The following is a 65,526-nucleotide window of genomic DNA, read 5'->3' as shown; positions in this document are numbered from 1 at the left end:
GACCACTAAAAATATCATTTCTGTAGATGTTTAAACTTCTGGGTTTTGTATTGCAACATTTAAGAAGAAATAAACAAACCCTTTTTCACAGTTGAGTCTAAATCGAATGAGTCCACACAGACATAGTAGAACTTTAATAATCAGGTTCTAAAATGTGTTTCCGAAGTTTCTCCCTCCACCTGGTTTTTGCTCTCCTTTCAGGGTTTTTAAAGTGGCATCAACAGAATTTCACAGCAGCATTTAGAAACAGTGTTCCTGTTATTCCTGCCATCGTCTTGCTGCCAGTGACAGTTTCTGCAGCAGAATAAAGTTTATTTCAAAATGGCAAGATATTGCTAACAAATAATATCAGTTCTTGTTATTAATTGAAGATATTCCAGAGATGGATGACTCAAAATCTAGATGTATAAAAACAAAGCTATTCGCATGACTACATACCACCAGGTGAATGTAAATCATACTGTTTGTAATTTTGTGAACTGACCCAGTAACAGTGACGTTGGAGGAAATTTGGAGGCTAGATTGTCACTGTGTCAAAAATCAAATCAGTGAGTATATCTTCAAAATTTTAACCTTAGTCATTGAGAGTTCACATGCCATCAGCAACAGTAACTGTGTACATCATTGGCAGAAAGTGTGCTATACCATTTGCAGGCTGCTGACTTAGGAACTGCTCTGCTTTTGCTTGGGCAGCAGCTGGATAACCAAATGAGCAGGTGGAATAGTAGACTGGACCTGGGTCAGTGGAGGGCAGGGAGGTATTCTACTATAAACATGATGTACGTCATGCAAAGCAGTGAGACTAGGGAACAGTGAGCCCAGCTGTGAGCACCAGACTCTTCAGTATACCTGCATGTATGTACATTACTGGTGTCAAGCTGGGATGCTGTAGAAGAGATCTAAACAAGCATACTGTAACAGAAGATGTTTTTGGAACAGCAAACAGTAACTTTCGCATTCTTTTTGACAGCTTCACATTTATCTCACAGTGAGACTGCAGAGCTTGGATCAGTCTCGATATCCATGCTGGTTTGCAGGAATCAAGTCCTAAAGCCACTACAGAAACAGTTTGCATGATATTTGCTTGAGCTGTTTTGCAATTGAATAGCTAGCGTGTGCATGCAGCATGGTTGGCTCTGTGCTAATGTATCATCTCTCTTACTGAAAGCACTCTGACTCAACAGAGAAAACACTACAATCCCAAATGGTACTCGGGCTGCTAACAATATATACCATCTTAAGTGGAATGTTGGGGATATCAAACCTCTTACCGAAAAAGACTAAGTGAGAGAACAGGAACAGAAACAGAACAGGTAGCTATCTCCCAAGTCCCATTTCTAACCAGGGTTATTGTGATGACTCATGACTAATTTATTGATTTCACCAAAGTGAGCCAATGAAAAGCACCTTGGGCCCTCAGACAACCATTTCCACCCAGCTCTGTTAATTCAAAACTGTCTCTCCCTCCCAAAAGGAATACCAGCACCTTCGGTTACTGAGAGGTTATATTTACAAAATATATAAAGAAAAATATAGGGTTACTGACCCTAGCATATAGTACAGTCCAACAGCTGTCTGTAAATATTTCTCCCATGATTATCTTTTCTAAAAGTATATCACAGGGTAAAGATAGCCGGAACGTGACAAGGCGCAACTAGGACAACATGGCCACCAGAGCTGAGCTGCAGTGAACCACAAGGGCTGAGAGAGACAGAGACAAATGCAAGAAAGAGGGAGTGTGGAGGAAACTGACAGTAAACTGAGCCAGGTCAGAGCAGCAACTGCTGCAGGAAATTAAACCGAAGAAGGAGCGTTGGTTCAATAAAACAAATTCACAAAAGGAACTGGAAACATGTCGTACCAGAACTGTGCCAAATTTTGTATCCTGAACAGAATGTGTTTGTGAGTGTGTTATTGCAGTAATATCTGCAAGGAAAACACACTAAGTACAGGGCACTAATGTATAGGCTGGAAATACAAACAGAAAGAGTGCCAGGATACACACATTTTTACAGGAAAATGTTGACATTTATTGGAATTGTTTGCTTTCTTGTCATCTTGTCCTCTTAAGATTATCAGATTGTAACACTTAAATCAGACTTAATTTTCTAGTAAAACTTGAAACTAGGCAACAACTCTCCTGGCTTTGTCCATAGTTTAAAAATGAAACCTCTGAGTACTACACTTCAGCTCACCTGCACATTACATCTAATTTTAATCCATTCAAAAACCCAAATGTCGACATGTTGCAGGATGCTCTTGTAGTTAGATCCAGCAGCTTCCTCACAGGTTTGTCATATCTACTAAACAAACAGCCTTCTGAGATTGATTGTTATGTTGTACCAGCCCAGACACTCATTTAACCACTTGCAGACTGCTTAAAAAATAGAAACTTTTCTTGGGTTTTCATTCAACTTCATTCTTGTGGTGTTCTTCCATTACATGGTATGGTACAGTACGGCTCAACTCGGCACGGCTCTTCAAGGTTTTGTTTGACACTACATTCAGTATCCCCTTTACTCTGAGTGAGATCAGCTGTTTATAATCAGCTACACAGACAAGACACGCTATTTTACTGTGTAGTTTTTTATGACATTATGTTGATTAAGCTAACATTTTTTTAATCCAAAACAATTTACATATGTGGATCATAGAGTAGTTTTTGCACTGGAGAAATTTGTGTCAAACTTTTAGTTAAAAAAGGTCAAAGAAAAGAGAAACAAAGATTGATCTGTAAATCCATTATCATGATTAAAACACATGCTCATGTATTCATACGTCATGCACACGATATTCAATCTGTGTAAGCAAATGAGATATCAGTGATTTATGTTGTAAATTGTCTGCTGCACTTTCATACAACCTCTTGGAACAAGTGTGTTGGTGTGTATGCACTGCTGTGGTGAGTTATTCAGACCCAGAGGTTTTCTGACCAGTGCTATGCAGTATTTCCATGTCACTGTATAGTATCTGCTGGGCTCACCTGGAGCCTAAGTCCAGATGAGCCCAAAATAGTCCCCCGAAAAAGTAGCAATTCATTTCAGTTATATGATATTACCTACAATGGAAAATAAAATTATCAAAAAAAATTAACGCAAGCCATGTCATATTGAACCGTACCATATCATGTAATGGAAAATTACTTCATCTTCCACTTCAGAGGAAAATATAAAAGTTTTTAATTCACAAAATTTATCTGACAGCAATTATCTACTTTTGGCAAAAATATAGAAATAAAATGAGCAAATTTGCTACAGTTCCCTCCAGTAATGTTGACAAATATTGAACAAAAAGCTTGGTCAAGTCTACAACTTGCATTCTTAGCTGCTATACAACATTTACAAATGTCCAGATCATCAATTTCCACATGACACTGTTCCTCCAACTGATTAAATCTAGCATCAACTTTGCTGCACAGGCAGAATGGCAGCATTATTTTTTCAATCTTTTTAAAACAGTGGTCGCTGTGGCAACAGATGACTTATAAAAGAGCAAACGTTCTAGAAATTGGGTGCACTTCTATTATTTATCACATAAACGTTCCAATTTATATATCTTATTCCTTTGTTCTTATGTCATAATATTGTTTTAGATGATGGCAAAGATGACCAGATGAGGTCCATGATATTCTCTAGGGAGAAAATTTGGCACAATGTTTGCAAATTATTGTCCAAACTTCCTATCAGCAATGCTGTTGTGCATCCGATCTTGTTGAGCCACTTATGTCTTCTGGTCCAACAGCTGCCTGACAATAAGAGACTACTTGAAAATAAGAATAGTCTTATTCGGCAGTCAAGGCTATTGCTTGTCTGTTGCATTTCAGCTCTTTGACCTTGCCTGTAAACTCCTAAATTCCCCACTTATATAATGGCAAAGAGGATTCCTCTCTCTAATGCAGGACGTATAGATCTGACTGAGATTGACGGTAGTAAAGTTCAGAGTTCACCCCCCTGGCAGAGCTATAAACAGCCACAGTGGAGGCTGTGGGGTTTCTTTGACTCTCCCCTCCTCCTCTCCTACCCATCCCTCTCTTTCTCCCTTCCTCTCTCTCTCTCAACAGTAAAATGATACTGTTTCAATTAGGCTCCAGTGCCACACATAACCCTTAAACCAACTTAACTTCAACCAACTTAAACCAGGTGCTGGTGCTGGGATGTTGCTAATTCCAAGTTAGAGCTTGGTCAGCTTTCGAACAATCTAGGAGCTAGTTTGCTTTTCCATGTGCCATGAGCCATCACAGAGCCATGTCATTCTATCAATGTAAACATCTGTTACAAAATGCTGGTATGCCACATGTGTTTGTGAAACCTCTTTCCATATCTAATCGATATTCATAAGCACAAATTGCCATTCTGAATGCCAGTCAGTACAGCACAGAGAGCAGCACTCAAATAACTGCTGGTAGTACTGATGCTACTCTGTTTCTGTGTTTTAAAAACAAACGAAACTTTCACTCTGGTTGGTCACCATAATCCGACCCCTTAGCCTTTGACGTATGAGGCTCCAGGAGCTAGACCAGAAAAGAGGTGTTGCCTTTCTTGAAACTGTTTTCTTGGCCAACTCTTATTCTTGGCTTATGTTTTAGCATCAGATCAATGCAGGGCTTATGTCTACTTAAGTGACCCGTGGTGATCACTTATGCTTTAGGCATGTGTAGCTGTGTTGCTCTGCAGTTTAGACACCCAAAGTCCTCATTGATAGTGAGGTTTCTGACCGCTGCCTCAACAATGGCAGCTGTAAACAAGTTACTGGATGTAACTCCAGTTCAATGAGTAAATGGGAACAAATAAATTAAACTTTTGTTGAAACTACTGCAACACAGAAAAGATGGATGATGTTAGAGGAGACGAGGGGATCAAGCTAAAATGAGAAAAAAATTGCAGGCAGAATATTGTTATTATGTTAGCATTTTGAGTGAACCTGATTCAATTACAGCCAGTTACATATTACATTTTAGTTCCAAAGGGGTAAAATATAAAAACAAGCCTAGAGGCCCAATCGCACTTGTTACATTTTGCATCACTTCAAAGGGTGAGCTGCATGTCAGTCTATGGGAAGCTTGCTACACCGTACAGGGTCACACCATAGTTTCTGTGTTGACCTAACACTGAAGCATAGATGTGAATTTAGGTTGTCAAAATGCAAAAACAATTGGTTCAAATTTAGGCTTTGGTGATGGGGTACCAAAGAGCTGAAGTATAGAGCAGTTAGTGCCACTCCTCTCACCGTGAAATGCAGCTTATTTCAGTTTTTTACACAAAAACTCAATAAGGTCTTTTCCGTTGCAAACTATTTTAAAAAAGAAAACATTAGTCCTTAACATCGTCAGTGCACTGTTGCTAATTTTCCCATCTGTGCAAAGAAAACCAACATCCAAAGACATGATTTCAGTCTGTAGCAGCAAATGTCCGATAAGTTAGAAAAAAAACGAAATATAAATAACGTGTTTAGCATTGCGACCCCATCCACCACCTAACCCTCCTACAGCCCACCCACAGTGAAAAGACATCTGCTCCTATAAAAATACAAAACAGCTGTTAAACATAAATTAAAAGGAAAAAACCCAACTACTAACATAGCAAAAGATCAAATATGATACACTTGCATTTAACTTGGTGTGAAAGTGCATCATGGTTTGGAGCCCCCTCCCCCTCCCCCCACATTGAGGTGAAATCTATTTATGAGGCCGCTAGATTCTTGGCAAGAAATGTGTCACTGTCATGGCAGGTGACACTCGGTTTCCTCTTTTTGTTTTGCCATTCTTACTCAGACCGATGAACATCCTTGGGTAGGCCACTGACTCGTAGGCGTTGTAGTTGTTAGCAAGGAGCTTCTCCCTGAACTTGCACTCGTTGCTGTAGTGTAACTGAAGAAAGAAAGAAAGAAAGAAAGAAAGAAAGAAAGAAAGAAAGAAAGAAAGAAAGAAAGAAAGAAAGAAAGAAAGAAAGAAAGAAAGAAAGAAAGAAAGAAAGAAAGAAAGAAAGAAAGAAAGAAAGAAAGAAAAATTATTTGGGAATACTAATTGTTTTTAAGGCAGAGACAAAACAAATATTCTGGGAATTTTTGAGGGGGATTTCAAGTCTGCATTGTTTGTCGTGATTTCTATCAAACAATTGCTTTATTTCTGACTGCAGGGTTATTATTGTACAGCAGCTGTTTCAGCTCTAGTTTACACAAAAAACAAGACTGAAACGATGAATGGTGTGAGCGAGTCAGAACTCAGGACACCAAGCTCTGGTTGAAATGTTTTCTCCTGGACAGTGGAATGACTGATTGTGACCTAAGCTTCATAAGACTTCATGCAACTGAATTTGTTATTGTGTTATATTTTCCGTAAACCAAGAAGTGGCAACTCCTGGCTCCTAAAAATTGTAGAACTTGACAGAAGTTCACCTGGTATTTCTGAATCTTTCACTAGCTTTGTGTTTGCATAGTTCTCTATAATATCTTCTTTTTGTCTTGTATAAAACAGAATTTCAAACGTCCTTGTTTATCCTACAATATTTTGTAAACTTGATCCATACTCATCTTCAAACAAAGACAACCAACACATGTTTTGTATATTGTACAATTAGCCAAGTTGGTTAGCTTTGGATGTGTGCTGTCATTCATTTTAATGAGATAAATAACAAATCTACATTTAGTGAAGCCTCAGAAATTATGCATATGACTCCTAAAACTCAGACTTTCAATGTCTGACACTGCTTTCACCACATTTCAACACAACTTATTAATTATACTGTTTATTGAGGGGTAATAAGAACTTTTTTTAAATTCATGACTTTAAATCTGACCACACTAAGAAACTGTCAACTTGTGCAGCATCTGTATACAAAGCTGAATATACCTTGCCCTCTCTGTTTTCATCCATATCAAAAAATGTCTGTATATATGTGTGTGTGCTTAGCATGAGACAATGATGTACAGTGGATCACATTGTTTCCTGTACACTTACAGATCCATAGAGCTTTCCACGTCTGTTCATGGCCACAAAGAGACCGCTGCGAACGCCCAGCAGAGTCACCACTCCTCTCTCCACTGGAGAGATCTGCAGGAGACCTTCAGGGGAAACAAAGCACACACAATGAGAGACTCTGGAGTGATAGAGAGATCCACATATGTGGATGGTAATGAGCATTCATTATGCTTACACACTTTACATTTGGTGTAGTATTTCAACTGTAACTCTTGTCTGTACATATAAACCTATGAGCTGGAGGCATTTAAAGGAGGTAATAAACATGTCAGGTGCAGGAAAAATGTTCAAACCATCTTATAATCTGGTTTAAGGTTAACTAATGCACACTGTAGAAGCACAACACAGTACAGAAAGACTTACCAATCAATCCTGCAAGACTTCGAGTATAAGTGGCACTGTTTACAGAGATATGCGAAGGTTTGAACCTGTGCTGATGCGTTGACAAGCAACAATTTTGTCCTTTGTTCTTGCAATCCGTTTAAAAAGCATTACAATGCCTTGAAGTACTCATTTTTTGTACATACATTTTTTGTAAGGTATCTTCGTGGGTTTTATGCCTGGTCTGAAATAGTTAGGAGGTAATGTATAAAAAAACAACAAGCATGAAGTACCTCAGGGCAACCTGTCAGTTCCACACTTGTGTTTCTGTCACTTTAGGTCCACAAGTTATCAGCACGGGATGGAAAGAATTAGACCCGACAAGTTGGGTAAACAGAAGTTTGTGATTCTTCATGTCTGCAAACGTAAAACAGTATGTGAGTTGCCTGGCCGGACCGCGGGGGTTAATCTGTCTTAACTGACGGGCCAATGCGCTGTGTCCTAACTTTAGGTACTGCCTGGCTCCTGGCCCGTATCACAGCGAGCTCTGGTTACGCATTAGGTGGAAAGCACCAGCAAATTTGTGCTCAGAAGAACTGAAGTGGGACTCCAGATGTTGATACTGAGACGTGGAGCAATATCTGCGTAGTGTTCACAGGGTGTGAGCAACATCTCCCTCGGGGATGTTGAACTAGTAAAAGATTTGAGCAGGTGATGAAGCGTTAAAACGCAGTAAATTTAACCAGTGACCGAGAGCTTCAAAACAAAATTGTTGTAGTCATTCGGGTTTTAAAGAATACGTTTTTTAAAGAAATAATTATAACATAAATAATTCTATAACACTGATTAATTCTGTTTTATTTTATATCTTAATGTTATTTCAAACTAGGAAAGATGTTAAAAGTGATGAAATGTGAAAAAAGAAGAATTGAAAGAAATCCAGCGCTTACTTTAAGTACTTAAATAACCACTTACTGTAACGATTTTCGCTGTGTACTCCCGTTATTCTACCATCCGGTAAGACTTGTATGTGAAAGCCGATCCCTACGTTGCAGTAAAGGCGCCTCAACCTCTTAATGCCCAAGAGGTAGTCGCTGTCCCGGTTGATCTCATCCCGCTTCTCTCCTGGGATTCGCGCCAGGGAGCGAGAGTAGAGGGCCTCCCATCGGTCCCCCGTCCCATTCAAGCCAGGGGCGCATCCCGCCAACCCAGTAACCAGGCCCAGGACCAGGACGGTCTTCAGAGCCGACAAAGAGTCCATTCCGGGTCTGGTTCTGAAAGCAGCCTCTCGGCGTTTGCCTTTCCAGTGAAACGAGAAGAAAAAGAAGAAGTGGCGGCGCGACAGAGAGGAGCTTGTAAAAGTTGCGCTCATTCCCAGACCGACAGGCGCACTGACTTCAGCGCCGGAGCGACATTGATCTGCATGGGCGCTGAGCAGCCATGCCTCTATATTTATACCTGCCGACACATTACATCACAGCTCCACACTTAGAAGAAATCTACAAACCACACATTCAGAGTCAGACGCACCAAACAGAGCATGGGGCTTCATTGTAATCAAATAATAGCCCTCTTATCGCGGAGAAAAGTTACGAGTTTGTAGAAAATAAACGAATAAAGGCTTTATTATATTGGAAAATAAGTCTTTGTGTGAGGCTTTCATTATCAGCAACAGAATATCATAATTTATGTATGGGAGGATGTAAAATAGGAAACAGCCAAGTTAACAGACCATGTCGTCGAGACAGGAGACAGATCTATATATGAACAATAACAGGAAAAAACACAGGTCCAATTCAACCAAATGAAAAAAACCTCTTACTGAAAACAATGGTAAGACTAAATAGACTTTGCAGCATGTTAAGTACTGTCATCGGTGGCCAAGACGTCACTGCGCTCTGTCTGTAGACGCGTATTACACTTAAGGAATTTCATGTGTATGAATGAATGAATGAATAAATAGATTAACAAATACATACATACATAACAAAATGGAGAAAGTAAGAGGCCTTACAAGTCATGCAAAAAATACATATATGTCAGTCTTTGGAAGAGCCTGATGCTGTTTTAAAAATGTGATTGCACTGCAATCATATAAATGTAATATTCTCCTTTTATTTTTCACTGTTCATAACAAGAATTAATCAGCAAACCTAAAAAAAAATGTAATTTAAACTTTCTGTTTTGACTCATGAAATCCAACCCAAGAAGCATTTCTGAAACAAGCAAACATGAAGAAAAACTAATACTGAACACAACTTGGAAATTAGAATGAAATTCTTTGCTTGATTTACGATTATCTGCTGGTTTCTTGGCAGCATGTCTTTGATGTGTCTTCCTTGATATTCTTTCAGATGCACTGATGCATTGCTTTGATGTCCCACTGAAACAAACTAAGCTAAATAGCTTCCCCCTTTTATTTCCCCATTTCATCACTGCCATTATTCCTGCTAAATCTATGTAAAGCAGTAACATTTAGCCTCTGTGCTGAGTGCCCCTTTATTTATCTCTATGCTGAAATACCGAAGGTCTTCCCTGTGTTTCAGCCCATAGGCACAGTAGTTCTTTGATCTCTGGGGTGGCTCTACCCTGTTCCTCATTGATCATGCAGGAACCATTTTCTCACGTTCACATTTGACTGATCCTTAATGTACAAAAACACTGTTTCTTTGTATGCTACAAAATGGCTCCAAGAATGCAAGCAAACCTTGGAGCTCATCCCGTGACATCTGGGCTGCTGCTTAAGGGCTGACATATCGGCAAACCACCTGAACCCAGTGTGATAGACCGGGTGTTCGTGACAATTGGGCCAAAACAATGTCCTGCTGAGGCGAGGGGAAAGTGAAGATCTATACTTTCAGGTAAATTGAGAAAATGGATCTTCAGAACAACTAGTAGATGTAGGACCACCTGGACCACTGAACATCCAGAATAATCGATAGACTGATGAACCTGAATGACAAGCATGACAAATCTTCCCAGATGACTGACTTGCTTAAATAACTAATTGAGATTGAGAGATTGCTCTTCCTTCGGGAAACATGGGAAACTGCAACACACTCAGGAAAAACTATTGATCACTGACCCTGTAGGATAACTGATGGACTTTGAAGCACCCAAATAGTTGTATGACTACTGGACCATGTCATGTCAAGGAAATTGCATGGTTGGCATACCATAAAACCATCTGGAAAAGTGCTGGACCCTGTGTCTGCTGTGCCACCTGGCTAAAAACTCATCAGGCCTTCGAGGCAGTTTGAATACTAAGGTATTCCATTAATCATAAATCCCTCAGCCAGCAGACAAATAAAACATCCAGGTAGCTCGTGGACCCCTGGACCTAAAACAACCATTCGGACTGGTGACTGATCCAAATAGACATTTGTGAGCCATGTGGATGTGTATGTCCTGTGCTGCCGCTGTCCATGGTTCTGTAAACTTTTTTTATCAAGTTGAAATAAAAGTAAGTTAAGCTGTTGCTCCTCAGTCATGCAGGGATTTGTAAGTTATGTCCGGCCATATTTTCTGTTTATGTTGCACTATAGTCATTGTGGTTTCATGTTGCATGTATGCAATGAATTATGCTGAGTGAAAGAGGTTTTAGATTTCACTGGGTGGCAGCTGCAATTCAGAGCTTAAAATGTCTCAACATTCAATACAAGCATTCCTTTGTTCCCTTGTTTATTCATAATCTAATGAAAAGCCTATGCATAGCATCTTCTTATTATACATAAAGATGGGGTAGTGATCAGAGATCAGAATTAACGTGTCATCAAAGAGCATTATTAGTGATTAAGACTTGTTTGAACTGACCCAAATAGTAACCCTCCTCTGACTCTTTGTCCATGTCTTTTTCTTTCTCTTTGAATCTTTCTTGAAGCAGATATCAAAATTAAAGTTCGGCAAAAGTTTGGAATAATTTGTTTTTAAACACAACTTTACTTTGTTTGCGCTGATTCCTGTATGCGTTTTCCACATGAATATTCTAGGGTGATAATCTTACACTGTACAACTGTTCAACAACAGCAACAACAAAACACAGTGAACTGGACATTAAACATTATTTTCAAATGTATGAATGGATCGATGTCAGACGTGTGTAGCATGTGTAAAGGAAAAGGTGCATTTGTAACCAGTGTCTGGTTCTGTAATTCCAAACTGAGGAAGGCGGATATTTCCTTTGATATTGTTGCCACAGTACAGTTGGGTGCTGTCCAGCCAGACAGCTGATACTGAACTGCATCCAGTCTGGATCCACAAAGTGCCTTGATCTGGTGAATTTTCAACATAATATGATTATTTGTGTAAAAAACTCTAACTGGTAAATAAAAAGAGAGAACTGTTGTACCTGAGGTTTTACAGCAATTGCTATTCAGAATTGGTTTATTGTTAATTTATCTGCAGTTTATCATCAAACTTTGACATCAAACTTATGTCATTATTGTCATGTTTTCTATTTATTCAGAATATTTAGTTAAATGTAGTGACCACTTTGGTTGAAATCCCTTTTTGTCCCTCTTGGTGGCTTTTGTTTGAGATAAACTGAGAACAAATTCTGAGAATTCTGCTGTGGAAAATATAGTCAATGGATGAGACGTTTTTTAGTTATCATGAACTAAATATAGTGGTTCTCTCTCCTTTTACGCTCTCATTTGAACTTATTGGATATTTTTCTGTGTTTCTTGGCTGTGAGCTGCCTGCAGAGGGCATTGAGCTGCATCACCAAGCTGAGACAACTGGATGGATATTGTCTCATGATGGTTGTACGACTTCCAGTACTTAGGGGCTATACAGCTGTCTGCCCATAGAGGTCACTATTTGCAACTATTTACAACATATCTGACCTGTAATCTACTGCTGGGAGCTGAAGCCATGTCTTTAACATCATGATATTTCTAACGTGGAGGTTTTGCCCTGAATGCCTCGTTGCTCACCAGAATGTTTTTTCTGGAAAAAACTACGAGTGCTGTTGTAAAGTAGTCAACACAGTTCCTCACTTCCTTCACTTTAGAAATATCATATTTATTTCATGTGCAAAATCATCTAATCTCATTCATTTGTTCAAATTACAAAATCACATGTTTGTGAGCAGACTGCTCATTTGACTGAGAGCTGATAAAAAACTCTCACTCATTTGGTGCTTTCTGTTGAACCAGAGAGAACACAGACATTATTCAGTCTGGGAACCATTCAATTATTTTTATGGACTTCATATGTTAGTATGATATCTTCAGTATTTCATGTAAGAGGTGAGTGCTCTTTCCAAAGTTCTTAATTGATGCATCCATTTTTACCTTCCTAAATGTTATAACAACTGTATTAATCTTTTATAAGTTGTTTATTAATGCATTTATTTTTCTATAAACCTTGAATAAATACAAATTCTAGGTTCAAATGATTGTTAATCTTTTGATTGGTGTTTAATTACATTTTCATTCTCATCTCACAGCACAGTCAATCAAAAAATGTTTTAACATATCTATACAGCACCTTCAACTACACATTTGCACACCGATAAAGATAAAATCATGCTCCAATAATTCCTTGCAAAATGAGAGTGTGCTGAAAGAGATCCTTTGTGTTACCCTCACAGACTGATGGGTTCTGAACCTATTAAATTATTCGCGTAAAAAATGCTCTCCAAGGACACCTCACCATCATCTCAGCAGATATTGGAGATACTCAGCAGATAATCTAAATGGATCTTCGTAGGGCAAATCATTCAGATGGATGTGATCAATAGAAAGAGCACATAGCAAAATATTGAGAAGATTATTGCTGCGAAATGAAACAGACGGGTTTCTGACATAGACCACAATAGGCCCTAAACTCTCTGAAGTCCTGCATTCCTGTTGAGTAATATTAGAGTCTAGTATTCATAACAAACCGTAGCAAGGTGTTACATTTTGTATGACACAGTTTCTGCTTTCAAGAGGGCAAGTCTTGTTTATCAACTGCAGCTTTTGGTCGGTGTTTCAAAAAAAAAAAAAGCCTTAAAGTCTCAGGCGGAATTGCTTCCCAGGACCCCCTTGGGAGGAGCCTTTGTCCAGTCCAGGAAGCCTCCCCTGCCTGCAGGTATAGAATGACAAGGCTTTATATGCCGCTACCTATAGATGAGAATGAGGCAGGGCAAAAACCTGACGATCAAAATGAGTCCCTGTGCTGCTTGTGATGAACTTTGGATCGATGGCTCCTGTAGTTTCTGCTTGGCTATGCTGCAGGAACAGATAGGTACGTTAACAAATGAACTGCAACAGATTATATCACATGTGGAGATGGAAAAAGAAAGGGAGCACAACTCTTAATACAATCCCCCTTCTTTCTGCCTACAACACACACACACACACACACGCAGAATCACAAAAACATATGTACTAGGTTGGTAAAAACCCACTTCCTCTGTATTTAATCTTCAATTTGAAAATCATCTATGTTGTAGATATCAGAAATTCATTAATAGACTCTAATCACATTTGACTATATCCTTAGGTTTGAATTCTGATATATTGATAGTGTGACGGCTGAAGTGAAATAAATTTCTCATCTTAGTTTTTGAGGCTGATGCATAACAAAAGATTTAGCTACTTGATTTATGAATTAAGTAAGGTAGTGAGGAACTTTGAGTCTTTAATAATCATCAAATAACCATCAGGCACAAACTATACTATTGCTTGTTTTTGGCACCTCTATTTTCAGAGTGCTGAATGAACAGAAGAGGCAAAAAAGGAACATTGTTTTCCCAGTTGAAAGAATTGGTGTAACATAAATCTTAATTTTCAATATTTCAGTTTTCCAACTTTGTCAGCAGCTGCATTATTTCTGCTTTTACTGAATGTCTGTGAAATCTGAGGTGAATAGACCAGAAAACAGTTTGAGACAGTACCATTGTGTTTATGTTGGAACCAGGCAGTGAGGGAAAAGTATTAAACAACAGCAACATTGGTAAAATGCAGAAATAGTCATATCAATAACTTACAACTGAGGCACCAAATAAATATTCATATCATTAGTAAAATATACAAGTACGTATTTCAGTTTACAGACAGTAGACTCACATTGTAAGAAAGTCACAAGAAGAAACAACAAGTCCCTGTCTCACACTGAGTTCTTTTGCTTCTTAATGTGAATCTGATAAAAAGTGCTTCGCTGTGTAAAGTCCTCTCTTCAGTCTCCATTGTGTTTGATAGCACTTCAAAGAAGCTAAATATTACGTTCTGTTTGACCAGGGAAATACTGTGACACTGCTGTACAGGCCAACTGTATTTACAAAAACAGAACCACGCTCCAAAAGATTTTTCCTCAGTGTGCAGTTAATGGGAAAGAGATTGCTTTACAAAACAGAATTTTTGTTTTTAACAAAACAAGATGAACATTTGGGGCTATTTTAATAAGTTTGGTTACAAGACAGTGGTATTTGAAGAAATGAGACATCAGTAAATAGAGGATTATACAGCAGTGAAGTATATGAAAGTCAAAGTCTCTCGAATGTGGCAGATTTATAATAGCCCTGTGTTCCCCAAACACTTTGGAGGCATCTGAGCTTTCCTTTCACTATGGATTTCATTTTCACTAATCCAGAGGACAAGATCCAAGCCATTTTCCACATCCTCCATTGCAGTCGAGCTATATGTGCCAACATCAAGGGTCCATAGTCAGACCATGAGTTTATATCCTCCCTCTAAAAGTCTGCTGAGTCCTCTAGCTGTCGACCTCGGCCTTTTCTGGCTCGATGCCGTCGTCTTCGTCGTTCCCCACGGCGACCACGGTGTTGTATGTGGTGGTGTGCACCTTCACTGTCCCTCAGTCTCCTCACCATCTCATGGTCTTTGTTGCCAAGCACTCGTGGCAAGAAGAGGGAGGCTTTGTCAGTGCTCCGGGTTTTGAAGCCTCGCCGTGGCCGCCCCTTGCCATTGATGGAAACATACCATTGCCTCTTAGCACTGGCTCGACGCTTGTTGCTGCTGCCTCCTCCTGATGGCAGAGGCTGCTCTGTAGAGTGGTGGCGGGATGCATAGGTATTGTACCCCAACTCATGGATGCGCTCCACAAATTCACACTCTTTGTTGAACACTTCCTGGGGAAAAGAGGAGCAAGAAAGAGTCAGTCACATTTGTCATCCATCCCACTGTATGACTGTGGACTTTTGTCCACAGGAGATCAGGAGGTGTGAGAAAATTATGAGATGGATATTTACTGACCGAGGCATACAGCCTTCCTTTATCATTCATGGCCAGATATCTGCCAGAGAAAAGCCCTTTTATGGCTACAACACCTACATCCACTGCTGTTATTTCCATGATACCTGCAAAGCAGAAAAAAACACATTTTACTGAAACGAAATTTACAGGCAGCAGAAATTAGAGACTCTTAGTATAAGATTTAGAATGAGTGGAAGCTCATTCCGTTTTGTTGATGTCCTGATTTATAAATGACACCATCAATGGATGAAGGTGGATACTAAAACAGTCATGATAAATGAAAAAAAAAAGTTGTTTATTAACTTTTAAGGTAAATGAAAGTTAATTTCCACTCATAACGACCATTGCTTTGCGCCTCATTTAGAATGTTTATTGGCTTTTTTAATCAGTGCTTGATTAGTCAATGTTCTATTCAGCGCTGTTGAAAAGCTCTAATAGTAGCTGTTAGATAAATACATCCGTTAAGACAGCGCCTTTGTCCCTCCTGGATGTAAATACTTTGGCTGATACACAGAGATTAACCTGCATGTCGGCAGCTTTGCGGTGACAAGATTTCACACACAGGAGCCAACAGCCTGCGGATGCTTTGCTGGGCAGCCAAGTGACAATTGATTCTGACGGATTAATCACGTCCCTTTCAATAAATAATCCAGATAGAAGATAAGTGAAAGACTTACACGACACAGTAAAAACAATGCTCAGGCTATTTTAAGCATTACTTTGAATTTTATATTTAGCCAAAAATAACTTTTTGTGTGTGCTTCTCGCTCCACCAGATAATCGATTTGAGGCCTTACCCACATTTAATACATTCTTAAAAATCCGCTATGTTAAACTTCTAATTCTAATGGACTAATACACACACATACTCAGAGATCTCTTTCAGTCAATCATGTCTGTGACAGTTGGTTTGTGTGGGCAAATATCTCTGTGTTAAGCTTAAATCAAGACAATACTCACTGAACGGGTTGTTTTCCTCCAGTGATCCATCTATTTTCCCATTCGGATGAATCTGTAAATGATATTTAGTGGCGCAGTAAAGTTTTCTGCGTCTCGGCGCTCCACCGAGGTGTTCATACACTCCTCCGCGGCCCCCGGCGTCCCTCCGCTGCCGGGGGTCGCAAGCCTGGCCGAGTGCACAGCGGGCCCGGGGACAAACGGGTTCCAATAGACTCACCAACACCAGCAGAGGTATCATCAGCATTGTGGCATGGCCAGGAAGTGACAATTGTGGCGAAAAAACTGAGAACTCCTGCCCAGCCCTCCGGGTCCCATTAACGTGTCGGGGCCCTAACGCTGGAGAGCGCCAGCCTCTGCGTACATCCGAGCCCAACGGGGCAACTCTGACAGCACAGCCGCCTCCGATTTGGGATCCTCCTCGCCTCTGTTGCTGGAAAGCCCTCCTGTGGAGCTGACTGAGAGCCTCTGCTCAGACTGAGCGCGGATATAAAAGAAGCTTGTGGCGACAATAGGCTGAACTTCGACCAATTGATACAAAGGAAAGGGGGAGGCAAAAGGTATCAGCCCTGTGTGAAGTGAGAGACAGCGGCATGGATAAAATTACATAGTGGCTGAGTGTGGAACGGCTCTCTCCTCTGAACTCCTCTGCTGAAATATCCTAAAAGAGCAATTAGACATTCCAAATTATACAGGCGGTCAGAGCCTGCCACAGCCACCACAGCAGGTGAAGAAGGCTGTTGTTGGAACCTCTCTACATCCTTAAGAGATAAAAAAAAAAAATCACAGTTGTTTTCTGACACCTACATAAGAACAGGTCCTGGCTTCATTTTCCCACATCAGAAGATTCCATCTCTGAGACAGATTTCTGAAAATTCTGAAATCTAGAAGAAGATTTTGTAGGTAAGAATGCTCACCTGCATCTGTCATACAATATAAATGCTTTCATCCTCCTCTAACATTGAACATGTGCTTGTCAGTCATACAGAATAAAACCATAAGGACAGGATGAGGTGAGCTGGCATGCAGCTCCTGTAAAGAGATCCACAAAGAGCTTCCAGAGGTGGGGGGGGCATATGATTTAGAATCATATGTGGCCTCTTCTTTCAGCATTTAAAAGTTTGTAATCTCCTTTGTTCTGAAGTATTTGTAGCCTTGGCTCCTCCTGACCTGTTAGCTTCGCTCACCAGTGCCAACTATTGTTTCTGTTGAGGTAAGACAAATTAATGTTGTGTCACAGGGTTCCCTCCATGTGCTCCTCACACACAACCTCTTCGCTGAGCATTATTCTTTATCCTTCACCAATGGATTGTCCCAGACTTTTTCCATCCTAATGCCCCAGCTCTGGCTAGGCAGCAGCCGGTGGGCGGAAGAGCAGCAGGCTAAATGACTACTGCCTAAATTGCTTCCATCTTGGTCACATTATGGTTTGCATTCTGGTAATTAGCACCATCATCTACAAATCTCTCTGCCCTTTGGCGTTGCTCCACTGCTGTTATGAAGGCCTCTGCTGAGAATCCCCCAGAGAGTAGACGGTTAATTTGTCTTTCCCTCCCATACATCACCCAGTTAGCTGCCTCTGTCACTTTATTTACCCCGATGATCAGAAAAAGGCAGCACTTTTAATTACAAATGTGCCTTATGCCTCCAATACCCCTCACAAGTCAGACGACATACCAAAACATCAGCCAGGCCGTGTGTATCAGAGGTTGTTCTGGTGGCCATTTCTAAGTGAGATGCTCTTGATGTGGTTAAATGCTGAAAGAGGGAGGAACCTCAGATGTGGTGTGCTGTTTCTCTCAGAAACTATTTTAATTATGCTCCCCTCCACGCCGCCCACAAAGCATCCCAGCAATAAGCAGGGAAAATGCTCTCAATTTAGTACACACTCACATGCACATCATCCTCTTCACATCAGAGGTGGCATCTTTTTAAGTCTTTTTTTTTTTTAAATTTAGTTACTGCAGAACGAAACAGAAGTTTTAGGACAAAGCCACATCTTGTATCCAGGTGTATTGAGACAGGATTGGCTCTCTTGCTACATTGACAAACACCATAAAATAGCTATAGTGTTCCCAACTCATTGCACTAGTCCAAGCTTTTCTCAGTGGGTTGATTCAAAGAGTGATTTTCAAAGTTTTCAACAGACCTTTAGGCTATTTGCATAAGAAACACCATGTGACCAAATCATAGTTGTGTGGTATAAGGCTTTCATGAGTCTAAAGTGCTGGGACACACCAGGGGCAAATGTAAAGCCTGACAGGCAGGAAATAATTATACAAAATACAGACCTGCTCTGAACAGGACCTGAGTTCTGCAGCCAGAGCTGTGGTGACCTGATTAGAAGTTTAGAAAGCTCAAATCAGAATGCCACTGACCCAAACCTTTAGGAGACAATGGAAGCAACATACTTAGTTATTATTATCAAGCAGACACGTTAAGATGACTAGCGGTATAAAACAATAATAAAATGGTATATATAAGTATTAACTAAGTCATAAAATGTGCATGTATTTCTGAGAGATGAACTGATGATCTCAGTGAATCTCAGCTATAAGTGTCCTGTGTCGTTCCTATTTGGTCACATAGATACTTTTGGGAGGAACATTTAGGGTTTTGAACTCCAAACAATGGTCTTTAACCATTCTCTAACCGGGTGGCTTTAAAGCCTAAAGGTAATTAAACAGTGATCATAAATAAGAATGATACAGAATAAAGAAAATGGAATATTATCTTACACTGGAGTTACAAGAATTAGAGTATGGAACCATAGTATCCATTCATTTTCTCTGTGTTTTATACCACTGACACTCCTCCAATCTCTACATGTGGAATTGTTCATTGGTGTATTTGGCATGCATTCATGCATATATAGACACACAAGCTTTCATGTTTGCTGGAGCATTTGCTGAGATATGTTGAGATTATACATAAATGTGGTTTCAATAAACAAAATCACTATGTTGTTGTTTGTCAACTGGATGTCAAAGTCTTCTGAAACAATACTTATTGGATAGGAATAACTCTTACATTGTCAACCTGCCTACTATAGCGTTGTCACCCACTGTGATTATGACGCTTGCTCATTCAGTCACACATACTTCTTCAGTAAACATTCTAATATATATATATAATAGAGACCCCTGGACAGTAAAACAGAACCCTTTCTGTTGGACCAAGTTAAACCCCTAGAAAACTTCTAATGTACAGACAGCTAAGGTCAGAAGAGAGTCTAAGGTAGGACACAGGGTAAAGCTCTCAAGAATATCTTAAATATGTTTTACAAATTTGTCTTTGTTATTGGATTTCTGCTCACTTTTGAATTAAGGGAACTTTACATGCAGTCAAACAGAAAAAATCACATTGTTCTCAGCCAGAGAGTAAGAGAGGAGGGTTGGAGCAGCTGTTTGATACCTCAGCTTGGGTACCGACTTCACAACCTTTTCTGAATTGTTTGGCAGAGACAAATCAACTGTGTTTGGGGGCTTTGTCCTGCTATCTTCACAATACAAAGTTGACTAATTGGCCCTTCAATGTGGCCAGGGAGCCATTCGACTTCACATTACACTGCACACTCGCATTCCTGACCACCTCCCAATGTGACTGGAGAGATCAGATCCAAGCAGTCCTCAGTGCATTTTGGGAGCATTCGCACCAGTGTTTAGAAAAAAAAACAAGACAATGAGCTGTGCTTTTGCATCAGGAGTAAAGTTCAGCCAATTCTTAATTATTTACTTAACTGAAATATTCACAAGCATTTCTTTGCCACTACACACTTGACAAATGAATCCAAATCTAACCACAAGAAGTGCTCTGACACAAAACCAAAAAGCATACATTTTAACTTTCCCCTTTTCTCTCCTTAGGCCACGAATGAAAGCAAGGATTTCAGGCTCCTTTTTTAATTGACCTCCCCAAAATTCCCCCCCTTGCCACCACCTCCCAAAAACCCTCTTGGCACAAAAGGATTTCTTTTCTGCAATAATACAAAGGTTATTAGCCAGGTCCTTTTCTTGCCCCCCCCCACCCTCCTCTTTAATGGAGGGAAAAGGAGGTACCAGTAATCCAGAGCAAATCAAAATGACCTTTGAACCCTTTCTGCTGTACTTTTTCTCATGGACAGATTTCTTTGGTGAGGCGGTGATCAGAGGGCTGAATCCAGCCGCTGCCTCTCGTCTCCTGACAAATCGCTGCTGAGCCTCTTTTGTCCCCACGACTTTGATCTCACCTGCTTGTCAGGCGCTTCAGAAAGAAGTCTAGTACAGTTCCAGCACACAGCAAACAAATTGGCAACTATTTTTCTCTGCTTCCCTCCTTCTCCCTTTCTTTTATTTTAACCCACCCTGGTTAAATTTCTAATAAGAACACGTGGGTTTGCTTGTGTACACTTTCAAAAGCTTTCAATCAGAACTGAAAGTCAAAGTTTGAAATACTTCTCCAAGGCAATATGATACTTAAGGAACCTTTCTCATTTTCATTGATTTTATCCAAATGATTATCGTTTCAGACACATGTAAAAAGAATAAGGCAAATAAAAAGAGCAATTATGTAAAAAGAATATGTGGTAGAAATGAATCTGGATTAGATGTTTAACAAACTTTTTACAAGAGTCAAACATATTTTTCACTTAGAGGCTGGATCTGTGCATCATGCTCACAGTTTTATTTGTCCTATCTATGTTTCACTAGATTGAGGTCAAAATAACATACAAAACTTCCTGCTGTCTTGATAAAACACAGATTAAGCTTGATGGCATTTGAGTTTTAATTGAATGTTATCCACAACCATTTCGTTTTCTATGTAGAAACAACTTAATAAGGACATTTTGGGGGGAAATTGTTCACTTCCCAAACACTCCATAATGAACAATTTTCATTGGCAGCATATTTTATTTGTTTCTTTCATCATCATTCACAAAAGGTTTGATGAAAGTTTATCGTAAAGCAATTCAAAGCTGTCAGAGAACCACTGTGGCCTCATCTCAATGCCAACAATGAAAAAAAGAAAGGGTTCGCTGCTTAAAGCACTCTTTCCCTAACACTTAACCACAAGTCTTATTGGCCTAAAATTTTAAATAGTTGTTATCAACCAGTTAACTGTTTTAAACATCTCCCTTTAAGTAAGGAGATAGGATGCAACCTCAGAACAATGCATGACATACAGCTTTATGTTGTGTCATTGTGTATTCAACAAAATCTAACTCAAAATGCAGCAGCAGTGTGTGAAAAACGTCCATTCAACAGCTTGTAGAACCACCTTAAGCCACAATAACTTTAAGTAATCATTTTCTGTATTTAGTGACATTGTGGAGGAATTTAGAACCACTCATCTTTACAGCATTACTTCAGTTTTTTGAGTTGCACAGGTATATGTTTATGCACAGCTCTTTTAAGGTCCCACACCACATTTCAATGAAGGTGAAGTCGGGACTTTGACTAGACTATATCAATATAATAACGTCCCTCATCCCTCTACCACAATGTTTGACAGTAACTATGAGGCATTCATGCCTTTGGTTTCCTCCAAACGTGCTGCTGAGCATTATGACCAAACATCTCCACTTTGGTCTGGTCTGTCCAAAGGACATTGTTCCAGAAGTCTTGTGCTTTGTTCAGATGCAGCTTTGCAAACCTAAGCTGTGCTGCCATGTTCTTTTTAGAGAGAAGAGGCTTTCTCCTGCAGCCCTTCCAAACAAGCCATCCTTGTTCAGTCTTTTTCTAATTGTGCTGTCGTGACCTTTAACCTTTAACATGCTAACTGAGGCCTGGAGAGTCTGAGATGTAGCTCTTGTTTTTTTTTACAGTTTCTCCGAACATTATACAGCCTGATATTAGGGTGAACTTGCTGGGACGTCCACTCCTGGGAAGATTGTCAACTGTGTTGAACATTGATGGACTCCAAATAGTTTGGAAATGGCCTTATAACCCTTCCCAGATTGCTGGGCAGCAACAATTGCTTCTCTAATATCATTGCTGATGTCTTTCCTCCTTTGCATTGTGTCAACAAAAACCTGAATGCGCTAGAACTGCGGACTGACAAAACTCCTACTTTTATAGAGGTGCTTGACGATGAAAACTAACCCATTCAGATCTAAGACTTCATTTGAATCAGCCTTATAAAACCTCAGGGCTTTTCTGGTAAAATGTCAACTGTCCACCAAAACATTTTACTTCTCAGACACTGAAGAAACTAGAAAAATTTGAGAGATTAAAAATGCTGTTCTTTGTTTTTTTTATATATATATAATTACTGACTATAATCTCATGTCTATGAGAATTGAAATAGTTTGAGTCTTAGAAATGCTGAAACAATGTGGACATAGCACCAGGCTTAAAAAATAAAATGACTCATATTGATTCAGGTCATAATAGGTTAATCGGGTTGATCAAATAATCAAATAACTAGATTTAATGTGCAACACCTTGCTACTATTTTCCCTCTTAATTATTATATCAGCAATGTTTAGTTTTACACACATTTTTGCTAGGTTTTGTAATGAATATATCATGTGTTCTTCCTCTGTGGCTGTATTTATCTCAGTTTTTATTAATTTATCTTTATTTATTTATCTTAATTAATCTTATACACCCCTTTACACTACAAATTCCTGCTTGTACCATGCACAGTTGCAGGATTATGCAGAGAAATCTGCAGAAAATCGATAAGTAGATAGAGCGATATGTTGTTTTTTCTTTACAGACCTGGCAAATCTATATTTGTAGTTTTTAAAGGGTTAGCCTTTTTATCTTCTTCATTTTTTGTAACTCTGAGGTTCTGTGTCTATCCAAAAATTAATGTTGACTATTTTTAACATGGTGTTCTATTCAAATTCACTTCACTGCTATTTATATCACAACACTTCATCTGAGGGCACTTCATTTGTAAGATAATGTTACGACATTATGGACAAACCCCTGATTATGAAGCCTTTGCAGTTTCCCCTATTATAAAGTAAGTGCTGCTGTTAGCCTACCCTCACTGGGAATAATCTAAACAAACCAGGTTCTTGTAAAAAGTACACCTTTTAGTGAACATGTGGCATTGCTCATGAAGGGCCATTATACAAGACACCTCTGAAGAACTTCTACAAAGAGTCTTGACTTCCTTTGACTGATCAGTTTCTTTTTTTAAGTTTCACTGCTTGATTTTTCAGTTTTCAGAAAAAAACTCTTTTATGGATAAGTATACTACAAAGCAGTCCCATTAACCAGGTCTGAGACAAGTCAATACAGAGACGGTACAGGCACTAAGACTTAAAATGGTACCAAACACCAGTTTTAGGTTTAATGACATCGTATATACGTACTTACATCTCTTATAACATCATCAGTCAGTCAGATTGTTAAATGGTAACCTTTGTCAAAGACCAAATTCACTGACCCAATTAAAACCATACTTGGTTGCTACATAGGATTAAGCCCCCATCACTGCTGTGGTAGTTGTAAAATTGTTAACATAGTAAACATATCTACTCTGCATTGGGATGTTAGCATTTTCAATGTGGGGTATGTTGGTATAGTGATATTTCTGTCATATGCATCAAATCAAAGGATCATCTTCATTAGAATATGGAGGAGAAAGACAAACAGTGGGGATTGTCTATGTCTCCTATGTTTTCGTTGTGATATAAATTGGTTCACATGCAGAATAGAGGAAATGTGAATGAACTGACAAATGCCACATAAATGGAGAGAAAGGGCTGAGGAAGCAGTTGTTTTCTCTTTTCAAAGAAACTATATTTCTTCAGAAGATGGATTAGAAAACAAATCTGAGTAAAGTTTTTGTCCTTTCTCTTTCTTACATGCTTTCTCTTTCTTGCTACTCTCCCACTGTCACTCTTTGTCTCTCATTCACTCGCTCTGCCACTGTAACCAGATAGGTCTGTCCTATACTCCTACAGCTCTTTGATTGTTAGCTGCAGGTTTCAGATACCTGCAGAGCGGCTGCACCTTCCAACAGGCAAATGATTGTGGAAGGATGAAACTTTAGAGGCCATCAATGGCTGTGACACACACACATGTATACACACATACACACACACAAACACAGGACACTCACACATAGTTAAGCGCACACCAACACACTTAAAAAGCATCCCCACAAATTCACACAATTATCAATAAAACCTACATTTACATCCAAGTGACACACAACTAGACCTATACACACGTTACAGTTGTCAGTGTGTGAGTTCTGAGGCGTGTGACAATCACTGTAGAAAACAACATGCTGTTTAAGAGGCAGTTTCTGAAGTTTCCTTCGTAGAAAGAACAATACATTAGTTTAATCTATTATTGTAACAGTTTGTCGATGTCGAAGATAAGAAACAAGTAACATTGGGATATACGGTATTACATGGAAATTCTACTTTATTACTATTGTTTTTCCAAACATTTCCATACACTGCATTCACTTTTAACAGGGTTTAAATTCACTTCAGGTGACTGACATGAGAAGTGGCACCACAGCTCATTTTCTTATTGGAAACACTGTCAAAAGACTAAATGCATTCGCAATTCATATTTGTCCATGTGTAGGTTTAGCAGAATAATTAAAATGTTTTAAAGGGTATTCTAGTCCAAATAGATTTTAGAATAGTAGACACATGTATACATATATACACATAAAATTGATACTTAAAGTTTTTTTTTAATTGATAAAAGGCTTTTGTATCATTCTATAATATCCAGATTGAAGGTGTCATTGTATTTGTTTCAGGCTGAAAGCCTTAGATAGAGATAAATCAGGCATGTAAATTATAATTATCAGTCACACACGTAATATTTTTGTATTTTTACAAGTAAGTAATAAGTGACTTTGTCTTGTTTGATGACAATGTAATTCTACATTCTTGTTAGACCAGTATGCTCAGATCAAATGCCAACACATGAAAACAGCGACCTGCACCCTACATGTCTTTTCCTCAGTATGTGCCAACAGTGGGAGCATTTGATGGACGGGTGGAAGCTCCCTCCAGCTGACAGTGATGAAGTACCTGCTGGAAGAAGCTCATTTGAAACTGAATGTCATTTAATTTCCCTGCCTGCCCCTTGACCATTTACAAACCTTGGGTACTCCACAGGGGACGCTGCGTGAAAAAGCATTGGCTGAGGGAGGAGAAGATGGATGAGGCAGTTTTCTATTAAAGTTTTTTAGTTGCAAGAGATTCATGCTGTCAGTGCAGGTGAGTCGAAATGAATTAGTCCTGTCATACATTTATTTATGAATCAAATGAGCTGATGGATGACAGCTCAACTAATTCACTTGAATAAGAAGAACAATGTGTTTTCTATTAGCTTTGCTTGACACCTTTATTGCAGGCTCACTGCCTATCAGAGTGACCTTTCTATCACTCACTAAGCTAGCTGACCAGATGACAGTCATCTGTCTTGAAGCTGCTTGAGTAAGTGATCTGTTTGCTTTTGTCTTTCAGCAGACATGCTGCAGCTATGCTAATGCCTCTCTAAGGCCTCTCCATGACAGGCAATATGCCAAAGCTTTTATTTCACCTGCATACAATTGCTGACTAATACCCTGAATAATCTTCTTGCCACGATTCACAACATTGTGACACTCTTAAAGCAGCTAGAACTGGATAGAACCCCCCTCACCCAAAAAAAACAACAAAAAAAAAGACTTATTAAACTTAAATCTGAAAATAGTGTTACAATAGAAAGGTTGTCAAGGCAGTGGTGAATCTACAGTGAACTATCGGCTGGAGCTGCATTTTTACGTAACTTTTTGGTATTTCAGCTTAATAGTCAGCTGTCCACCTACAACTCTACAGTTCTAGGAATGGGGGTGGAGGAGAACAGGTTAAGAAAGAGGTACTGAAGGGAGTTTGAGGCTAGTCGAGGTTGAGGGGGATTGAAAGAAGCTGGGCGGAGAGGGAGGAACAATGAGTCTGCAGAAAGGAGGGAGTCTGCAGTATGGGAGAGAAGGAACTGTTCGCTCACAGCATCGGAGCAGTGTTTTATGTTCTTTGGACTGAAGTTGTTAATAGCGGCATGATGATTTTTTTTTCAATTGGAGCATTTGAATTTAATTAGGATAAATGCTTTCTAAAGAGAAATATGGAGTTGCACATATAAAATACACATTTTCTTGCAATTTCTATTTTTGTTTTTTGCAATGATAATTATACTTCAAATGAGCTTCCCTGCTTGGACATTTCCAGAATCTTCCCCTTGCTCAAACACATCAAACAAGCGAGTGATGAAAGAGATCAGTGAAACAAGTTATCAAGTTGACTTTACTAAGATTGGGGGCCATTGTGGTATGTAATGACACTTGAAGTGAGGTTACCTGGTGAAGCGATCAGAGTAGATTGGAGGATGCTAAAATAAAGCCAAGAAAAAAACACACACACATAAATGTTGAGGGTCACTATGTAATTCTATCATGTTCACATTAGGCATTCAAAACAACCAGTACATGCCGCTGAAAATGTAGGTGGGTCTGTCTTGTGGGACCCAGGACACACCACACTTCTTCATGGCCCTTTCTGCACAGCCTAAGTGTACAAATTACAATATATATGCTCACGATGTTCACTTCTCTTTCAGCAAGTCACAGTATGGGCACCCACCCACACTGAATGTAAACCCCAAAGACTAAGAGGATGTGATTCGCTTGCTGTTTCCAATCTGAGCCGACAAACAACAAACTCACATGAGTGACCGGTGCCCTGACATGATAAAGTATCCCAGATATTTCCAGTATAAAGTGCATTTGGTGAAAGAAAACATGTCTAATTACGTCTAATTTAAACAGCATGGAATTATTCTTCACATGTTTTACTTAGTTTATCTTTTAAAGTAGCCACCTTTAATCATTTCACCATTTAATCAGGCAATTGGCTTATACTTGCTCATGAAGATAAGCAGTAAGGGAGAACACTGGAAGGTCTTTCACACAAATTAAAGAGCTAAATGAGAAAATGTTTTTGAGCTAGATGTGGATTTTCATCCACCTTACACCACAAAAGCTGTTCTCATAGGGAAATGCCAGAATTTGTCAATGTGGGCCCTGTTTTCCCATGGGTAAAACTGTGACTGAACAAAAAAATCTTTGCACCCTGTAGTTTAGACCAAAGGCAGAAGGAGCAGCTGGGACCTGCTGGGATAAAGTGTAAAAGGTTGAAAAACACTTTTTTTCTGTTTATCCATATGAGATTGACTGCTGTTCTACCACACACACTGAAGGAAAACACTTGATGATGTCTATGTGTGTTTTTGGTGAACATGGTGCATGAGGATCACAGAGATTTGTCAGCAGACAAAAGCCGCACATCTTAATGAGGTCTACATATATGGTGCAGCATGGTGGGCTGTCTAATAAAAAGCAGACCAATGCGTGTACATGTGTGTGTGTGTGTGCGCGTACATGTGTGTTTGTGTTTGAGTGAATTGCATACCTCATGGAGGAGGTGTGACACTATAATGCTTCTCATTCCCCAATAAACACATGGCACTTCCTGTTTCCAGACTTCATACCAACAGGAAGCATTGAGGAGGAGTTGCTCATGTTGTACTGATGATTTAAGGACCATTAGTGTGCATCAGTCCACTGCCTGTGTTAGGAATACAATTCTAAAATGAAAAAATACACTGGTGCATGAACATTCATAAACCAGGAATGAATAACCCAAACAAAATGTTGTAGTTTTTTTTCTTTGGACTGGGTCATGATAGCTTGCAAGATGGTCACATTGGCCATTTAGTTAAATAAACAGTGACGGAGTAAAAAAGGTGATGGTGTAAGAAAAAAAGTGTGAAACCTCTGAAAGAATCAGGTGGAAATATCAAAGCATGGATGTTCTAACTAAACTAAACTTTAATCAATTTCTACCCAGTTTCCCGAGCAGACCATAGTTTCTCTACGATGCTCTCCATCACGTTTGTTGACAGTTATTTTCTTTTTCTAGGCTTACCCCTGTTGTGTCCCCTAACTTTACTGTATGTGGTATGATGTGTTCACATGTAGCGATTGGTAAACGCATATCAAACTGCAGATCTGCCTCTAAGCTGAGCCACTTGCGACCTCCAACATTTGTCCACCATGTGAGAATTATGTTTAAACCTCTGTAGCAGGAGCTTTGCTTAAGTTCACTCTACAAGAACTCTGGGACACTTTTGCCAGCAATTTATCAACAGAGGCCTTCTGCCTTTAAAACCCAAACTAGGAGTTGCTTTACAGGACAGCAGCATGATGGTAATTTTTTTTCCTCTTGTCTTTGACTCTAGAAACCACAAATACTGTCATCGATGTTTGAGCATCACTCAACTTCCTCCATGAGCTTTTTTTTCTAAGTCTGTTACAGTAAGAGGATGCTAATTCATTCAATTCAATTCAGTTTTATTTATACAGCGCCAAATTACAACAAATGTCATATCCAGGCACTAAAATAATATAATCCAATTCAAGCCAATTGGAGTTCAATTCATTGGAATCATAATCCAATCAAATTCAATTAATCAATTTCAAAATTAATCAAATCCATCCATCCATTTGCTGTACCCTCTTAATCCGTCAGTTGGGTCGCGGGGGGGCTGGAGCCGAGCCCAGCGGTCGTCGGACGAGAGGACCCTGGACAGGTCGACAGTCCATCACAGGGCTACACAGAGACCAACGAGACAAACAATCACACGTACGCTCACATTCACTCCTAAGGACAATTCAAGAGTCACCGATTAACCCAACATGCATGCTTTTGGATGTTAGGAGGAAGTCGGAAAAAAAAAAGAAACTTGTCTTCAGTCCAATCTCCCGTCCTGAGCGTGCCTGTAGCGACTGTGGAAAGGAACGACTCCCTTTTAACAGGAATCGACCTCTGGCAGAACCAGACTCAGGAATGGTGGCCAGCTGGGATTTAAGAAGACAGAAAAGAGGGGGAAAAACACCAAAACACCATTCAAAGGATACCTGTTGGAACAGGGAAATACAAGTTAATGACAACAATAATGTCACATGTACATAATATAATTTGAGAAATTAAACAGGGGGAAAAAGAGAGCAAAATGTGGAAAAGTGTGACATAGGAAGTCCGCCAGCAGTCTAAGCCTATAGCAGCATAACTATGGGATGTTTCTGGATCACGTGAGCCATCCCTAACTATAAGCTTTATCAAAAAGGAAAGTTTTAAGCCTAATCTTAAAAGTGGAAAGGGTGTCTGCTTCCCGGACATTTACTGGCAGCTTATTCCACAAGAGAGGGGCCTGATAACTGAAGGCTCTGCCTCCCATTCTACTTTTAGAAACTCTGGGAACAACAAGTAAACCTGCAGTTTGGGAGCGAAGTGCTCTGTTAGGAAGATATCTTACAATGAGATCTTTAAGATATGATGGAGCTCGGTCATTAAGAGCTTTATATGTGAGAAGAAGAATCTTAAATCTTATTCTGAATTTAACAGGGAGCTAATGAAGAGAAGCTAAAACTGGAGAAACATGATCTCTCCTGTTAGCTCTCATCAGAACTTTGGCTGCAGCATTTTGGATCAGCTGGAGGCTTTTCAAAGAATTTGTGAGATAGCCCAATAATAAGGAATTACAGTAGTCCAATCCTGAAGTAACAAATGCATGAACTAGTTTCTCTGCATCACCCTGAGACAGGATGTTCCTGATTTTAGCAATATTACGAAGGTGAAAGAAGGCAGTCCTAGAAACCAGTTTTATATTTGCGTCAAATGATAAATTCTGGTCAAAAATAACTCCAAGGTTCCTCACTGTAATACAAGAAGCCAAGGAAATACCATCTAGAGTATCTATATAGCTAGATAATTTCTCCCTGAGGCGCTCAGGTCCTAAGATAATGACTTCAGTTTTGTCTGAATTTAAAAGCAGACAGTTCTGAGTCATCCAGGTCTTTATGTCTTTAAGACAGGCTTGTAGTCTGACCAACCTATTGGTTTCATCTGGTTTCATAGAGAAGTACAGCTGAGTATCATCAGCATAACAATGGAAATTTATACCATGCTGCCTAATATTGTTACCTAATGGAAGCATGTATAAAGTAAAAATAATCGGTCCAAGCACAGAACCCTGTGGAACTCCATGGTTACATGCTGCCATTCCGACATCTCGCCATTCCGACATTGGCCTCCAATTGTCGGAATGGCGTCACTTTTTACTAAATGTCCCGCCATTCCGACACTTTTTTCCTCCTATGGTCGGAATGGCGGTATGTTTTTTTTTTTTTTTAACATACCGCCATTCCGACAGTGCCTTTTAACAGCCTATTTTTTACCCAAAACATTTTACACTAATGAAGGCTGATATGCCGGCGCGCGTATTTGCGCCGGCATATCAGCCTTGCAAACAAACTTTAATAATCTATTATCAAAATACCCTGAAATGTCAAATATAAAAATACAGATATTAATGTAACTCTGGCGAGACTGAAACTGATTAAGCAGAAATACATTGTCAGTGAGCTGTCACAGCAGCCAGCTGGAGCGGAGCTCTCCACAGAGCCCATGCGTCTTTTGCACGCTGTCATCATATGCAAAAGTCATAATTGCAATTACAGATATCACGGCTACTGCACAGGACACAGTTGCGAGCACTCTGCCTTGCCTTGCCAATAGGAGAAGAGAGAAATGACAGCATAGAACGTATAAAACACAACAAAATGCAGTAAAAACGTTTATTCATGTTATTCACGTGATTTATGAGTACTCGCTCCAATTATGGGAAGCGCGGATGGGCTTTGCGCATTTGGCACAAACACACAGCCGTTGCAAGGCTTTATACAGCCTGTTGATATCTTAAGGACCTAACTGGTCACACCTGGGAGTAAATGTCATGTAGAGATTGTTTTTACATGTAAGGGGAGCTGAATATATAGCTTTCATCCACAAACCAACGTGGGAGAGCCCGAAGACGCATGTGCCAGACGCACATAGGCATGCGTAAAACCAATTTTGACCACTTCATGCTGTTTGTTTGCTTTCTTTTAGTTAACTTTCATTTCTTTTGGATTCTTGTGCGTATTATGGAGCAGTTTCGGTCCATATTTGTAAGCCTTTTTTTTCACTGTCTGCTTCTCCTCCTCCAGTTGCCGAGACTTTGTGTTTTTAATAACGCTTATCTGTAAACATGTGTTAAACATTTAAATTGCATGAACAGAAAGAAGGGACTCACCTGGGACGTTTGAATGTCGGAATAGCAGGATGTCGGAATAGCGGGATGTCGGAATGGCGGGATTTCGGAATGGGTGTTGCCACCCGAACTCCATGACTTACTTGGGTGTGTGAAACAGATTCTTCATTTACTCGAACAAATTTGAAATCTATCAGATAAATATGACTTAAACCAGCCTAATGCAGTTTCTTTTAATCCCAATAACATGTTCAAGTCTCTGTAACAGAATGCTGTGATTGACCGTTTCAAATCTAATTAGCTAAGCTAAAACTGTGCAGTAGTTTCTCTTCTATTCTTGCAGGGAGAGGAGATAGGAGAGTGCACAAATATCCATCGGCAGGTAACCCTACCTATCCCTGAGGAGGGAGCTCTGCTCCTCCCTTGTCCAAGAACCACACACTAACTCCTCCATTAGCTGCAGTAATAGTCCTCCAGCACCGCTCAAGCTATTTGTTGGCCCTTTTGTTATGATACCTACTTAAAATATCAAAGCGGGCAGAGCCTTCAATGAGACATCTGAAAACTGAGAAACACTGGTTTTATGTGTCAATGTAGCACCCCCCCCCCCCCCCCCCCCCCCCCCCCCACCAGTCATTCATGCTCTGCTATCCGTCTCCCTTCTCTATCTGCTTTACCACTGCTTGCTTGCTCTTTGCAGGTATCCGCAGTTGCGAAACGGATAGAGTAAAGGAGTAAAGCAGGCTTAGGGTGGGACATGAATGGCTGACACGGTTGGGATAAGAACAATAAGTGGAGTCAGAAACTCAAAGGGTCTAAATAGAAGGAACCAGGTCATAGGCATTGCCATGTTTTTTTGTGAGTGTGTGGGGAGGGTGGGTGTATATGTGTGTGTTGAGGTTAATTTCTGCTCTCACAGAGCAGCTATGTGCCAGATCTTCCTGGCTACTTCCTCTGCAAGCCATTAGACTGACCAGACACAGCCTACCTAAACTGCCCTGTGTGGATTGATGCATGAATTTGTGTGTGGGGTGTGTGGTCTTTCGTGTGTGTGTGAATAGAGGGAAGACTATTAAAGACATGAGGTTACTGAAAATACCAAGATAGTCTATTTAGTTGGAAACTTTAGTTTCAAAATGCAACGTGTGCGTGTGTATGTCAGTCATCACTCCAGTCTTTTCTCTACTTCCTGTGAAGTTATGTTCATCCACTGGGCCACATAAGTACTGCATAACTCTTCCCTTCATCATAATTCATATCTATTCAAATGTTTGTTTTTATAAACAGTTGTTAATCATTGTGCTTTTGTAGCAAGTAGCATGCATGAATTTTCTTGTGTTTATACTATCATTGTACCCATGATCACTTTGTCTGCTTTAGTCTAAAATTACTTTACGGCATGTCAAAAGCTGCTTTCACATTCTCAGGATTCTGAGATGTAGAGATGCTGTGCAGTTGTAGTATGTGAGAACGCAAATGCAACTTTTGCGCTGGACTTCTTGTGGATATTTTCTATTTAGCTCTCTGGTAGAATTGTTCTGCTGACCTGCATGCTGCTCTCTGCTCTCTCCTCATTATTGTGAATACGAAAAGATATATGTAGAACTCCTATCAACACAATAAGAAGCCTCATCTGTTATTTTCAATTTTTAGGAAAGAGAATTTCCACAGCCATATTTCTGTATCAAATGCAGCCTTCAACACACTCTGGATAATTGTATCCCCACACCCCCCTCTCCCATTTCTAGCAGGGAGAACGTATCTTCAGCAGAAAGCATCCTGCTGGGATGTCCTTGTGTATATAGCAGCTGCGGAAAAAAGACTGGATTGAATTGTCTGCACTTTCTCCTAAAAAGTCTCCTGCGTTCATATGAGCCATAACAGCCAGTGTGGTACCTTTCTGACTTCCAAGAAGAGCAAATAGTTCCAACACAAATCTGCTTCTGCAGAACTATTAAATATTATAGAGGACCTGCTTAAGACATCTTGACAGCAAAAACAAAGAAAAAAAACACTTTAGCGTGTAAGGCTAAACTCACTGGTCAGAATACATGCTAACAACATTCAGTATTTGCACGCCCTCATTCAGGATTGCCTTGTTTTGCCTTCGCTGCTCCTTTTATTCTGTGCCCAACTAATACAAAATTTCAGACAGGCTGTCATTCATGGAGCTGTAATTTAATGTGACCAGCTCTCTATTACGTCTCTTGTTTGTATATTTGTGATATGTTTAAAGCAGTTAGATGTAACCATGCTGCTAATGTTTGAGGCATCGTGATCAGTACTTGTAAATTTGTTTGTAGCAATTCAGCAGCACTTGTGTGTTGAAACCTTCATCTTGTGTTGAGGCATTTGATTCCTCTGCTTGGAATAGGGCCAGGCTTAGTTCAGTTTTAGCACACTTCACAGCACACTTAGGGCACTTTCACACCAGAGCTGTTTGGTCTGCTTTAAACTTTTTCAGTACTGCTGCACTTGTCTCATGTTAGAGCAACATGCTGGGTCGCTCGCTGCCTCGTCTGCTGCTCATACTAGGCAGTGAACAAGCAGTTAGGTTTGGACAGAAAAGTAAAAACAGAAACCCCAAGATTGCATAAATGTGTTGTTGTTCCATTATTTGTTTTTGTTGTGAACAAGTCGGCTGAAAGGAAAGGATTTCCGTTTTTGATCTTGGCTAATTGATGAGCTGGCTTTTTTTCTTCCTCATGCTTTCTCCGCCCTGGTCAGTGCTCGTTTTAGGCAATACAACCTTAAATGAACAGCTGTTGTAACTGTGTAATGTTGCCCGGGTGGTTTGGTTCACTTTCAAGAGTGCAGTGTGAAAGTGAACCAAAACAAAGGAAAGTGTAAAATCTTTCCCCAGACAATCCTGGTGTGAAAGCGCCACAAGTTTTCCTTTTTGATGAATTCACGTGGACCAGGGGAGTTAACTTGTGTATTCATGTTTGAGTAGATAGCACAGTTTCTATCTTAGAGTTGAACCATTTAAGTTGCCTGTACTGGTACTCATTTTATACTACAAATTCAATTGATTTTTTAAGACCTAGAGGCCCCAATGTTTGTTTTGGTTATTGTACACTTCAGTTTTTGGCACCAAAAAATCAATTACTTTTCCTTAACCAACTGCAAATGATACTAAAGTTCCTTGTCCTGTCAGATTTTTATAGGCTGCAGCTTGGCACTCTATTGACGTAAACACAACACCTGGGTGCACATGAGGATGCTGCATTGGAGCTCCATGAATGGAGCTCATATTTTCTTTCAACAGTAACTTCTCACATGAGGAATCTGACAATTACAGCAACAATTGGCAGATGAAATGAGATTTATTTATTTACTGTCTGCAAATAAGTTTAAATTATCATTAGATTGCCATTGATGTTTTGATGAATGGTTAGATCTAACTTCTAACTTGCCTTTTGCAGTCTTGAGCCCTTGGTTCAAAGTCTAATGATAAACCCAGTCTTTTTGATTGAGAGGATAAAGTAGCAAAAAGTGTGCCCTCAAAACATTTAAACATATGACATGGGCTGAACAGTAGAGTTTGAATCATATAAAAAATGATAGTATGGTGTTAGTACAAACCTGTCCATACCGAATCATCAGAGTCATCAAATCTAATTTTATTGACTCCATTAAAATTCAGTTCAGTGATATTCATTTAGCACCAAATCACATCAAATGTCATCTCAAGGCACTTCAAAGATACAGTCCAATTCAACCCACTTGCCTAAAAACAGCCGTAACTCTACCAGTTCCCAAGCACAGTAACATTAGCTACTTAAATGATTACAGACCAGCAGGACTGACACCCATTATTGTGAAAGGTTTGAAAACAGATTAAATCCAGTCTTCCTGTCAACCTGGACTAGCACCAGTATGCCTATAATGCAAACCACTCCATAGAAGACGTTATTTCCACCGCCATACTGTGCTGACTGATTAGAGCTAATACAATCGAACCCTGCAGGCTGGTCTCAAAGTTGCTTAACCTGGGACTGAATAGTACACTGTGTATGTGGATTAAGGACTTTCTTTCTAACTGTCCACAGGCTGTGAGAATAGGCCCACACCACTCATCCAGTCTTTCCCTCAACATCGGTGTGCCCCAAAAGTTGTATGCTGAGTCCCTTCCTTTACTCAGTACCTCCACTCATCCCTCTAATACAATAATTATATATGCAAATGACAATATTGTAGTGGGACTGATTTCCAACAGTCTACAGAGATGAAGTCTGCAAATGAACAGAATGGTGTAATAACCTCACACTGAACATAGAAAAGACCAAAAAGCTCATCATTGACTTTAGGAGGCAACACACAGATTCTGCTTCCTTAATTATTGGTAGAGAGGGTCTCCTGCTTCAAGTTTCTGGGGACTTACCTCACTCAGGATCTCACATGGACAGCCAACACTCCTGCTCTGGTTAAAAAGGCCCAGCAACGACTCTACTTTTTAAGGACACTTAAAAAGAATAAACTGCCACCAGAGCTGCTCAAGACCTTTTATAACTGCTGTGTTGAGAGCACTCTGACATACTGCATAACAGCTTGGTATGTGAACTGCGCTGCTTCAGACAAGAAGAACATCCAGAGGGTCATAAACACATGCCAAAAAATCATTGGAACTGCCCCTGCATCCACTGGAGGCTATATTCAGGACACTTTTGCGCAGAGCCAACGATATCCGGAAAGATGGGACCCAGTCCTGCCATCACCTCTTCTCCCTACTTCCATCTGGGAGGCTTTACAGAGCAATTAAAGAACGCACCTCCAGACTGAGAAACATTTCTTTCCCTCGAGCCTGAATTACTGAATTAAACAAGAATTGCCTCTGACCCCCATGCTCATCTGTTCTTCGGTCTCAATGTGCACCATATGACAATTTTATTTTGGATTTATTTTTACATTCTATTGTGTATCTTTTTAGTGAATGAATGCATGACTGACGTTTTACTGAAAGTATCTTTGGAATTTCATTGTACAGCCTTGTGCAATGACAATGAAACTGATTCTGCCACAATCCAGCAGTATTAGGTGGTTCTCAGATCAAGGCAAATAAACTTCCAAAGAAGGAGGTTTGGAGGTCACTTTTTATTTTTGCAGCTTTTAAAGAGGAAAATGAAAATTTTAATTTGAATGAGTTTTGTGAAGTACTGGGTGTGTTACAAGATATTGTGAATAATTTTTCTATGTAATTTCACACATAATCATTTTATAAGAGATTTATCTATCGAATAGAGCAACTGACTTTGTGTCCGAAGAGGAGTTTCAGTACTATTTGTGAAAATTGTGTTCTTTCACCAGGTGCTCAAGTAAATGTTAAATTACTCATGCAATGCGTGGATTCTCTTGTCATACTTTAAAGGAAAACATTTTACTCTAGATGAATATTGTAAGATTGTGATACTATTTCTTAATTCCAATGAGATGTATGATGATAGCGGCTAAAACCCCAACTTTCTTACTGCCTCTGCCACAGTAGAAAAGCTTGGTTGTCTAATTTGCATTTGGTCGTGAAAAAGTGTACATATCCTGTAAATGAGATTGTTGTGATTGGACATGGCAGTGGAGGTAAAACAAACATTCTCAAAGACTGCTGATTGGATATCTTGTTGATTCTGTCAGTGGTACCTCCCTCTGCTCTGCCAGAATGGTGGGGTGTTGGGCACTTAGCTTGCGGTGCAGAGCTACTACTTTGCTAGTAGATTGTGCTGGACGATCTGTACACGCGACACTATAAGAGGAAAAGTCCAACACAGAGAGAGCGACCTCAGACTTTAGCTTGTTAGTCCTGCAAATCACCTGGTATCCACATAGTTCCCGTCTAAAAAGTGTTCATTACAAAGCCCAGCATCATGACTCACAGGAGGATTTTTTCAATTTAGTGCAGGTAGTCAACAGTGCAGAGCATTGCTTCAGAAACACTGATTCAGAAACATTCCTACCCATTTTTTTCTGTAAAACTAATTTCTGCATCCTGGGCAATACAATAGTGGCCACAATTTCCACACTTGTCTTTATCATTATTAACTCATTAACTCACTCACTAATATTAACCTATGCAGGGCTCCTGAAGCCGATAAACTGCCTGATATCAGACTCAACAAGATGACGCTATGGTTGTTAAAACAACTGTGAAGATTTTTTAGGGTGGGAGTCCAACTTGCAAAATATGAACTCTTCATCGAATTTTCATTTCCCTTTATGGTTCCAAAAAGGCTAATATTTTGTTTAAAATATGTTTGTTTAAAGGGAGTTTTTCTTTCCACAGTCACCTCGTGCTCGCTCAGGATGGGAGATTGGATCGAAGAGAAGTTTCAGTGCAATCTGTTGGTTTCTTCAGCCAGGCAATTTTTTTAAATTGGCTTTGTATGTTTGAATTGGACTAATTTGGAATTTAATTAATTGAATCAGATTAAGATCATATTATAATGAATTGGATTCTAATTGGCTTGAATTGGATATTATCTTTGAAGGGCCCTGAGATGACATTTGTTGGGATTTGATACTATGTGAATAAAACTGCTATTGAAAGGAAAAACTGAAAATTGTCAACTTGTTGTCTGCTTCAAGGCAGGATTCACACAGATATATAATGTATAGATATGACATGTTATATGTTACGGTGGTTTCAATTCTAGGGACAATCAGTCAAAAAATCAGACTCTGCTCTCAGCCAGACAATTTGCCTAGCTGTTGCTTTGGCGCCTGCTTAAAAAGTTTAACTATTCGGAACTTTATACTGACATTGATGCAAGCAAAATGAAACAACAGACCCAGAATTCAATTCATTAACGCAACATGTCACTCCATTCAAAATAAACAAGAAGCAAAACAGCTGACTTCCTAAACATATATGTACGTGTGAATCCTGCCTATGATCGAGGTATACGTCATGTTTTGAGCTTTGTTTTATTCTTGCTTTCTGCAGTTTGCCACTCTTGTGTGTCATGGGTGAAATAATTGTCTTTTAACTTGAAAGGTGACGCAGTTATAAGCATTTACTGGTTCACAGGAGTGATTCTGTTTGAACTTTGTCTGTTCTTCTTGTGCCTGTGTGGATTTTATCTGTCCTTCATCTTCTTGCCACAGTCCAAAAGACAAGTTACATTGTTTGTTTAATAAATATTTCTGAAGACGTTGTAGGTGTACACATGACAGGTGTCTGTCTCTCTCTCCTTGATAGACTGACCACCTACAAAGAATATGCTTATTATATGTTGCATATTCACTCAAGTAAAAGTCTGCGCTGACACACATTTTTAGGGGAACTTTGCTGCATTCTGGGCTTTGTGAAACCAAATCAATGCAGTCAACACAAATGTATCTTGCTGTTTTAGGTTTCTGGATATCACAATTACACACACCCTGTACAGTCCTTATGTAGTCCTAAATGTAATGTTTTATGTATTTTCTTTATGTATCTTATCAACCATCAACTCTAAAACCCAGCACTTATGAGATGGAATGTGAGGTAGTTAAATACCTGGTTTGGGTTTGGGAAAACAACATGATTTGGCAGCAAATACATAACTCACAAACCATCACTTGGTTATGTGATGCCAGAAAAACTGGACTCTTTTAGTTTAGAGAAGTAGATCAAAAATAAACACAAAATAAGTACCGTACTTAAGAAATCTAGGCACTGCACAATAAGGGGGTCTAAAAGTAACATTTACCAGGCAACTAGGCAATGACTGTTATGGACCTATTTGTTTATTAATTTGTTGATATAATTAACTGCCTGTCTGCTATTTGTCGATCCGGCTTTCCTTCCTTCCTTTTGCCAAAGGATCATGGGGGGAGCTAAACCACCCTCCACAACACTAAGAAGCAAGACTTTAAACAGACACAACACTGTATGGACTCAGGAACACTTACAGAAGCCAGTGTCAGTATACACAGTTCTACACAAGCAAATTAAAACGTGAATATCTACGAAGGCACCATGACGACGGAATGATGTATTCGGGGTTTTGGACATGTGACATGTGCTGCCATCCAGATAATATCTCTTCAAGGGAAGTTATATGCTCATATCACCAACACAACATCAAACCTAATTTTGATGGGGTAACTCTAGCTCAGGTGTTTAGGTATTTTTCTGTAGTGTTTTGGCTTTTGGTCCAATCCCTTGCATCTTTTGTCAACAAGCCAGATGTGTCAGTGAGCAAGACACTTAACCCAACATTTCTCTCAAAGCATTTATGGGTAAATGACTCTTCATAGGCAAAGTATGTATGTGAATGAGTGAGTGTGGATTTGAATGCGTAGCACTTTAAATGGTCAATGAAACAAGGAAACCTCCATATAGATGCAGTTCATTTAACATTCACAGCTCCATGAAAAAAGATTACCAGTGCCAAAGTGGCCTGCCTCCAGTCCTGCTCTATCACCAGCTGATCACATTTCCTGCAAATCACATCCTGAACCATTTAGTGACTGGAATCCTAAAATTAGAAAACATTTTCACATTCAAAATGGCTCTGATGGAGCAGCAGCAAAGCTGCTATTATGCTCATGTCTTCATTCAAAAACATGCTTCTGGCATGATGAGCAAAAATAGGGAAAATGTAAAATCTAGATGATTTGCAAGTCCTTTGGTTTTTGGTTTTATTTACATCTTACACAACCGCTCTGGTCCAGCATGTTGAGGTTTAACTCAACAAGTGAGATAGATCTGCTTACCAAACGATGAAGATATGGAAATGCAAATCCAATCTTCCCTTGAAATATGTGGCCTTTCAATACGTGTTTAACAAAGCTTTTGTCAAATATCCCTGTAAAACTTCAATTACATGTCTTGGTCTTGACATGAATCCATAGATCTCTGTTTGATCTCCACTTAATCTAAGTTGATGAGGAGCCAGCATTAAGGTGTTCTCAGTGTTTGGTGTGTTTGTGCATATGAGCCTGTGATGTGGTCGTTCTCACTCTTTTGAATTTTATGCTTGCAACAAGACCATCTTTCCTGTCTGTGGTTTATGTGTCTGTTTCCACATGTGTATTAATTGGATTTGTGTGGATGCTATGGGAGGTAATTGATATCATATCCACACCACACCACATACTGTCCATCCTGACTGAGGTCAGGGTGTTCTCTGGTAAGGTTAACAACAGAAGATGTTTGTGAAAATCTCAGACATAGTGGCACCATGAGAGAATACCACCATTTATTAGAATAGAATAGAATGCCTTCATTGTCACAAGTGCAACAAGATTAAAAGCAACTCCTCATTCAGCGCAAAAATGTAGGCAAAAAATATATCACAATATATACAAGTAGTGCAAAGATATATACAACATAAAAATAGCTAGTTCAGAGAAATATGCAGTCTATGCAATATTCTTTTTCAACATGCGGTGTGAGGTATTGTGGTATTGCACGTTATACAGATATTGCACAGCAAATGGATTGTCAAAAATATTAAATAATTAAATACGGGGTAGAAGAAGTCTGGGGGTTCAGGGGGTTAGACTGAGAAAATCAGTACATTTGTGGGAATCTTTGGGAATCCCTTGTACATGTATCTGTGCTGTTCCTGTTCATAGTTTCCCTAAGAGGCTCTCTGGACGAATGCGACTACTCTGGTCTTTTCTCCACAACAATGCAAATGTACTTTTTCATAGTTTCTTAGTTTCTTTTTTCATACCATTTCTTGGAGCTTTTGTGTCCCAAAAAAATAGGTTTTGAAAGGCTTTCTTTTGTAAACATTCATCTTGCATTTTTGCATATTTTTTCAGTAGTGGTGTCCTCCTTAGCCTCTTTGTCTGGACTACACACAGGGTGTGTTGTATGAGACAGACCAAGATCCTCACTCCAGGTTCCTCTAGGACAGCTGTCTGATCATATGACTGCTTGAACTCAACTAAAGATGCACTAGCTGGTTTGTTAACTGTTATAGATAGGTAAAGAACATACATTTCTGTTTGAAAGAGCCCAGTTAAATGGAAACTAGAAAGCTCTGTGCATTGATGTGCTTGGCTGAACTCTGCTCTCGCCACCGAGTGCACAATGGAACAGTTAAAGCTGCAGTCAGGGTGGTTTGCAGGGTTTCAATTAGTGAAGCAGCAGGGTGGGCCTGTAACTTACATGGCTATATATCACCATCAAAAACTTCAGATCTCATGCTGCTCACAATCAACCTGACTTCCTTCCTTCATGTTTTCCTTGGTTTTCTGAGCTACTTTAATGAGGGACAGACACAAATGCACATACTCATTGCTTTAGATAGCTGGTTCAGATTAACAAAGTGACAAGTGAGGATTTAACAAAGTTTCTGGAGGAGAGATCATATTTCTCCAGTTTTAGCTTCTCTTCATTGGCTCCCTGTTAAATTCAGAATAAAATTTAAGATTCTTCTCCTCACATATAAAGCTCTTAATGACCGAGCTCCATCATATCTTAAGATCGTAAGATATTTCCCTAACAGAGCACTTTGCTCCCAAACTGCAGGTTTACTTGTTGTTCCCAGAGTTTCTAAAAGTAGAATGGGAGGCAGAGCCTTCAGTTATCAGGCCCCTCTCTTGTGGAATAAGCTGCCAGTAAATGTCCGGGAAGCAGACACCCTTTCCACTTTAGGCTTAAAACTTTCCTTTTTGATAAAGCTTATACTCAGTGTAGTGTTGCTTAAAGAATGAAACACTCGACTTGAACTTTGAAAAGGTGCCTTACTTTATTTCACAGGTTACAGCCTCACAGGTAACGTGCATCAGAGGTATCTGTCTGCTTCATCTTGGATCTCTTCAAGACCACCCATCTTACAACACCACCTAGCGGTGAGGAGTAACTTAAGAAGTAACAAGACACAACACTTAGGGATGGCTCACGTGACACTGAAATGTCCCATAGTTAAGCTGCTATAGGCCTAGATTGCTGTAGGGGCCTCTTATGTACCACCTGACATTACTTTGCTATCTTTTTTTTCCTCATATGCCATTATTTGTCATTATTGTTGTCATTACCTTGTGTTTCCTTGTTCCAACAGGCATCCTTTGAATGGTGTTACAGTGTTTTTTCCCCCTCTTTTCTCTCCACTCAAATCCCAGCTGGTCGAGGCGGATGGCCACCCTTCCTGGTTCTGGTTCTGCCAGAGGTTTCTTCCTGGTTCTGGTTCTGCCAGAGGTTTCTTCCTGGTTCTGGTTCTGCCAGAGGTTTCTTCCTGGTTCTGGTTCTGCCAGAGGTTTCTTCCTGTTAAAAGGGAGTCGTTCCTGTCCACAGTCGCCACAGGCACGCTCAGGACGGGAGATTGGACTGATGAGAAGTTTTGATGCAATCTGTTGGTTTCCTTAGATAGGAAATTGTTTTTGAATTGGCTCTATATGAATGAATTGGAACCATTTTGAATTTAATGAAATGGATTTGATTGGATTATCATTACAATGAATTTGACTCAATTTGTTTGAAATTGACTACATTATTGAAGTGCCTTGAGATGACATTTGTTGCGAATTGGTGCTATACAAGTAAACTGAATTGAATTGAATTTGATTATACTGTCTTCCATTTGTACAATTTGTTCAATATTTTAAGAAATATTCCATCTTTATTAATAACATGTTCGCAGTTTCCTCTGATCTACTTTTGCTCCTAACACTCCTAATACAAGATCTGCTCCACTAGAAATGAGCAGAAATCTCACCTCACATGCTAAACCACTTAACTTTTGTTTCTGTTTAGATACAATCTGTGTGGATGTGTGTGTGTTTGTGTATATGTGTGTGCATGTTTCAGTGGGTGTGGTGGCTTGTTTGAAGTGCTTGCTTGTTGCGTCTGTGTGTGGTCAGACATACTGATAGACAGAAAGGCAGGGATGGACAGATAGACTGCGACAGGCCAAACAACAGGTGTGTCTTTTGAACATAACCCGCCGGCATACGAACGCCCTCTTTACCTTTAGCCCTGCTGATTCTTGTTTTCATCAGCAAAAGAAAAGACTTCTCCTCCTCCTTGTCGCTGACTGTCTTTCATCTGTGGGAGAGACAGACAACCCCTCTCTCACTGCTTTTATGTCTCTCTACTGTCTCTCGTCATTGATGCTCTCATTTCTTTACTTAGTTATGACTGGACCTGAGCTTTGCCCTGTTACTTAACATTAGGCACCAGTTAATAACAGTCTTCCACCTCTGCTATAATACTCCATGAAGGAGTTCAACCCTGTCCACTATGTATCGGTATTTTATTTTATTATGTTCAAGTACAGTGCTAGAGGACACACTTGAGGAAAAAAACATTTATAGAATAGCTTGTTTCATCACACAGAATATACTGTACCTATTATATGTACTTTATGTTTGTATTATACTACTATTTAACCTTACTGGGGTTGCTGTTGGTTAAGTTATGACATACTGCTTGTTCCATGTATGACAAAGACATTTTGACAATGTAACTGTATAAGTGTTAACATTCTTATCTTCTTTCTCCCTCTACAAACTAAGTTCTGAGAGATTGCGAAGCTGTTAGCATGAGAGGCACATTTTCATATAAAACACACTCACCACAACAATGTTAGATTGTTCCACTAAGTCGACAAAGTGGCCACTTGTGATTTTATTTTCCCACCTACATTCACTTCCAACTTGCCACATACTGACGTTTGGTCAGGAGCTTGTTGCTTCAGTTTTTAATGCACAGGGTACCCCCGATGTCCCTTTAGGACATGCAAGGTTTCCTGAGGTGGAAACATATCAGTTGTGGGATGTGTTATCATGCAAAATATGAGCAAAGTTCTCCATTCAAAACAATGTATGCAAGTTTGTAGCCAATTTTAACACCTGACCATTATGCATTTCCTAGCTTTAACCAAGTATTTTTTTATGCCTGACCTTATTGAAGTATTTTTTAAAGCTTGACAAAGAAATACAGGTGAAGAGCGAAGGAAGTCAAAATGAAAGGAGCACGGTCAAAGTTAGACACTGTCTGTCTATAACCCTCTTCCTCACCAATTTCTTTACATGACCCATGCTAGTTGATAACACAGAACAGTAGACTTAAGGGAAACACCTTATGTTTTTTTATGTTGAACATACAGAATGACTTTTCTGGCTGGTGGACACTGGTAATGTTTCCATTAATGTCCCTCACTGCTTCATCCAGATACGTTTGTGAAAATGAAAAAGCGTCCAAGACTGAACATTATATATATATATATATATATATCCTTCATGAACTCAGGTCCTTTCACAGATCATTATTTTATGCGTTTTCAAAATAATAAAAAATGAAAGATTATGGGAAATTACAGAATATTTCCCTGTTATTAATACTTGACAAAAAGCACAGAAAGCTCAGGCCATTACATTAATTCCAGACCTGGTTTTCTGCATTTAGGGCAAGGGTTTCAAAAGGTAGACAATGCATTGTAGTGCAATAAGTGGAATACATTTATAGGATATTCACATGCATTAAACATACATAAAAAAAATGTATTTACAACCACGTTAATTCACAACATTTTAATTAAAAAAGCTTGATGTAGGACCAGCAAAATGACAAGCGACTCTGATCCACATCATGTTTCACATGGCCATAACTGCCCTTCACGTAATCAGCTGTGTCACTCGTGAGCTTGTGTGTGTGTAAAATTCTGTGTAAAACAACTTTTCATTTCAGATAACTTCAAAGAAATATGTCAAATTGTCCTATAGTACTTGTACCTCATTGTGAAATTGTTCTATTGTGTGAGTTGACATTAAATAATTCGGTGTTTCGTAACTTGATGGAGCTTAGCATGAAGGTATTTTTTTTTCTGTATTTGATGACAGTTATGATTCATTCTTGTCTAAACGAAACTTGAAGAATATTTACCAACATATTAGTTATTTGAATTAAGATTACTCTTTGCAAATTATTTTTGTGAAATATTTTGAAATGTTAATGCTAAGTGGAGAGAGAGAATTTGGGCCCAGAGAGCCAACATACTGTGCCACCAAGCTTCAGATGGTGCTGATTTTCAGCATGCCACACTAATTTTCAGTTCAGTTAACACATTTCTAGTGTAGTGAGGAAAGAAGAACCAGTTGTGTCTGGCTGCTGTGTACTTTTTCAGCCTTAATTTTTTGTTTTCTTTCTGTGGGATTCCTCCAGAGTGACTACAAATGTAGTATTTTTTTACTCTCTTTCTTTTAAAATGCAGGTGAATTATATGTTAGGAAGTTCACAAATTGTGTTTACTTTGGAATATATACCATTTGAATCTGCATGATGCTAGATGGATAAAGTGGATTAGATTAGAGAATTTATGAATATTATGAGAAGTTGATTGTAAAATTGGACTTTAATTGTGTAGTTGTTCTTTTTTTTCTACAGCTTTTCACCAACACAGTCATTTTATAGATTTTTTAAATCTTTTGTAGAGAATGATGTCTGTGTCTTAATGTCTATATTGAAACTGTATATTAATAATGACATACACCGTCAGTATATATTATATAAAGCACCTGGATAAAGCTCAGACAGGTAGCTAATATAGAATGAATAAAGTATGGTGTTCCACAGACATTTTAACACTTTCATGATGCATTTTTTTTCTCATTGTATTTAAAAACAAAGCTTGTGTTCTTCAGGCTGTACTGTTTTTACATACATTTCCTCTTGTTTACTTGACAACATATTCTGAGCCAAGTGAATGTCAAAATGTGATGTGATGCTTTACATAAATATGTTGGATTTGTCTTACTACAAGGAATATGGTTATTGAATGTCCTTGAACTTGTTGATTGTTTTTTTGTGGTCTGGTGTTCATATGTTACTTTTATTCAAGAACTCCTCATTCTTTGAAAGGGCAGTTTTCTTTCTTTTTTTTCCATGTGCGCAGACATGCTCTTTCAGAGGGTGACACTGTGTGAAGGTTCAAAGTTTCTCCACCTGCTGCAAAGTTCAAAGCTCTTCCACCTGCCAATGATCCCACTGTAAGGAAACTGGAAGGCCGGGCCAGATGCCAAACCACAGTTGGGTGTGGAGCATTGCAGCAGATGGATGTGTATGTTTAGGGCTGTAGAGACTTTGATGAAAACCCTCCTATACTGTGGAGATACACATCTAAAAACACACTTGCTTCTATCATGGTTTGGAATTTTTTGCCATGATCTATGAGTTTTGTTTTGCTCTTTTAGTGTGACCTTGGATTTTCCATGTTGTGTATTATACTTCATTTGTTGTCATTGATTTCTATATTGTACCTCAGTTACCTTGCTTCCTGTTTTATTTTGTAGAGCTTGCCCCCTTGTGTATATCATAGATATACTTCCTGTTGTGGTTTCACACCAGGGTTTCAGTTACTTTCACACCGCCGTCTTGTTTGTTATCATAGCCCTCAGTATACACCAGGTTGCTCACTGTTCAGTGCCTGATCCTTGTCATTACGTAGGTGAGTTTCACCTCATTCCTAATTCAGGTTTTTATCCTGCCAAGTTATGCAGCTGTTGTATTTTTGGTGTATCTTAAAATAAAGTTTATTTGTAGTCCTCATCTGTATGCCTCCTCCATGATGATACAATTAAAAAAAAGTCAGGTCTGTCAATTCACCAACAAAAGTAAAACACACTGAGTAGCTTGTCCATCTAGTTTTTGCTTCTCATATAGCTCACTAGCTTCTCTTTTTATTGCATCATCGTAGCAGATGCTAGTTGCTATACAGTTCCACCCAGCAAGAAGGCAAAATTGGCACCTCCAAAGTTCTGTGTGAAGTAAACCTTTGTGGAGTCTGAACCTTTCCTTGCCTTTCTGAGACTGTGTGGTGCTCTGTAAATTCAAAGCCGAAATCATTAGCCATATTAATAGCAGATGATTTTACTTACTATATTTCTTGTAACACAAAAAGGGAAGGGGGACTTTAAGGCCTGCTTCAAACCAGCTGCATGGTGTGAATATCAAAATTTTTTGTTGGCTCCTATGTTAGCAGATTGAAATTTACTCTGGCTTCCTGACATGTGTGTTAACCATGACTTGAACCATGTCGCAGCAGTGTGTCATGTTCTTTAGGACCTCTATATATCAAGCTGTCAATCAGTTGTGGAGAACGTCAGGAGTGTCTGTAAACGTCAGTCTCTATAGTCATTTTGCTGTGTATTGCGTCATTTGTACCGTTGGACCCTGGTAAACTTTTTTTTTTAAACAGGTTTAACATGTACTGATTGTGTTTGGTTGTTCAGGGAAGTGAATGAGCTTTCTAGGTCAATGTAGAATTGTTATTTTTTTACACATGTAGCTTAAAGGTGACATAATCTGGAAAAATCCCTTTTTTCTGTTCAGGGAATCATATATTAGTGTGTCTGAAGCAAGGACGTAAGTTTTCATAGGGACCATAGGGACAAGTCACAACCGAAGTTTGGGAAAGACAGAGTTCTCCCTACCAATATTCTTAATAATATTCTAATATACCATTTTTTAAACATAATGCATTCAATATAATATTATTCACAAACTAATTCATAGTATTAAGCATTTGTAGAGAACTATTTTTCTGACGTGCCGTCTCGTCGCAACGTTATGTGTAACCTGCATGGCAACAAGGTTATATGTGCTGCCATTAAGGTGTTATGGTGTGAATGTAATGTAGGCTAGGATGCTAGTCTTATTTTACATTAGCATTTTTTTCTTTTTTTTTTTTAAATCAGGAGATTTTTTTTTCTCTCTATTTTTGAATTCTAAACAAAGTTGATTCCATAAAGTCTAAATCTAGGCTATTCCTGTAATATGAGCCTCAAAGCTCTGTGCATTAACTGTATTTGAGAGTAATGTTCCAATAAGACTTAGCATATTAGTATGTGCAGCAACCACTTTTCATTGGACTGTTTAAACAAATTCTTCCAGTTTCACGCTGGACTGAATAAACTGAGCCTCATTAGAGGGATCAGTTCTAACTATCAAAGCCTGAACTTCAGACCAGGGAAATGGAAGTGTCTGAGAAAGAATTCAACATGGTTTATTTATTCATTTTGTTGTTTAACAATTGCTAATGCTAATGGATTAGGTAATGAAGCCATTAGCTTCTAAGTCTCACGCATTGAGCGTGACAGTCACGCTTTTCGGTCTTTTGTCACGCACTCCCGCCACACATTTCTCACACTGAAAAAAAATGATAATATAAATTTCTCTGGCGGGCCGCTATCGCAGTGGAAATGGCAGGAAACAAGCACGTCTCCCATGAGTCTGAGGAGAGCATTTAATAATAACAACAACACTAATAATATTATTACTGAAAGACCCCCATTCCTGCGACCTGTCCAACCGGCCCGCCCTGTGCTGTACATCAACCTCTAAGGAATTTCTAAGTTTCTAGTACTTTTAGAAAGATTATTGTTATTGTTACACCATTACTGAATTTTTTAACACCCTTACATTTTTTTTAACTGTAGCATCTAGAATGCACCTGCATCAAGCTGGCCACAAGTTGCTGTCGCTCAGCTAGTTTTGTGTGTATTCTTATTCTTTTTCAAATTGAACTATCTCAATGCCAACTAAAGCTCGAAATTAGGGTAGAGGAAATACCTTAAATGTCGGGCAGGAGCTGGACGGACAAACAGGTGGAAGGAGACACACCAACCAGGTTTTCCTTCCATATTGATGGGAAGCATTGAAATGCTCGCAAACAAAATGGACAAGCTTGGAGTGCTCAATACAACACAGAAAGAATATCAAGAATGCAGTATTATGTGGTGCACTGAGACATGGCTGTTGAGACATAGCGGAGGATATTCCGGATTCAAGTGCGTCTCTCCTGGCTTTAAGGCAATACAAGCCAACAGAGACATTAGGAGCAGCGGCAAAAGCAAAGGTGGAGGTATCACAGTGCTTGTTAACAACAGATGGTGTAATACTGGACATGTCACTATGAAGGAGGAGATCTGTTCCTGGGACAATGAACTGCTCGCTGTAAGTTTACATCCAAATATCTACCATGAGAGTTCACCTGTGTTATTCTGGTTGTGGTTTACATATTACCTGCAGCCACTGCTGACACAGTCTGTGATGTCATCAGCTTAGTCATTGCCTGGCTACAAACACAACATACCAACGCATTCGTGGCAATGTCTGGAGATTTCAACCAAGTCTCCTTCTCAGCTACACTTCCAACCTTTCAACAATGTGTCCCCTGCTCCACCAGAGGAAACAAAAAGTTGCACTTATTCTATGCCAGTGTAAAAGATGCATACAACTCGTCTGCCCTGCCTCCTCTGGGAAAATCAAACTCCTCACATCTGACTATACACCTATTGTTAAGCAGTAAAAAATTCTAATGCATCTGCCCTTAGTGACTACAGACCAGTTGCCTAAACATCCTATATCATGAAAGTTTTAGAGAAGCTGTCAGTGCCTCACCTAAAAAAGGAAGTCAAAACCTTTCATGACCCTCGATAGTTTGATTATTTTCCTGGGGTTGGTGTTCAAGATGCAATCATCTACCTGCTTCAGTGAGCCCATTCTCATCTGGACAAAGCAGCCAGCACAGCCAGTCTCCAGTGCACTGTTATGCAAGAAGCTCCATAAAATACAGTTTAATGCCTCCACAACCACCTGGATCATTGACAAAGATACCAGACGTCCCCATTCTGAGTGACCTGTCCCTGGTCAAAGCTGTCCCCGAAAATGTCCCCGATTTTGACACCGAATGGGGAAAATGCGCGCAGACTCAAAGTAACACCAGTTATTACGGTAGCCATTTAACGCATCGCCAGAGAAGACGTCGTATAACGTACAGACGCAGCAGCGTCAACAACAACAATCAGAGGCGGCAAAAAGGAAAGAAAAGGAGACCAGCGGCCGCGATAAATAGTATGTTGTGTATTAACTTATTTATTTTGTGTGAACTGGCAGTAGACTTGGCTGTGAGTGTGTGTGAAGTGATGTAACATTTAAGTAAGTATGATTGTTTTTCTGAATTGAATACCTAACATAACATTATAAAAGTCAGTGAACGTTAACATTATGACACTGTTTTCATATTCAATTCAATTCAATTCAATTTTATTTATATAGCGCCAGATTACAACAATTGTCATCTCAAGGCACTTAAGTAATATAGTCCAATTCAAGCCAATTGGAATTCAATTCATTGTAATCATAATCCAATTAATTCATATAGAGCCAATTCAAAAATTAATATCCTAGCTAAGGAAACCAACAGATTGCACCGAAACTTCAGTCTTCAGTCTTCAGTCCAATCTCCCGTCCTGAGCCTGAGGGACTGTGGAAAGGAACGACTCCCTTTAACAGGAAGAAACCTCTGGCAGAACCAGAACCAGGAAGAAACCTCTGGCAGAACCAGAACCAGGAAGAAACCTCTGGCAGAACCAGGAAGAAACCTCTGGCAGAACCAGAACCAGGAAGAAACCTCTGGCAGAACCAGACTCAGGAAGAAACCTCTGGCAGAACCAGAACCAGGAAGGGTGGCCATCCACCTCGACCAGTTGGGGTTTGAGAAGACAGAAAAGAGGAAAAAGAGGGGGGAAAAACACCATAACACCATTCAAAGGATACCTGTTGGAACAGGGAAACACAAGTTAATAACCACAATAATGTCACATGGACATAAAATCATTTGAGAAATTAAACAAAGAAAAGAGAGAGCAAAGTGAGGAAAGGTGTGACAGATGAGGTCCCCCAGCAGTCTAAGCCTACAGCAGCTTAACTATGGGATGTTTCAGGATTACCTGAGCCATCCCTAACTATAAGCTTTATCAAAAAGGAAAGTTTTAAGCCTAATCTTAAAAGTGGAAAGGGTGTCTGCTTCCCGGATATTTACTGGCAGCTTATTCCACAAGAGAGGGGCCTGATAACTGAAGGCTCTGCCTCCCATTCTACTTTTAGAAACTCTGGGAACAACAAGTAAACCTGCAGTTTGGGAGCAAAGTGCGTGCTCAATGAAGGATGGAAAATAAAAGGTCAAAAAAGCTGTCAGGTGCCCAGTTCAGGAAAAGAAGGAAATAATAAGAAGAGAAAAGGACAAAAGATAAAGGTATGCACTATGTCAGTGTCTCTGAGTATTATGCATGCAAGGAAACAGATAGCAATAGCCTAATGTGAATTTGTGTGTTTATTAGCCTCTTGCTAATAATAGCTAGAAGTAGCAACATTAGCTTTGTTATGCTATTACTTATATGCATTAATTTCATTGTTAGAGCAAAACTAGTGCCAGAATTAAACTTTGGCCTTTTTGTGAATGTGCGCGAGTGAAACCAACATCTTTTAAAAGCATAATCCTGATGGAAGCGCCATTTGTGAGATCAATCGTATACGTTTTTGGAGTGCAATTGCCTTTTTAATGGGACATTATTAGGCACTCTCAAGTGTCGTGTCAAACTCGCTACTTTTAAAACACTCTAAGGCTCCACACAACACGAAACTTTCCCTGTATGTAAAGACCTGGGTCGCTACACACTAAACCAAACGTGGGTAACATTTTTGTGTACAAGAAGTCTATTAAAATAAAGGTTTTAAGCAACTCACTTCTCGCTGTCAGTTTCCGCTCTCCGCCATCTTTGTAGTCCAAAACAGTTGATCGCCAAATGAATGGACTCCAATGGAGGAAATCCTATGAAGTTGTTACTGCAATGAAACGCATGACAGCTTAGCCTTTCATGACATTATCTATTCAAATAACTGTTTTGTCATTGGTGAAAAACAATATTATCCTTGTATTTGACAATTGAGCCTCATATAAGAAACAATACTAAAATCAAAAGCCAGAAACAGTCCATTCATTCGGGGGGCATAACAAGCCCACCATGTTTAAAAAAAAACAAAAAAAAGCAACAGCGACCGTAGGATTTTATTATTTCTGTGATCGTCACCAAGGACCTTGAGTCTGACAAAAAGCCAAAGACTGAGCAGCATGTATACAATTGCTCCGATGTCCTCCATTTTTGGTGTTGAGTTTGTGTCGCATACAAATCGTCAAGGGACATTCAGGCTGCCTTGCTTTCACGACCCCACCACATTAAGGTGGTACTCAATTGTAATGGAAAACTACCTAAAACAAGTAGAGTCAAGTCGAGTATAGCCGAGCAGGTACGAGTGACGATCGCGGGAAAAAATCTTGAGCAATGCGCAGAACGTTTGATCCTGTCTCACTGTCGTCTACATGCACTGTAGTCTACATGCACTGTAGTCTACATGCACTGTCGTCTACATGCACTGTAGTCTACATGCACTGTCGTCTACATGCACTGTCGTCTACATGCACTGTAGTCTACATGCACTGTAGTCTACATGCACTGTAGTCTACATGCACTGTCGTCTACATGCACTGTCGTCTACATGCACTGTAGTCTACATGCACTGTAGTCTACATGCACTGTCGTCTACATGCACTGTCGTCTACATGCACTGTAGTCTACATGCACTGTAGTCTACATGCACTGTCGTCTACATGCACTGTAGTCTACATGCACTGTAGTCTACATGCACTGTCGTCTACATGCACTGTAGTCTACATGCACTGTAGTCTACATGCACTGTCGTCTACATGCACTGTCGTCTACATGCACTGTAGTCTACATGCACTGTAGTCTACATGCACTGTAGTCTACATGCACTGTCGTCTACATGCACTGTAGTCTACATGCACTGTAGTCTACATGCACTGTAGTCTACATGCACTGTCGTATACATGCACTGTAGTCTACATGCACTGTCGTCTACATGCACTGTCGTCTACATGCACTGTAGTCTACATGCACTGTAGTCTACATGCACTGTCGTCTACATGCACTGTCGTCTACATGCACTGTAGTCTACATGCACTGTCGTCTACATGCACTGTAGTCTACATGCACTGTCGTCTACATGCACTGTCGTCTACATGCACTGTCGTCTACATGCACTGTCGTCTACATGCACTGTAGTCTACATGCACTGTCGTCTACATGCACTGTAGTCTACATGCACTGTCGTCTACATGCACTGTCGTCTACATGCACTGTAGTCTATATGCACTGTAGTCTACATGCACTGTAGTCTACATGCACTGTCGTCTACATGCACTGTAGTCTACATGCACTGTCGTCTACATGCACTGTAGTCTACATGCACTGTAGTCTACATGCACTGTAGTCTATATGCACTGTCGTCTACATGCACTGTAGTCTACATGCACTGTAGTCTACATGCACTATCGTCTACATGCACTGTAGTCTACATGCACTGTAGTCTACATGCACTGTCGTCTACATGCACTGTAGTCTACATGCACTGTAGTCTACATGCACTGTCGTCTACATGCACTGTAGTCTACATGCACTGTAGTCTACATGCACTGTAGTCTACATGCACTATCGTCTACATGCACTGTAGTCTACATGCACTGTAGTCTACATGCACTGTCGTCTACATGCACTGTAGTCTACATGCACTGTAGTCTACATGCACTGTCGTCTACATGCACTGTAGTCTACATGCACTGTAGTCTACATGCACTGTAGTCTACATGCACTGTCGTCTACATGCACTGTAGTCTACATGCACTGTAGTCTACATGCACTGTCGTATACATGCACTGTAGTCTACATGCACTGTCGTCTACATGCACTGTAGTCTACATGCACTGTCGTCTACATGCACTGTCGTCTACATGCACTGTAGTCTACATGCACTGTCGTCTACATGCACTGTAGTCTACATGCACTGTCGTCTACATGCACTGTCGTCTACATGCACTGTAGTCTACATGCACTGTCGTCTACATGCACTGTAGTCTACATGCACTGTAGTCTACATGCACTGTCGTCTACATTCACTGTCGTCTACATGCACTGTAGTCTACATGCACTGTCGTCTACATGCACTGTAGTCTACATGCACTGTCGTCTACATGCACTGTAGTCTACATGCACTGTAGTCTACATGCACTATCGTCTACATGCACTGTAGTCTACATGCACTGTAGTCTACATGCACTGTCGTCTACATGCACTGTCGTCTACATGCACTGTAGTCTACATGCACTGTCGTCTACATGCACTGTAGTCTACATGCACTGTAGTCTACATGCACTGTAGTCTACATGCACTGTCGTCTACATGCACTGTAGTCTACATGCACTGTCGTCTACATGCACTGTCGTCTACATGCACTGTCGTCTACATGCACTGTAGTCTACATGCACTGTCGTCTACATGCACTGTAGTCTACATGCACTGTCGTCTACATGCACTGTCGTCTACATGCACTGTAGTCTACATGCACTGTCGTATACATGCACTGTAGTCTACATGCACTGTCGTCTACATGCACTGTAGTCTACATGCACTGTCGTCTACATGCACTGTCGTCTACATGCACTGTAGTCTACATGCACTGTAGTCTACATGCACTGTCGTCTACATGCACTGTTGTCTACATGCACTGTAGTCTACATGCACTGTCGTATACATGCACTGTAGTCTACATGCACTGTCGTCTACATGCACTGTCGTCTACATGCACTGTCGTCTACATGCACTGTCGTCTACATGCACTGTCGTCTACATGCACTGTCGTCTACATGCACATTCTGTGGGCATTTGGATCGAGTTACCTCGGGGTCTCAATTCGATCGCAAGTAACCCCATCTGATTCGATTTCTTGTCAGATTAAGGTGTCTACATGAACTGAATAACTCAATCTTAATGTAATTTAGCCATTAATCTGATCCGATGGCACTCATGTAACCGCACTGAATGTGATTAACAATGTGATCTACACACGTGGACAAAATTGTTGGTACCCCTCAGTAAATTCTCACTGAAAGCACTTGAAACCTACAAAAGTAACAAGAAATAAAAATTAATTGAAAATTAAATAATCAAAATCAGCCATTACTTTTTTTTTCTCTTTAAGCCATTACTTTTGAAATGTTGATTAACATAATTATTTTTAAAAAACAAACTAATGAAATAGGGCTGGACAAAAATGATGGTACCTCTATAAAAGATTGAAAACTATTTGACCAGAGTGACATGATTAACTGGGCGGCTGTAGCTCAGGAGGAAGAGCAGTCGCCCACCAATCGGAAGGTCGGTGGTTCGACTCTGGCTTCCCCAGGATACATGTCGAAGCGTCCTTGGGCAAGACACTGAACCCCACGTTGCTCCCCCAGTGTATCATTGGGGGTATGAATGTGCGTGAATGATTAGAAAAGCACGTAGTTATATCTTAAGACGTGCTGTATGAATGTGTGTGAGTGGGGTGAATGCGGCATGTAGTGAAGCGCTTTGAGTGGTCAGCTAGACTAGAAAAGCGCTATACAAGTACAAGTCCATTTACCATTTACCATTTAACTCAGGTGTGTCCTTTAATTGACCTGTAATTGACATCACAGGTGTTTCCAAACTCATAATCAGTCAGTCTGCCTATTTAAAGGGAGACAAGTAGTCAGTGTTTGGTGAAAAGGAGAGACTTGTCCCAGGACATCTGAAAAAAAATAAATAAATAAATAAAAATAAATAAATAAATAAATAAATAAATAAATAAATAAATTATAGACAAACATCTTAAAGGTGCAGGCTATAAGACCATCTCTAAACAGCTTGAAGTTCTTGTGACAACAGTGGCTCATATTATTCAGAAGTTCAAGACCCACGGGACAGTAGCCAACCTCCCTGGACGTGGCCGCAAGAGGAAAATTGATGAAAGATTGAAGAGACAGATCGTTCGAATTGTATCCAAAGAGCCCAGGACAACCTCCAAAGAACTTAAAGGTGAACTCCAAGGCCAAGGTACATCCGTGTCAGATCGCACCATTCGTCGTTGTTTGAGCCAAAGTGGACTTCATGGGAGACGACCAAGGAGGACACCACTGCTGAAAAAAAATCATAAAAAAGCGAGACTGGAATTTGCAAAAATGCATGTTGACAAGCCACAAAGCTTCTGGGAGAATGTCCTTTGGACAGATGAGACCAAACTGGAGCTTTTTGGTAAGGCACATCAACTCTATGTTCATAGACTCAAAAACCAAGCATACGAAGAAAAGAACACTGTCCCTACGGTGAAACATGGAGGAGGCTCAGCAATGTTTTGGGTCTGCTTTGCTGCATCTGGCACAGGGTGTCTTGAATGTGTGCAAGGTAAAATGAAATCTGACGACTATCAAGGCATTCTGGAGAGAAATGTGCTGCCTAGTGTCAGAAAGCTTGGTCTCAGTCGCAGGTCATGGGTCTTCCAACAGGACAACGATCCCAAACACACAGCCAAAAACACCCAAGAATGGCTGAGAGAAAAGCGTTGGACTATTCTAAAGTGGCCTTCCATGAGCCCACATCTGAATCCCATTGAACATCTGTGGAAGGAGCTGAAACGTGCCATTTGGAGAAGACACCCATCAAACCTGAGACAACTGGAGCAGTTTGCTCATGAGGAGTGGGCCAAAATACCTGCTGACAGCTGCAGAACGCTCATTGACAAATACAGAAACCGTTTAATTGCAGTGATTGCCTCAAAAGGTTGTGCAGCAAAATATTAAGTTATGGGTACCATCATTTTTGTCCAGCCCTATTTCATTAGTTTGTTTTTTTAAAATAATTATGTTAATCAACATTTCAAAAGTAATGGCTGATTTTGATTATTTAATTTTCAATAAATTTTCATTTATTGTTACTTTTGCAAGTTTCAAGTGATTTCAGTGAGAATTGTGGGTTTTTCCTTCTTTAACTGAGGGGTACCAACAATTTTGTCCACGTGTGTATTTAGCCCAAACAACGTGGGCTACATAGGATATATTAATAATCTTTACATGATTTTAAACCTGCTTGTTGGAAAAGATACCGAAGACAACTTTATTGGAGGAAGCAAGGAAATGATGGAGACAGAACATGATTAAACATAGGACTGGCTTTACTTGCTGGAGAGAGATCAGAAAAAAATCCCAGTATACGAGACAAATGGCAACTTTCATTTTACTTGTTGCTTCTGGTGAGTAATGATAACAAACCTCCATCTTAACCCTGCACACATACAGCTCTAAGGTGAATTTGTTCGAGGCTGACAGAAAAAGACCTCTAGAAGCCACCTTAAATGTCAAGACACAGGGTAGACTAATGTGTCTCACGAAATGACAAAACTAATCAAGTGGAATGTCCGAGTTTATCTGGCATGTATAAAATCAGTACATGTGCATTGTAATGTGGACACTATATATTTCTGTGCCATGTATTTCAAGTTATGATGGAACATTTTGAAAGACTGCAAACGTCCAAGCTTTTGATGTGAAAACATTCATACATGTATTCATAAAGCATGTGATGTTACAGGGTGCACAGTGCTTGTTTTTCTCGATTACACACATTCACACACCGCATGTGATGCATCAGAGGCAACATGGTTCAGTTTCCCAACGACACTTTGACAACTGGTCCAGGGAAGCTGGAAAGGGAACATGTTTCATTAGTTTTATTATAAGAATCAATTCGTTTTAGTTTCCTCAGATTTACAACCTACACAGAGCGGAGGGAGAAATTATCACGATCATATTCTTCACATGATTTTAAACCTGCTTGTTGGCAACTTCACCTGCAGAACCCAGCTAATCAAACACAACAGAACAACCAAGGTAACCAGTTATTACTTACCTGTGGCTCTCTCCAGCAGTAAAATTCAATTTGATGTTTCTGTGTTTTGCTGGAATACTTATTTTCTTGAGTACTCTTCCTCCTCGCCTCCTCTTATTGGCCATGGAATTTTTCTTTATTCAAAAACTTTATTTGGCATGACATCGTCTCTTTTCCCAACAACTTTATTTGTAAAGGCAAAAGCGCCTCAAATGGACAAAAAAAAAAAGAACGAGCACATGTGTCCTGTGGTCAGATGAGTCCTTGTTGTATCTTGCTTTTGATGAAGCCACCAGGTTGTATGTGCCAAAGAGGTTTTTCCAGCTACGAGGGTGTTTTAGGGGGCTCTTTCCAGAACCCTTTCACTTTCAAACACAAGAACTCCGAATGGCCCAAAAATGGCCCTGGTAGAGTGGTGTTACTCTTGAGGTTGCCTTAAGTGTGTGTGGGGGGGTATTTTCTCCTTTCGTTAAAATGACATTTTTAAGTTGTACTACAAAAATAGTTGCTACTGCTTGTAAATACCACCCTCAAACTCAGCCACATACACCAGGTTCAGTCAGCTGCAGAGACGGAGCACACCACAAGCTCAATTGGGCTCCACGTTGACTTAAGAAAGAAACCTCTGCTTGTCACAAGACAGCCAGGAAATTAGAGCAATATGTTTTTCATTCCTGATTGTTTTACAGATGTTGAATAAAAACACCCTTCCTTGTAAATTGTTTGTAGGCTGATAAGATCAATCCCAATATTCTAGAGACAAACAAACAAAGTCATAATTATCTGCTAGATTATAATTTGTCGTCGTAAATCATCTTCAGTCTGGTGAGTCATCTTCCCTCACCAGACTGAGTCAAGAAGTTCCCCACCGCTCCGTGGTTGGGGTTATACTATTTACTTTATTTTTCACCAGGGAGTATCATCAGACAGCTTGGCATGCACTTCTATTACAACACATGTGTATATGTATAAGTTACAGTGTTATACAATGTTACAGGCTACACTGTGCTTTTTTCTCCATCACACAGATCCACACACCGATGGACACATCAGTAGGCAACGTGAGGTTCATTGTCTTGCCCAAGAACACGTCATGGTCAACATGATGGAGGAAAGCCGGAGTTGAATCTCTAACCTTCCAAAGACAGACACCTGCTCCTCCACTTGAGCTACAGCAGCCCGATTCTTAATCTTCTGTTTCTAAATTCAAGCTTAAGTTTGTTGTGCTTGGAATTTAAGAATGTTCTGGGCCATAGTGGCTGCACCTTGTAGCAGCTCTGCTTATATTGTGTATATTTACGTATTTTTTAGATTGCTACTAAACTACTTGTTCTGCAAAGCATTTTTTGAGAGATTGTTTTCTCTCCTGGTTTGGAAGCTGTGCTTATTAAGATACTTCTGACAGTTTTCAACAACCCTAGGATGAGTTACCATGCTAATGGAAGAGTTGTTTATGAACAGAAACAGCTGACTAAGCTTTCCAAATGCCAACTAAAGCCTGAAGAAAAAAAAAAGACCTAAAATCTCTGACGAGCATAAGAGGAAATGCTGTGGCTGTTGGTCAGGAGCAAGATGAAAAAATTGGGGGATAAAATGATTTCCTCTCTTTCATGAAAAATGGTCCAATTTCCAAGCTAAAGGAGATAATAAAGGATGGACTTAGATCCTTTACTGATAAAACTGGGTCATTTCACTTAGTTCAGAACCTTTTAAAGCAAAAAAGTTTATTTAATCAAACCCCAGACCTCAGTGGAATTATGGAAGATAAAGATATCTTCTAAAGATAGCTAAATAATCTTTTAGCTCCTTGAAAAAAGCATCCATGCAGCAATTGTGTTTGACTGGTCTGCATGCAGTGCAAATCTATTTCCCATTGGAAAATATAATAAAAAGGAGAATCAGACACTGACGACCACAGACTGCTAAACAGCTGTATTCACAAAGAATGGACACAGATTCCTCAGAATCTGTCTCTCCCAACTTTTGGGAATCTGTTACAATTGATGATTTCTTCTACACTGTAAAACGAATGACTGATTGTGCACACATGTTTGCTTGTGTGCATTCCTAAGATTACAAAAGTTACACAAGATGCTATATAGAATTTAAAGTTTTAAATGCAATTTAAAAATGCTAATTAGTGGATGACTGATGTGTTCTTTCATATTTTTTAAAAAGAACAGTTCACTAATTCATGTGTGTGTGTGTGTGTGTGTGTGTAGTATTGTTTTTATACATACATGAGCTCCAAAAACCATCTCTATCCTTATATACAATATAGGACATTATAGTATGCTCCAAATGTTTAAAGGGATTTCTGAGATTAAAAGCTTGGTTTCAAGGTTGGGGTTAAAAATGTTGTTAGGGTAAGACTTTGGGTTGGGCATTCAGCGGTGATGGTTAGGGTGAGGGTAAGGGGTGAGGGAATGCATTATGCCACGGGTTAGCCTCTGCAAACACAGAAGAACATGTATGTGAGAGTGAGCGCTGTGTGGCCCTGTTATGGAGCACTGAGTCAGTGTCTCTCTTGTTCTTCCCTAATTGATCAGCAGATGGCAGTGACAAATGATTAATAGGTTTGACATGGTACACCCCTTCGCCTTTAAACACACACACTGAAAAAAACACACACACAGGGCAACGCCCCTCTTGGTGTCATCACTCTTGTCCTACAAGACTCCTAACACTTCAGTGGCATGGGAGAGTGAGCGCATCAAACCACAGAAGAGCAGCCATCCTTGCTTTACTGAGATATAGACATGACACAAAGACATGAGAGAGAGGGGGGGGGGGGATTCCTTACATAGCTTCCTATTTGTATGCACAGTTGCCATCAGAAAAATGAAGGTATCCCCAGATATCCCTTCCCTCCCTGTCCTTTCATGTGGCACTGAAAGGCAGCTCTTCTCTTTTGAGGCCTATTGAGATGCTACCACCTGTAACTGAATGCAAGGTTTCTCTCTTTTGTCCTCACTCTCTCACACACATGCACACATTAACACTGTGGGATCATTTGTATAAAAGAAAGAGGGGGCAAGTGAGCTAAAAGCTTCACATCTCTTTTTGACTCATTACACTCCAAGAACACGCTGAAGAGATTAAATGTATTTTGTCATTAAATTAAACTGCTTTTAACTTTTTCAGTGCAGCAGCTTCAGTGCAGCAGCTTCAGTGCAGCAGCTTCAGTGCAGCAGCTTCAGTGCAGCAGCTTCAGTGCAGCAGCTTCAGTGCAACAGCTTCAGTGCAGCAGCTTCAGTGCAGCAGCTTCAGTGCAGCAGCTTCAGTGCAGCAGCTTCAGTGCAGCAGCTTCAGTGCAGCAGCTTCAGTGCAACAGCTTCAGTGCAGCAGCTTCAGTGCAGCAGCTTCAGTGCAACAGCTTCAGCGCAGCAGCTTCAGCGCAGCAGCTTCAGCGCAGCAGCTTCAGCGCAACAGTTTCAGTGCAGCAGCTTCAGTGCAACAGCTTCAGTGCAGCAGCTTCAGCGCAGCAGCTTCAGTGCAGCAGCTTCAGTGCAGCAGCTAGTGCAGAAAAAGTCACAGGCTATTCTCAACTGATTTTGCTGCAGCTTAATATCATCAAGAATGGCATTGCAATTACAATTATAATGGTACAGTACATTAATTCATTGCAACTAGAAGACCAACTCATTTAATGACAGAGGAGAAATGGAACATCAAGGTTTGGCTGTACTTTCATTTAAAATTCCAGACTTTGTGTCTCATGACACTTCTGTGGCAACTGTATCCATATTTCCAGAAGTGCTTAATAACCATGAGGAGATATAGCAGAAATAAGGAGTTTTTTAGAATTGTTGGGGGGTTGTTATTGTGCTCTTATTCAAATACTGGAAGCTTAAGGATGACAGAAAAAGAGTAAAACAGACGAGGAAGAGAAAGCAAAAATGATGTGAAGTTTTATATTCCCGCCTTTCTCTTTTCAGGGTTGCAGGGGTCTGGAGCCTATCCATTGCGCAAGAGGCAGTAAACACCCTGGACAGGTTGCAGTCTGTCACAGGGCTAATACGAACAAACAAACAATCATGTGGTACATGGTCAACCCTAAGGCCAATAGAACCACTTTTTCACCTAAGATGCATACTGCTGGACTGTGGAAGGAGCCAGAGTGCCTGGAGAGGAACACACAAAAGGCCCAGTGGAGATTTGAATCAGAAATGCTCTTGCTGTGGGATGCTAACCACCATGCCAATGCGCAGCCCCCTTTTTGGTATCAGATATAATAAAATGCTTTGAATGAAAGCCAAAAGAGAGATATATATTCTCTCTCTCTCTCTCCATATATATATATGGAGAGAGCTCTTTATATAAAATAGATTAATAAAACCAATCTAAAACGACGACTCCTAAGCAGATTTTTCATCTTTAGTCTGAAGGAAGAGAGTTAAAGACCATTTCAAAGTCTCAATCTGCTAGTTGCCAGTTTTAATGTAAAACGACCAACTGCTGCTGCTGTTCTCCAGGCCTATTCACACATTGATTTAGGACTGTCTGGGACAGGGATGTCCATCCAGTCCTGGAGGGCCGCTGTCCTGCAAGTTTTAGTTGTTTCCCTGCTTCAGCACACCTTATTCAGATCAGTGCATCATTAGCAGGGTTGTGCAGAACTTAACAATCTTTTCAAGAGATCCATTTCATCTCATGCACTCAAGTAATTAAAACTTTGGTTCATTGTTAACAGCCTTAGCTCAGAAAGCCCCAAATAGGTCTTTTCAGTGGTAACTGATGACTTTAAACAATAACTGTTTAAAGTTCCTGTGTGTACTATTGGAAGGTCCTGCAGGGATTTAATTGTACCAAAGATGTAAGCAGAGCTACAAATAAGACCATAGAGTAATGCCAGATTTAGAGTGGTTATCCTGCACCTCATTTATGAAAAACTTCAGATGCAAATTTATTTTTAGTGCAGGACCAAATAGAATAATAAACTTTACTCAGTTGTTCCGATTTTAGTCAAATCTAAAGTCTAATTTCATAACACCGTGAAGAATATCCTAACCTCTGCATGCTGCTCTCCCTCTGTAAAGACCACCTAGCGTCTCTCACACTTCCTGCGGGCTCCATGTTAGTAATGAGGTGGCAAATTACTGTCTTAAAGTTTGATGGAAGGCTCCCCTGCTGACATCCTGACACACAGAGCACACACACACACAGAATCCCCCTCAGGGCTGTCCTCAACCCCCTGCTAACTGTAAAACAACAATGCCCCAAACTCTTTATTGATGAGACAGCAGAGGTTTTCACAGACCTGTCATTTCCCTATTGCCTGCTTGAAGAACTGTTTCTCTCTGTCTTTACAAGACAGCTGATTGGCATTTCTCCAGGACCTGCAAACCACAGACAAAGAAAACCTTTGCCATCAGAAGGAGGTTCGAAATACGTCTTCAAAATGAGCTGATCTCTTGATATTTAAGGCTAACCAGAATATAAACCAAGATGTGTGAGTATGAAAATAAGTTTTTACTTTGTATCTGCAGAAATTCAGTAAAAGTAATGGGTGATTGTAAACTACAGAAGCTTCAGGATACTGTGTTGCAAATATTATGTCACATGTTTCAATGTAAATAAATTATTACTGGCTGAAACTACACTCTGTCACATGGAACAGCTTTGTCTCATAGTTAAGACATTCTCTACGTGGACACAAATTGCTTTAGACACCCAGCACTGTTTTTAAAGTATCCTCTTTCTGGTGGAGATCTCCTTTGTACCTTCACACATCGCATATCTGTCTTTTGCGGATGAGATAGGACTTATAACCCTGTAACTTGAAAGAACTGAAGCACACATTTGCCCTTTTAATGCAGAAACGTCAACATTCCAATTTAATTCTGTCATTAATTTATTCTCATGTTGTATATCAGTTTCCTCACTTCCTATTTTTTTTGTTGAGCTTTACCCCTTGTGCATTCTATAAAATTTACTTCCACTCTTGTTTCACACCAGGTCCTGAAACCAGGTTTCTGATTGCCACACCTGATCCTTGTTTGTTATCACCTCAGTTTATATCCTCCAGGTTTCCTTTTGTTCAGAGCCAGGCCATTGTATCTAGGTTGTTTTAGCTTTCCATAATTTGTTCCTCTGTGTTGTTCTTGTTATCAGTTGATTTATCCCTCTTTAGTTCTGTTTTAGTTTAGCTTTGCAGTTTTTTTTGCTCCTGCCTTGGCAGCACCTTAAGTTTATTTTTTTCAACAAAAATTTTTTTCAGCAAACTCCCCTCGGCTATGTCAGGGTCCACAGACATCGAGCGCCGTCTCTGTCTATTCACTTCTGGAAAAAAAGTTATTGTCAAGGCTGAGACTATTGCGGTTGCCTGAGATGGCCAGGGAATTAGAGGTGATTTCCATCCTGAGAGAGAACTTACTGTACATGCCCGAACCAGATCCAGCATCCACGTCCAAGCTGGAGCCAATACCCACGCCCGGGCCTCAGTCTTTATCAGGGCCACAGCCAAACACTAACACAGGAGGAGAGAGATGATCTCTTTTTTTCAGCATTTCTGCCGGCGGTGGGTTCTCTATTATCGGTCCTTGTGCCTGTGCCTGGCTCCTTGGGACCTGCCTGCCCATCTGCTGGGCTCCTGCCCAACCCTGAGAAGGGTTACTGTCTCGCCAGTTCCTCCGGCCTCCTGCCAGGCCCCCCTTAGAGGTCTCTAATGTGCCACCGAGGGACTTTTCTTTTGAACTTTTGAACTTTGAGCCCTATTTTTTTTTATGGATGTCTTGGATCCAAGGGGGTTCTGTCATGGTCTGTGTTTTTGTGTTTTAGTCTGTTAGTTTCTATGTCATGTCAAGTTTTGTATTCTAGTTAATTTCTATCTATCCTCTTGTTATATATTTATCCTCTCATTTTATATCAGATTCTTTTACTCAATCTTTTTGTTTGAGCTCTCCCCCTTGTGCATTCTGTTTAGTTTACTTCCCCTCTTGTTTCACACCAGGTCTTTAGTGTCTGATTGCCACACCTGATCCTAGTTTGTTATCCCCCCCATCAGTATTTATCTTTCATGTTTTCCTTTGTTCAGTGCCAGGTCATTTTGTTTCAGCTCTCCAATATTATTTGTTCCTCCATGTTTTTCTTGTTATCCAAAGATTAATCCATCCTTAGTTCTGTTTTTAGTTTAGTTCTCTGTTCTTTTGATCCTGCCCAGTTTAGTTTTTCACTAAACCCTTTTGTTCATCCACATCCAAATCTGACCAGTGATGACATGTTAAGCCTCATGTCCTTCTTTTAGACCCAATCCCAACCAGACTGTTCAAGGAGGTTTTCCCCTTAATTGACACTTCCATATTGGATTTGATCAATCGGTCTTTGTTGACAGGATATGTACCTCAGACTTTTAAGGTTGCTGTAATTAAACCTTTACTTAAAAAACCTACTCTTGATTCAGAAGTGTTGGCTAATTATCGACCTATATCCAATCTCCCTTTTTTGT

General features: G+C 39.9%; 2 protein-coding genes across 2 annotated transcripts; both read right to left on the bottom strand.

Moving 5' to 3' along the window:
* Positions 1-5,689: 5,689 nt before the first annotated feature.
* On the bottom strand, positions 5,690-8,659 carry fgf4 (fibroblast growth factor 4). The gene is made up of 3 exons (XM_072381301.1): positions 8,273-8,659; positions 6,956-7,059; positions 5,690-5,866 (listed from the first exon to the last, which is right to left on the bottom strand). The coding sequence occupies exons 1-3, from the start codon at positions 8,556-8,558 to the stop codon at positions 5,690-5,692; spliced, it is 567 nt and encodes a 188-aa protein (XP_072237402.1). The 5' UTR covers positions 8,559-8,659.
* A 6,208-nt stretch (positions 8,660-14,867) lies between these two features.
* On the bottom strand, positions 14,868-17,055 carry fgf3 (fibroblast growth factor 3). Its single transcript, XM_072381300.1, has 3 exons — positions 16,456-17,055; positions 15,496-15,599; positions 14,868-15,371 (listed from the first exon to the last, which is right to left on the bottom strand). The coding sequence occupies exons 1-3, from the start codon at positions 16,697-16,699 to the stop codon at positions 14,976-14,978; spliced, it is 744 nt and encodes a 247-aa protein (XP_072237401.1). The 5' UTR covers positions 16,700-17,055; the 3' UTR covers positions 14,868-14,975.
* Positions 17,056-65,526: the final 48,471 nt, after the last annotated feature.

The sequence above is a fragment of the Leuresthes tenuis genome, unplaced genomic scaffold, assembly GCF_036924035.1.
Source record: "Leuresthes tenuis unplaced genomic scaffold, fLeuTen1.0.hap1 SCAF_2, whole genome shotgun sequence".
Taxonomy (NCBI): Eukaryota; Metazoa; Chordata; class Actinopteri; order Atheriniformes; family Atherinopsidae; genus Leuresthes; species Leuresthes tenuis.
Note: the sequence above shows the minus strand (reverse complement) of the source record. Positions and strands in the feature narration are given on the sequence as shown.

Coding starts and splice junctions, on each gene's coding strand:
- fgf4 (XM_072381301.1), bottom strand. CDS start 8,558: ATGGACTCTTTGTCGGCTCTGAAGACCGTCCTGGTCCTGGGCCTGGTT. Junction 7,060..8,272: donor ACACAGCGAAAATCGTTACA/GTAAGTGGTTAT, acceptor TTTCCCCTGAAG/GTCTCCTGCAGATCTCTCCA. Junction 5,867..6,955: donor GTGGAAAGCTCTATGGATCT/GTAAGTGTACAG, acceptor TTCTTTCTTCAG/TTACACTACAGCAACGAGTG.
- fgf3 (XM_072381300.1), bottom strand. CDS start 16,699: ATGCTGATGATACCTCTGCTGGTGTTGGTGAGTCTATTGGAACCCGTT. Junction 15,600..16,455: donor GGAGGAAAACAACCCGTTCA/GTGAGTATTGTC, acceptor TCTGCTTTGCAG/GTATCATGGAAATAACAGCA. Junction 15,372..15,495: donor AAGGAAGGCTGTATGCCTCG/GTCAGTAAATAT, acceptor TCTTTTCCCCAG/GAAGTGTTCAACAAAGAGTG.